At 33.2% G+C, this 69,952-nt stretch overlaps 11 protein-coding genes and 1 long non-coding RNA gene across 19 annotated transcripts in view; 8 read left to right on the top strand and 4 right to left on the bottom strand.

Annotated features, from left to right (window-relative positions):
- Positions 1–1,192, bottom strand: part of LOC111210704 — a 3,953-nt gene extending 2,761 nt beyond the window's left edge. Inside the window, exons 1-2 of the long non-coding RNA XR_002661955.2 lie at positions 1,070–1,192; positions 1–988 (exon numbers count right to left, since the gene is read on the bottom strand). The exon at positions 1–988 is cut by the window's left edge and continues 1,264 nt beyond it. This is a non-coding gene — a long non-coding RNA (uncharacterized LOC111210704). The remainder of the gene's footprint in view (positions 989–1,069) is intronic.
- A 7,716-nt stretch (positions 1,193–8,908) lies between these two features.
- Positions 8,909–9,403, top strand: LOC111210706 (glutathione S-transferase T3-like). Its single transcript, XM_022711208.1, has one exon. It carries the CDS (start codon positions 8,909–8,911, stop codon positions 9,401–9,403), a length of 495 nt encoding a protein of 164 aa, XP_022566929.1.
- Positions 9,404–9,470: 67 nt separating this feature from the next.
- Positions 9,471–9,812, top strand: LOC106378601. Its single transcript, XM_048755823.1, has one exon. The coding sequence runs from the start codon at positions 9,471–9,473 to the stop codon at positions 9,810–9,812; it is 342 nt and encodes a 113-aa protein (XP_048611780.1).
- A 709-nt stretch (positions 9,813–10,521) lies between these two features.
- On the bottom strand, positions 10,522–13,113 carry LOC106382020 (ABC transporter G family member 19-like). The gene is made up of 2 exons (XM_013821977.3): positions 12,261–13,113; positions 10,522–12,131 (listed from the first exon to the last, which is right to left on the bottom strand). The coding sequence occupies exons 1-2, from the start codon at positions 12,967–12,969 to the stop codon at positions 10,684–10,686; spliced, it is 2,157 nt and encodes a 718-aa protein (XP_013677431.2). The 5' UTR covers positions 12,970–13,113; the 3' UTR covers positions 10,522–10,683.
- Positions 13,114–32,577: 19,464 nt separating this feature from the next.
- LOC106382022 (probable pectate lyase 4) lies at positions 32,578–34,188 on the top strand. Its single transcript, XM_013821978.3, has 5 exons — positions 32,578–32,814; positions 32,904–33,255; positions 33,344–33,554; positions 33,643–33,711; positions 33,794–34,188. The coding sequence occupies exons 1-5, from the start codon at positions 32,688–32,690 to the stop codon at positions 34,028–34,030; spliced, it is 996 nt and encodes a 331-aa protein (XP_013677432.1). The 5' UTR covers positions 32,578–32,687; the 3' UTR covers positions 34,031–34,188.
- LOC106382021 (exocyst complex component EXO70H1-like) lies at positions 33,991–37,828 on the bottom strand. Its single transcript, XM_048754049.1, has one exon. It carries the CDS (start codon positions 36,143–36,145, stop codon positions 34,244–34,246), a length of 1,902 nt encoding a protein of 633 aa, XP_048610006.1. The 5' UTR covers positions 36,146–37,828; the 3' UTR covers positions 33,991–34,243.
- A 7,560-nt stretch (positions 37,829–45,388) lies between these two features.
- Positions 45,389–49,553, top strand: LOC106378602 (caffeoylshikimate esterase-like). 2 transcript variants are annotated; one of them, XM_022711205.2, is made up of 8 exons: positions 45,389–46,103; positions 46,175–46,207; positions 46,306–46,432; positions 46,511–46,657; positions 47,272–47,402; positions 47,496–47,636; positions 47,776–47,874; positions 48,310–49,553. In XM_022711205.2, exons 1-8 carry the CDS (start codon positions 46,101–46,103, stop codon positions 48,568–48,570), a joined length of 942 nt encoding a protein of 313 aa, XP_022566926.1. In that variant the 5' UTR covers positions 45,389–46,100; the 3' UTR covers positions 48,571–49,553. The 2 variants fall into 2 exon arrangements, with proteins under 2 accessions (XP_022566926.1, XP_048610907.1); XM_048754950.1 differs by having other exon boundaries at positions 47,272–47,636.
- A 1,397-nt stretch (positions 49,554–50,950) lies between these two features.
- On the top strand, positions 50,951–55,428 carry LOC106382023 (dirigent protein 24-like). Of its 6 annotated transcripts, none has more exons than XM_048754668.1 (3): positions 50,951–53,245; positions 53,671–53,743; positions 55,140–55,428. In XM_048754668.1, the coding sequence occupies exon 1, from the start codon at positions 51,032–51,034 to the stop codon at positions 51,968–51,970; it is 939 nt and encodes a 312-aa protein (XP_048610625.1). In that variant the 5' UTR covers positions 50,951–51,031; the 3' UTR covers positions 51,971–53,245; positions 53,671–53,743; positions 55,140–55,428. The 6 variants fall into 6 exon arrangements, with proteins under 6 accessions (XP_048610625.1, XP_048610627.1, XP_048610623.1 ...); XM_048754670.1 differs by having other exon boundaries at positions 55,099–55,428; XM_048754666.1 differs by lacking the exon at positions 55,140–55,428 and adding an exon at positions 54,149–55,088.
- Positions 53,672–54,978, top strand: LOC125575396 (glutathione S-transferase T3-like). The gene is made up of 3 exons (XM_048755822.1): positions 53,672–53,743; positions 53,869–53,873; positions 54,357–54,978. Exons 1-3 carry the CDS (start codon positions 53,672–53,674, stop codon positions 54,976–54,978), a joined length of 699 nt encoding a protein of 232 aa, XP_048611779.1.
- LOC125586038 (ethylene-responsive transcription factor 6-like) lies at positions 55,160–57,212 on the top strand. The gene is made up of 2 exons (XM_048755820.1): positions 55,160–55,286; positions 56,809–57,212. Exons 1-2 carry the CDS (start codon positions 55,160–55,162, stop codon positions 57,210–57,212), a joined length of 531 nt encoding a protein of 176 aa, XP_048611777.1.
- Positions 55,606–59,220, top strand: LOC106378603 (aspartate--tRNA ligase, chloroplastic/mitochondrial-like). Its single transcript, XM_048754671.1, has 4 exons — positions 55,606–57,565; positions 57,651–57,731; positions 57,799–57,856; positions 57,958–59,220. Exons 1-4 carry the CDS (start codon positions 57,506–57,508, stop codon positions 58,125–58,127), a joined length of 369 nt encoding a protein of 122 aa, XP_048610628.1. The 5' UTR covers positions 55,606–57,505; the 3' UTR covers positions 58,128–59,220.
- A 7,326-nt stretch (positions 59,221–66,546) lies between these two features.
- LOC106382025 (dof zinc finger protein DOF3.6) lies at positions 66,547–68,743 on the bottom strand. 2 transcript variants are annotated; one of them, XM_013821982.3, is made up of 3 exons: positions 68,423–68,743; positions 66,953–67,871; positions 66,547–66,833 (listed from the first exon to the last, which is right to left on the bottom strand). In XM_013821982.3, the coding sequence occupies exons 1-3, from the start codon at positions 68,474–68,476 to the stop codon at positions 66,766–66,768; spliced, it is 1,041 nt and encodes a 346-aa protein (XP_013677436.1). In that variant the 5' UTR covers positions 68,477–68,743; the 3' UTR covers positions 66,547–66,765. The 2 variants fall into 2 exon arrangements, with proteins under 2 accessions (XP_013677436.1, XP_022566925.1); XM_022711204.2 differs by having other exon boundaries at positions 66,547–67,871; positions 68,423–68,739.
- Between the last annotated feature and the right edge of the window lie 1,209 nt (positions 68,744–69,952).

Below are 69,952 nucleotides of genomic sequence, written 5' to 3'. Positions count from 1 at the left end.
TAATAAAGGTTTGCGAAAAAATGCTTGTGTTCCATATGATATTATTCCTAGTCCACGATGAACCAACTAAGGGTTTCAAATTCGGATTGAAAAGTCTTAATTTGGAATCGTTAGGAAACATGTTCTCTGTCCGGGTCAAATGTTTGGGCATGGTGGTATCACCTTCGATCTGGTTAAAGTTCTCTAATTCCTCGTGTATGTCCTTGTTTGATTGTTACACGACAAGCTAATTAACTTTGATTTAATTCTGATGGGCGGTGTTACAAACAAAGGTGGTATCAAAGCATGCATGGCTCTCCATGTTCCTATGAGATCTTATGGAATCCTATTTTCCAGCTTATCGAGTAAAAGAAGTGTAGCAAAAGGCAGATTAGGAAGCCAGCATGCTCCTTTATTAGGACAGTTGATATTATAACTTATCCTTGTTGCTGGCACAGTTTGTTATGAGATGTTTGGTTATCAAGAGTCAGAAGAGGTTCAACCAGGTAAAGGACAACCTGAATTTGAGAATCGAGTTTAGTACTTGGACAAAGCTCAACGAATTTTTATTTTTCTCTCCCACATTTCGTTACTTGATCTCAACGATCTTCTTGATTTTTTTCCCATCTATATCCAAATGAACAACACCATATCACTGAATCTTTAGTTGTTATCAGTTACAAGATCACAAAATAGCATCTCTACGTAGCTCGTCCGTATGGCTTCCGGAATAAGTTCAAGCATTCAAGGAAGCTACGGTTTACTGACAGTCACACTGGTTTTACTTTTGTCTATATACCAATTAGAACGCGAAGAAAAAAGCAAGCTGAAAATACTAAACATGTTTAGTTACGTCAGACTCTTTTGACCTGTTGATATTGTAATAGTTACAACATAATTGCATTGACAAACTTTCAGCACGACTACAAGGCATATTACCTGCAGTCAATTGAAAAAAATCTTTAACCTCTCATATATCAAACTGAAATTTGCTTTCCTGTTCCAATACCTACAAGTGACAAGAGATACATATACATGAAATGTCAGCAAAATATTCTATTATATTCCAGCATGTGTTAAAAAGTATTACCTTGAGACGTGAAGTTACTTCAAAAAGAAGAGCAAAAATGACTGAAATTTATTGATAAACTCAATTGAGAATGTCTTCTAAACGACTAATTTAGGAGATCAGAGGACAGAGAACTGCAACATTTTCAAGGATATAAATTCAAATTGGTTCTACGATTTGCATTTGAAAACAAATTCACATTGGCAACTGAGACAAGTTAGCGCAATGGAGTACATGTACATGGACCGAGGATAATGGATCATACAATAACTGAACCAAAGGAGCCATAACATGATAGTTGGTGAAACGCCCTGCACACAAATTCTAATGAGAAGCTGTTGCTCTACTCTTGTTCCACATGCATGAGTGATAATGCTCGCATCAAGGCCAATATTTTTATTCGCGCTATTCAACAAGGAGATTTTTCTCTTGGAGGAAATCATACTTTGGCCAAGAGACGTATCACTAAGTAAACTATCATCTTCCTTTCTTCAAGAGAAGAACATGGAGTTTCTTTTCTCTAGATTACACTGAAATAACATTTAATTACCTAAACAGCATTTACAAAAGAAAGTTTAAGAGATAACAAAATTGCCTAAATCAAATTCTTTAAATCAAAGGTGAAACCTTTTCATCCACAATTCATAAAAGCTACAAAGATCACAGAGCCTAATCTAAAGATCGTCATAGGTTTTTTTATCAAGACCCCACAATACTTTCTTATTCAATTCGAATCTGGATTTAAAAAATTCAAAGTTCTTACCTTTTCGTTAGGATTACTAAGCGGCTGTTTGTTTCACCATTTGCCATCTCCATCCAAATGATTCATTTGTATGATTTATTCAAATGATCCATTCAGATTTTTGTGATTGTTTGTTTGTCCATCCACATAGCTCATCTAGATGAATCATCTAAATGAATCTTATGTTGGTTTCTTTATTTTTATTTCCATTCAAATGAGTTTAGTAAAGAAATTACCAAAATATCCTTGTGTTGATTTAATCATATGTTTAATATTAATTTTAACTATATTACATTTAATTATTTAGTTTAATATATTTACATTAGAATTATTTTAAAATTAACGAGTTTTCTTTTTGCGGTTTGGGCGGGAAAGCAAGTTTTTTCGGTTTTAGCGAGAAAACACATTTTTTATGTTTTGGCGGAAAACAAGATTTTTCGGTTCTGGTGGGAAAACGATATTTTTCGGTTTTGGCGGGAAAATAAAAATTTTTGGTTTTGGCGAGAAAACAAATTTTTGCGGTTTTGGCGGGAAAACACGTTTTTGGCGAGAAAACACGTTTTTGCGGTTTTGGAGGGAACCACGTTTTTGCGATTTTGGCGGGAAAACACGTTTTTGCGATTTTAGTGGGAAAACGCGTTTTTGCGGTTTTGGCGGGAAAACGCGTTTTTGCGGTTTTGGCGGGAAAATGCGTTTTTGCGGTTTTGGCGGGAAAACACGTTTTTGCGATTTTGGCGGGAAAACACGTTTTTGGCGGGAAAACGCATTTTTGTGTTTTTGGAGGAAAACACATTTTTGCGATTTTGGCGGGAAAACATGCTTTTGCGGTTTTGGCGGGAAAACGCGTTTTTGCGGTTTTGGGGAGAAAACGCGTTTTTGCGGTTTTGGCGGGAAAACGCGTTTTGCGGTTTTGGCGGGAAAACGCGTTTTTGCGGTTTTAGCGGGAAAACGCGTTTTTTGCGATTTTGGCGAGAAAACGCGTTTTGCGGTTTTGGCGGGAAAACACGTTTTTGGCGGGAACACATTTTTATGGTTTTCGCGGGAAAACGAGATTTTCCGGTTTTGGCGGGAAAATACAAATTTTCGGTTTTGGCGAGAAAACACGTTTTTTGGTTTTGGCGGGAAAACACATTTTTTTTGTTTTGGCGGAAAAACACGTTTTTGCAATTTTGGCGGGAAAACACGGTTTGCGACTTTGGCGGGAAAACACGGTTTGCGACTTTGGCGGAAAAACATGTTTTTTTGTGTTTTGACGGAAAAATGTATTTTGGGGTGTTGGCGTGAAATTTTTTTTTTTGTGATTTTGGCATGAAAACATGTTTTCGGTTTTTGCGGAAAAACACGTTTTTGCAATTTTGACGGGAAAACATTTTTTTGCAATTTTAGCGGGAAAATGCGTTTTGGGGTTTTGGCGTGAAAAAGTAGTTTTTAGCACGGGAAAAAATGGTTTTGTAGTTTTGCTAGTTTTCGTTTGTGACAAAAATGATATTATGTTTAGGTTTGTAATTTGTGAATTACATTATACTATTTTGAATGAACCATCTCCATTCAAATGATCCAAATTGGTTCAGCTGAATGGACTTTAAAATTAAGCCTAAATTTCCAAAAGTCATCTGGATGATCCATCTGAATGAGTAGCACTTTTAGTGTCTAAGCAAACAAAACTCTCATCTTCATCTAGATGGCCCATCCAGATGGAGAAACAAACAGGCCCTAAAGAGACGAAACAGATGAGAGAAAATTCTGGCGTCGAAAACGGCTTGAACTACCGCTTCAAATCCACAAGCGAAAATCCCTAGTGCTGCCGCAGATTGCACGAGGATACAAGAGCTTTTGGTATGGTTTCTGACTATCTGGTTTTTGACCTCGAGAAGGGATTTGAATACCAGAGAATCGACTCACCTTTCAGAATTTGGCTCAGATTAAAACCTAATCCATAGAAATTTTCTATGTGTTTAGATCCATTTGCGGTCCTAGAAAGAACCTTAAAGAGAGAAAACATATTTGAAGAAATTCAAAATCAAGAAGTGTAGGATTTTGTTTAGGTTGCGACCGGTAATTACGAGAGAAAAATGGAGTAATTATAAAAGTGAAAATGAGAGGAAAGTGAAAAAGGTGAAAAAACAAAAATAATAGTAGTATTATACGTTTGACCAAAAACAAATAGTAACAAGCGTTCATATATTTCATATAAAAGTACCTAAAATAAAAGTAAAAGAATTTTAGTCGAGAGTACAATTTAAAGTATTTTTTAATTTTATTAACAGTGCCTAAAATAAAAGTAAGAGAAATTTACATGATTGGTAAACGTTTAGCTGCGCCTTGACGCGTGTTTCATTGATTGCCGAGCAATCGTCCACGTGGTGGGTGACAAGTCAAGCTTTCTTCCTCAACGGTTTCTCTCTTCTGGGCTTACGGTCCAAGGAATTATGTAAAGTTGGTATGTTTGTTTCGACCTTTAGTCTTCTTTTCTGTTCTGGGTTTTGTTCCATTTTGGGCTCTGACTCTCTGATAAAACTTAGATGACAAAAACAAAAAAAAAAAAACGTTTAGTTGAATTCCAAAGTAAATTTTTTTTACGCTAAAACATTTACTCTAACATGTACATACAGTCATACTTTTAGTATTATTTTCATATAAAAGTATTTCAAACTCCATAGAAACTAGATTTTAACAAAATCTTGTAGACATTGAATAACAGTTAATTTGAACTCTTTATAACAAATACTCAATCCACAAACAGTAGATTTCATTTAAGATTTGAATTCCATTAATTTTCATTGAATTCACTAATTCAATAACATCCCCTTATTATAAGATAAATTTATTTTAGTCAATAGTTGAATGGAACAGTCGTAATACTTCTAATAACATAAAAAAAATTGTTTAAGAATTGCGAGGAGAACCGTGAGAACGACGCATATGCATTGAAGTAAAGGTTGTTATTTAAAAAAGAGAAATTAGGAACTGTACCAAAAGACTTTTACGTATTTAGCGATATACCCATTGCATCAAAATTGTCACTGTTCGAAGTGCCTTTTTACATTGCTACCCCTACAGCACAAACATCTCATTATCCGCTAAAATTGTAGACCAAATCTTCTATTAGGATAGGCAAAGATCTATCACTCTATCACGTTATTCTCTTATGTATCTTTTGTCAGGTTGCATTTCATTTCACTGCATTACAATAGAATTTAAAAAACGAAAGATTAAGATTTGAGATTTCTCTCCCATTTAGTTCTACTATTCATCGAAACCAGTCACCGTGACGGTCAGTATGGGGGAGAAAGACGGAACGCAGACGGCTGCTGCGTCTTTGGTGAAGCTCTCCTCCGCTGCGTCTCCAGTGAATTTCTCCATTCTGCGTCTCCAGTGAAGTTCTCCGTTGCTGCGTCTCCAGTGAAACTCTCCGCCGCTGCGTCTCCGGCGAAGTTCTCGGTCTCTGTGTCCCTGGTCAAGCTCTTGCACCCTGTGTCTCCAGTGAAGCCTTCCGCCGCTGCGTCTCCGACAAAGTTCTTCACCGTTGTTTCTCCACTTCGTATATATGTTATATATGTTGTACGGTTGACATGTCATATAAGATCTTCTTGTTCGTTAACCGTGTAAATGCTATATTGACTCTATAACAATTTGACATTAAAAAAAAATCGGATTTTAATCTCAAGTAACTCATTTTTTAAAGAAGTATATATAATATTAATTGTCTAACAATTTGTCGTGATCAATGAAAACATTGCCTAAACATTACTCGTATATTCATTTCATATGTCATAGTTATGATCTTGATTCTTATAAAGTTATGTGCCTGTAATATGGAGTCAAATTCTTTGACCGGTCAATATTTACAACCGACGAGTAATTCTAACAATACCCGGCTAAGATGAACTATAATACATTATCGCTTAGGGTGAACGGACAAGTTATCCGGTTAACAAGATATATAAGTGTATAAGAAATCAGTTTGTAGATAATTTGTTTACACTTACGTGGAGGTATAGGGGTAGGGTTGGGAATAAGTGTGTTGGTATAAGGATTTAGATAACCACACCAAACAATACTACACCCGAAACCCTTAATAATAAATGCTTAACCCAAACAATAAATCCAATGCCCTGAACCCTAAACCCAAAATACTGGACCCTAAACCCAATAGGAACCCTGAAACCCAACCCTAGTGACTAAACCGTAAATAATAAACCTAAAATACTAAACCCTAAATCCAAAATACTAAGCCCTAAACCCAATAGGATCCCGGGAACCAAAAACCAAATGTCTAATCCCTATTGTATTTAGGGTTTAGTATTTTGGGTTTAGGATTTAGGGATAAGGCATTAGGGTTTGGGTTCAGGGGTTCCTATTGGTTTTAGGGTTTAGTGTTTTGGGTTTAGAGTTTGGGGTTTAGTGACTAGGGTTTAGGTTACTATTGGGTTTAGGATTTAGGGTTTAGTGACTATGGTTTGGGTTTCGCGCGTCCTATTGGGTTTAGGGTTTGGTATTTTGGGTTTAGGGTTTAGTATTCAGGACATTGGATTTTTTGCTAACCTATGTATCTGTAATATAGAAACAATCGAATTGTCCAGTCAATAGTTACAACACTCGGTTCACTCAGAAACTATCTGGCTAAGCATATATTTTAAACGTTAACGCTTTAGGTGAACGGAGATGTTAGCCGGTTAAATCGATAGTAAACTGTATACAAATTTATTTTTCTACATACCTTGTTTACACTTACATTAGAACAGAGGTGGTAAAGTTGATAATAAGGGTATAAGATTTAGGATATAGTAATAAGGGTACAGAGTTTAGTGTTTGGGTTTACAGTATAGTAATGTATAGAGTTTAGTCTTATCCTAGTTAGAAGTATTATTAATGATAAATAGTATACGGTTAATATATATTGTACCTGGTGAAAATAAAATATTGGCCTGCTAATATTTTATGGTCTTGTCATAACAATCACATACACGGCTAATATATATTGTAGCTGGGGCAACAAAACTTTTGGCCGACGAATATTATATTTCCATATCTAAATAACAAAAATAATTAATTTTGTGGCTACAAATGATCATTGTGATGGCTCAGCACTCTTCGAACTTAGGGAGAATCATGAGAGTGCTGATGAAGCGAACAACCCCATGAATGTTCAAACTTCTGAATGTTTTAAATCTGCAGAATTCTGGTAAAAACAGACAATTACACATTAAATTGATTTACCATGTGTAGACCGCTCACATTTGGTCAGTTTTTTGGAATTCATTAGAAGAATAAAAAAAGAAGCAGAGGAGAAAGTAAGATGAGGAAGTAAGAGTATGAAGAAAGAGAATAAAAAAAAAATCTCTGGCAAATCTTTTGTTGGATTTGGGTTACAGCTGCGCCGTATGTTGTATTTTGGTTACCGATGCAAATTCATATAATCTAAATGAAATCTTTATATTATCTTGCTAAATCCACCTAAATATCTTATGTCGGAAAAAAATACCCTGTGAGTCTAAGAGCAACATTAACCAGGGTGCTTAATGGAGTGCTTAAAGATTTTAGCATTTAAAAAAAACGAAAATTACGTAATTATTGAAAACATGGCGCTTAATTTAGCTTCAGAGGAAGCGGAGCTTATGAGACACGTGTTGCACCTTGGTTTCTCCTCGTCTCTTTCTCTTTCTCTTTCTCTCTCACTCAGGAAACCAAAGCGTCTCTTGTGTTCTCTCTCGACGACTCCGCCTTCGTGTTCTCTCTCTCGACGAAATCGAGAATCGACGGTGCTCTCCCGTCGTGATCTCTCTCGACGCCTCCGTGATCTCTCTTCGACGCCTCCGTGATCTCGCGTTGCGATCTCTCCGCGACGCCTCTGTGATCTCTCCTCGTCATCTCTCCATGACGCCTCTGTGATCTCTCAAACTCCGCCTCCGTGATCTCTCCTCCTGATCCCTCCTCGAAGATTATCTCTCCTCGACGAATCAGTCGAAGATGATCTCTTGTCGTCTCTTTCGCTCCTCGACGACTCTGCGGTGAATCTCTCGGCGACTCTCTGTGTCGATCTCCTCCATCTCTCTCTCTCGACGGCCCACCTCGATGAAGAACCACCTCACATCTCTCTCTGGCCCGGAGCTCTCCTCGACATATCTTTCCTCTCTCTCAGGCCCGGAGCTCTTCTCGACGAAAGGTAAACTTAAGAAGTTTTCCTTTTATGTCTGACTCCTTGTTTGTTATTTTGATTAGTTTGTTCTGTTGGTTCCTGACTCATGATTTGTCTCTGTCTTTGTTTCTTCAGATTGACGGATCAATCTACGAAGGTTCGTCACAGAAGACGACTACTTAAGGTTCGTTGATATGTTGTAGCTTCTGCTCTTTGGTTATATTCGTTGCTCGTTTTTACATAGGTTCAAGTAGTATGCAATGAATTGATATGCTGTAGCTTCTGTTCTGGTCTGAAATGGTATAATTTAGCTTCTGCTTTGGAATTTGATCTGAATTGTTTAAGAGTTCAATTATATGATATAGCTTATGGTCTGAATTGAATCGAGTGTCATGCTGTTACTCATATTTGTTTTGTTTCTGTTTGTTTGTCTGTTGAGCTGCAAGGATCAAGCTAGATGAGGCAGAATCGTCAAAGCAGAGGAGTGCATTTGCTACAAAAATACAGGTATATCTCTTCATCCTGTATAGTTATTGATGTTGGTAGGTAGTTAATGTTTTGGACTGTTCGCATTGATGTTGGTAATAAATAGAAGTGATGTGCTTTGATCTGTTGAAATGAAAAAAGGCTTGCGTGTGATTGAGTTAGGTGGTTGGCGCTTGGTGTTTGAAATTGAATTGAATTGGCTATAATAAATTACTTGCATTGTGTTTGTTAATGGTTGTGAAAGTTAGATATATGTCAACTCGAATTGGATTGTAGTTAGTTGTTTTGAGTGTTTAATGTGAGTCACAATTTGTTATTTCTATCTTCCTTCTTTGAAACTCTCTCTTTATCTTCCAACTCCAACAGATTCCTATCTGTTATTTCTCTTTTCCATATTTGAAACTCTCTCTTTCTTTTCCAACTTCATCTGTTACTTCTCTCTTCCATCTTTGAAACTCTCTCCTTCTCTTCCCACTCCTATTTGACTTTGGATATGGATTTTAATCCATTTTGCGAGTCTGCAAATTTTGTTGACCTACTAAACAGTCAACAAAATGTGGTCTTTGGAAACGTGACAGACAGTGTTTCACTCTCTTCCTCCCAATCTCCCTTCTTTGCCAGTCAAGGCCCCGAAGCTTCAAACTTTGCTGCTCAAGGCAGTCGTAAAGAAAGAAGAGCCTGGACGCCTACTGACGATGTTGTTCTCATCAGCTCGTGGTTAAACACGAGCAAAGATACCGTAGTAGGGACTGAGCAAAGGTCGCTTGGATTCTGGAAAAGAATTGCGGCGTACTATAATGCCAGTCCTAAGCTTGATGGGTCTGAAAAGAGAGAGGCAGCTGACTGCAAAAATCGTTGGCAGAAGAACAATGACATCGTTTGCAAGTTTTGTGGAGCTTATGAGGCTGCGAGCAGGGAGAAAACCAGTGGACAAAATGAGAATGATGTTCTCAAATTAGCCCACGAAATCTTCTTTCACCAACCATAAAAAAAAGTTTACCCTCGAGCACGCTTGGAAAAAGTTGCGTAATGACCAAAAGTGGTGTGAGTTGTTTATGGCTAAAGCTGAGGGAAGCTCTAAAAAGAGGAAGAGTGTGGATGTTTCTCACTCTGCAAGCTCTAAAGCAACTGAAGTAGATTATGGTGGCGATGATGAAGCAACAACTCGTCCCCCGGGAGTTAAGGCAGCAAAAGCGCATTCTAGGAAGCCGCTGGTTGATGGGAAGGAGCTGGCGAAGTTTCAGACAATGTGGAGCATGAAGAAGGAGGATTTGGCTTTGAAAGAAAGGTTGTCTAAGATCAAGCTACTAGACACTCTCATTGCTAGACAAGGAACACTCGTGGACTATGAAGAAGATTTGAAGAAGAGACTCATTAATGAGTTGATGCCTAATTAGTTAAGTTGATTGAAAGGTGATTTGGTTGAACATGTATGGCGTAAATTTAGAGGTGATGAAGACAACCAATGCGCTCACATGTTTTTTTCAAATTAATCTCGTTTATTGTACTAATCTTTATTTTTATGTTTTTCTTTTTAAATCTATGTTTAAAATGTTATCTTTTAATATTTTTTATTTAATAAATAAATTTTATCTAAATTAAATAAAACAATGTTTAATATTTTATTTTTTAAGCACCCCATAATAAGCACCTTGCATTGGAGGATCAAAATTTAGAAGTTTCTTAATGAAATGCTTAACACATATTTAATAATAAAAAAGTGATTAAACACCTCATTAGGAGTGCTAGGGATAATGTTGCTATAAGACCTGGAAGCTGAGTCTTCGAGCGTCCATGGTATTGCCGTCTTTTTGATTCGTTACTGCTTGCCACGTATGCTCATCTTTTCCTTCGTTGGCACTTTCTTAATTTCGTGATTTTCCACCTAAATTGCTCTTTAAAAAATTCTATATGATTAATATATAGAAGATCTATTAGATAAAATGATGTAGCGTACTTTTCATCGTCCAACCAAACTTTTCATCGTCCATCCAAATGCAGAGAAGACTCTCTTCTTCTTTGATTTCTTATTGTAAGACACTTCCATAAATGACTTGGAAAAGTATATAAAGTATAGAAAAAATACACAGAGATGGTGAAAATAAAAAGAATACATAGAGATAAAATGATCATGTTAAATGTTACTACTATTAGTATACAAAAAAAAAACAAGAAATAAAACACCGTTCGAGAAGCTAATATTTGAAAGTTTAAAGCTTCACATAAATATGTAGCTAACGCACATGCTTATTCGTGGGGACTACTACCTCACGTCCTCTTATTTTTGCTCCCAAACAGTAAAGCAAAGTAAAACAAGATCCTGAAAAAGAGGCCACAAGCAAACGTAATCCACAAGCAATCCCACTTACTCAATTGAGTAATACTTTGCTGTGCAAGTAAGTCAGACCCAGTCCTTAAGCATGTTGACTCCGTTATCCTCTTCCTTAGAGACATTCCCAGAGTTTGAAGGAGCTTAACCTTCCCCGAATCAGACATTCCTCCGATAAGAGTACCATCGAACACTTGAACTCCCTTAACAAAGCAACGAGACGGGTCATCAAACTCGTTGATTAAGACAGCCTCGTAGGGAAACTTGAGCAGTGAAATGTAATGGAACCACATCCAGTAGATTGGTATACGATCTCGGTTCACGTAGAACCCACTCAAGAGTAAACAGTAAGCGAGATAGGATATTGCGACCATGTAACTTAACATGATGTTGGGAAGAACACCAGATATGAAAGTAACAACAGATGATCCTGACCAAAACGAAGCGTAGATTATGAGGATATAGAAGAAGAAACCTTGTAACCCACCGTTCAAACCAACGGTCCAGAATGTGATGGAGGCAAATACTATGGACGGGGCTATTAACTGAGGCATGGTCACTAGAGAATGAGATATGACGTATGAAGATGTTCTGTAAGCGTTGTGTGTTGTCTCTCTTAAGAAGATGTAACGTTCTTGGATAAAAACAGGGACATTGTCTAGACAGCAATAGAACATTGTGGGCATAACGAATGCAAAGAAGGTCAATCTCTCGTTTGCACCTCTTGGAGTATTGTCTAGCTTCCAATAGACCGTGGCTAATAGAAAACCGGTGACCATGACGGTAGCTATCCTTGTTCCGACAAGCTCAGGCATTCGAATCCAGTTTTTCATGTAACGTTTGGCTAAGATGAATGTTTCAAACAGTGACGGGTTTGCGTATGAAGATATTGTTTCCATAGAACCGGACGAGCCTGAGACTAGTTTGCCTCTAGAGACACTTGCATCGATGGCTTCTTTTAAGGACAAGGCTTGTTGAGATGCAGTTTGTGTCGTGTCTCGAGCGAATTTCTTTTTCTGCCATCCTTCGTTGAAATCTATTAGCTCTCTAGTTCCTTCGGTGGACTCTCTTTCAAGCTCTCGAACTAGGTCAAGAGCGAACTCGGTGATGTTCTCTCTCTCCGGGATGGGATGACCAAAGTCGGAGAAGAAAGACGGAAGACTAGCCGGAGGTCCATTGAACATACTCTTGCCACGAGATAAGATGATAAGACGGTCAAGCAAATCTAGTATTCTTGCACTAGGTTGATGTATCGACATAATTACGATACTGCCACTACGAGCTATACGTTTAAGAACTTGCACCACCATAAATGCGTTGGTGGAATCCAACCCTGATGTAGGTTCGTCGAGGAACAAGACGATAGGGTCATGGATAATGTCGATACCTAGTGTATAGAAAATTTGAGATGGATAAATTTTATATTCATTAAGAAAATAATAAGTCATACCTATTATAAAAAGGTTTTGAGATGAATTAATTTTACATTCATTCAAAAAAATATATATGTTCATACCTATTGATACGCGTCGCCGCTCTCCACCGGAGACACCACGGTGTCCTTCATCTCCTATTCTTGTATCAACCGCGCTTCTTAGCCCTAGTTGGTCTATTAGGGCATCAACACGTTCCATTTTCTTGGACTTGGACAAGCTTCTCGGGAGACGAAACTCAGAAGCGAACATAAGTGTTTCTTTAACGGTCAGCATGGGAAACAAGAGATCGTCTTGCATGACGTAAGCAGATATCACTTTCAACAAACTAGATTGCAAAACGTTATCTCCGTTTAGTGTCACGGACCCTCTAAGACTCTCCTTTGCAACACGTCCAGCTAATGCATCGATCAACGTGGACTTCCCAGCTCCACTTGCACCGAGAACGGCGAGGATATTGCCGTCGCATGCCTCCCCGGAAACATCATCGAGTAGAGTCTTCACCGAAGTGGACGAGAAACCAAACCGTTGGCGAAGAGTGACACTGTATTCGAGGTTGTTGAAGGCTAAGACGAACGGTACAGCTGGTGGTACGTGTAAAGCATCGATATCTATTATGTGATGGGAAGTATCATCGCTTTTGGTGATGGAGTTGGAATCTTCCTTCCGGAAACTGTCGCAGTCTTTCAATAACTCGACGAGCGTAGGTGATCCGTCGGGGAAGATGTACGGTGTTTCCTCCATAACACATGGCATGGTAATTTTTCTAGCACTCATTGGCAAGCTCATCATACGGTTTCTCAATAATGAAGGGATGAGTAACTAGTAGTTAGGTTCAGTATTTATAAGTGGATGCTCATTGCCTAAAAACCCATGTGGATTTCTTAAAAATCAAAATAACAAAAAAAAATTAATAAAATGTATTTAAATGATTAAAATCCCTTATATATTAAAGGAGAAACATTGTAATAAATGCATTCACACTATAATAGACACGTGACAACCTCACTGTGATTTGATAATAAGTACGCTAACGCGTTCACACTGTATTTATAAATGTGTTCACACTATATACTTTGTATTTTTTAATATAAAACTCACATGCTTGGTTTCAATAAAACTTTGGATTTTTCTGTTCGAATCAAAACAAATAACGAATCAAAAGCTAAACTATATATATATATATATATATATATATTATTTTTATTGTTTACGGATAAAGTTGGGAAAATATTTATAAATTTTGATTTGATTTGTTATCCGTTTTGATTTGAACAAAAAAATATGGATATCCGTAACTCTACGAAGCAAATCAATTACTAAAATACAATATATAAAAAAAAAGCAAATCACAAATACCAATATTTTTAGGAACGGATATCTACTTCGATCTGTTATATGCACGTACAGAATTATATATATATATATATATATGTGTGTGTTATATATATTATAGTTTATATAAGTTTTACAATATTTTTATGAATTAAATTTATTATATTAGGTATTAAAATTTAAAAAGTTAAATAATATTTTATTTTTGTAATAAAATGTTATTATTAAAATTTTCAATTATTTTTAAATTTTTATTTTATCTACGGATCAAATCAGATATTCTTTAAAATTCTAAATCATTTCGGATATCAGAGTCACCGACTATCCAGGTGGCTAAAGATTGAATCGACATGAATGCCTCCAAATACCGGGATATTCGAGATCTGCCCACCTATATTTACGGATACAGTTTATTTTTCTGTATATGAAAAAAATTCACTAATGTCAACGCCTTTTTAATTTTTAATTTTTAATTTTTAATTTTTCATTAATTTTAATTTTATCTTTCATGGATTATTTTTAATAAAAATGTCATTTAATATTAATTATCAATATCTTTATATATTTGTCAAGTATTTTTATATACTTTTACATACACATACATGTGCACCTTGATGTGAGCACCTTATAACTAAGTATTTACCACAACTGAAGTATCTATTTTTTTTTGAAGTTGAAATATTTTTTTCTTAATGGTTCTTTCACTACCGACCAAATTGTAGTGAAATGATTTGTCTTAATAATTTTATTTTCTTTTTCTTAAACTATTATCCGTTTACAAACTATGATATGAAACCATTGGTTCGACGTGACGACTATCTAAAATTCATAACATGAAAATAAACAAATAGTACTATTTTTTTATTTTTACCAAAAAAAACTAAAAAATCAAATATTCTAACCGAATAAACTAAAATAAATATTAATTTAAAATAATAGTTATATTTTAGGAGATTAAAAACAAAAAAATAACTTAAAACCGAACTGATATCCAAATTAAACAGATTTAATTTGTTTTTATTAAAAATAACGAAACTAATAATCATATCCCGCGCAAGGCACGAGTTATTACCTAGTCTTATATATTAAAACAGAAGTCACAACCTTGATTCATGTGTGATTATTTTAAAAATGGACCTAAATGGACATATTCCTAGAAAGTCATGTTACATTTAATCCATAATCTTATCATTTAAATATTAGGCTTACAATAAATTTTTATTTGGCTATCAATAATTGGATTTAAACAATAGATGATCCATTGGATTTATAGATAGTATAAATTAAATATATATAATTTAATGTTGTAATATTATACCTTCATATGTTAAATATTTAAATATTTGTCGATGTTAACTTTTAAAATTATAAAAAAAAATTTAGAGATAACAAAATCATATTATCTAACAATGTATATTTACTACCTTAAACCAATGAAAACAAATTTTATACTATACAGTTTATTTTAAAAATTAAACAAAAACTAAATGTTTAATTATTTACTCGATAATATAAATCTATGAAGCGAAAAGTTTAATTTTTTAAAAACTTTCTAAATTTGTGAAATGTTACAATATCTTTGAATATGACAATAAAATAATATTTTACTAATCTTTATATATATAGTTAATTTTAATAATGAAACAATAATCCAAAAAAAAAAAAAAAATATATATATATATATAGAAGAAGATACAAATACATGTGAAAGTATGAAACAATCTATTCAATGAAAAAAATACCGTAAACTTATTATGTTTTTAAAATTGATAGACACATATATATTATAATATATATCAATTTAGAATTGAAAACAAAATATTTATATAAAAACAAATGAAAACAAAAATCTGTGCGGTTGCGCGGATCGAAATCTAGTATATTTTTAAAATTAAACTAATATGAAAGTGGTTTTATTTTTTCTTTTAATCTTAAGAAATTATGTGACAGTTTTTCGTTGGGAAGAGAATGAATATCGGTTCTCTCACAATTAAAAAAATATTGGAAAAAAGAATGAAAATCGGATTTCATTAGAAAATTTAACCGTCGAGAACATTTTCATCTTCGTATCTTCATCTAAATGTCTTTTTCAAGATATCACGTCTACATAATAGTTACTTAATTTAAATTAAATAATTTTTTATTTAAATAGTAATATTTTTTCTGAAAACACTTTTTGAGGTTCTGAGCGATAAGTTGTAAACTATTTGGTGTTTTGACAGCTAAAATATATATATATGAATATAATTTGTGTGATGCATGGGGAGCCACGACGTAAGCAAGTTAATGTGTGGGGATCGCAAGATGCCAAGATTCAATATTGATATAAATGTATCGGGTAACCCATAATCATGAGCTTTATATATATGTAGATTCGCTGGAAGGATTGGAAGTCAATGCTCAGTTTGGCGTCTCCAACTTTAATTCGAAATCAAAGTTTACCTACCATGCATATCAGATGGGGACATCAACCAGATTGTATTCAAAGCGATGTTTTCTACATAGATCCACGATTTTTTTTTGTGCGATGTTTCTACATAGATCCACGATGCCTTACCGTCCATAATTAGTAATAGTTTTTGTCGGCATGAGAACTTCAACGGTTGGAATTTTTGTTTGAGTTACTATTATCATCCAAGACCGTTAGTTACGTCCTACCTTAATTAACCTTTTGTTTCAACCGAATTTATTTATATATTTTTTTCTTCTAGAAACTCAAAGTTAGAACTGATGTCGTTTCTCCGGTCCCAAATGTGATAGTAGAGTGATAAGTAGGGTCCCGTGAGGTCCATTCTGAAGGCTCCACCAGATCTTTTGCCAATAATGGCTACTGACTTAGCCATTAAATCTCCGATTTTGCATTGATTTAATTAGAACTACAAAAGTGTTCAACAAAAAGAAAGAGAGGATAAAATCAAAGGGGGATATCCTCTTTAGAACAAGATGCAGATGCGGTTGATGTTGTGGGTGCAGCTGATGTTGCTAAAACGAACTAAATCATATATACATATTTCTTTTATTAAAAAATTCATACATATGTATTATTCGAAGATATAAGATGTTTGCCCTGAATTAGTCGCTGAAGTAGTTGCTGACGCACGCAGACGACGACGTGTTGAATGGTGAAGACCACATAGATGCAAGGTGCTGAGCTGGAGTCGTGGAGAATTGAAGAGCAAAGGAGTATCTTGGAGAAAAGGCAAGAAGAATAAACTTGGAAAGTAAGTTTATGATTTGAAGGAAGTAGAATAAGTGCAATTTCAAGAATTTGTTTTTGCATTTATTGTTATGAAAAATGTCCATATTCGTGATGCCTTGGAGAAAGGGCATTGGAAACGTGGAGTTAATGATAAAATAGCTCTTGGGGTTGTCTGTATTCGACAAAGACATAGAGGCTGATTTTATAGAGAGAGAAAATCTTTTTAGTGTGTTCTTGGTCATGCCGAATCAGTTGCTGAAGGACGGAAGAGAGACATAAACGTGGTAGCTTAGGAATCTTCAGTAACGTGTGTTACGGTGTTAACACTATACGTGTAAAAGCTGAATTAAGCAGATCTTGTAATAGATTGTTTAAAGGAGATTCTAATAAAGCATAGGTGTTTGCTTGTAATGTTTTGTCTCTCAGTTTACTTTCTGCAGTACTATTGTATTTACATCTTGCACTTAGAAGTGATATCAGAGCGGGACACCTAATTTATCAATGTAATCCTGAAGGTGAAGATGGACACGATTGTTTCGATGCAGAAGGCAATCATGTTGAACACCGACCAGTATGGTCATTGGAAGGCTCACATGAAGCAGATGATTCGAGGAATCAATGAAGATGTGTGGACAGCTGTGGAGATTGGTTGGGAGGAGCCTACCATAGTCATATGTGATGAGAAGAAGCCCAAGCCAAAATAGGATTGGTCAGAGGCAGAACACAATGCATCAAAGTTTAATGCCAAGGCGTATTCGGTAATATTTGGAGCCGTTGGAGTAGAATAGTTCCAGCTGATTCAGGAGAGTACTTCAGCTAAAGAGACGTGGGAGATCCTGATGAATTTGTTTGAAGGAGCTGAGAGTGTCAAGAGGACACGTATGGATCATCTTGGGTCTCAGTTTGAGAATCTCATGTGGTCTGATAGTGATTATGTGGCAAGCTTCAGTGCCAAACTCAGTGCTATGGCGCATGAAGCAGGTGTGCTTGGAAAGAAGTACAAGGAGAAGAAGTTGATAAAGAAGTTACTATGTTGTCTTCCAACTAAGTTTGCATCTCACAAGGCGGTCTTGCAAATGACTACAAACACGGATGAGCTCAAGTTTGAAAAAATTGTGGGTATGCTAAAGGCAGAAGAGATGGAGACAGACAATAGTTCGGTTTTTACGACGAGAAGTGCATCAAAGAGTATAGCGCTTGTAGCTGGCAAAGATGGTGATAGGTCTCTGAATCTTGAAGATGCCATGGGTAATTTTGGCTAGGAATATTGGTAAGATGACGAATCCCTCTGGTGGGAGGAATCAGTATGGTCGCCAGGATGTGATCGTGGCAATGGCAGAAGAAGAGAAGGTCTCAAGTGCTATGAGTGTGAAAGAGTTGGTCATATGTGGGTTGGCTGTATTGTAGCACAACGAAGAGAAATTAAGTGTTCTGAGTGTAGAACTGGTGGACACAGACTGCGTGAATGTCCAAACTCAAAGAAGAGAAAAAGAGTTCCATTGCAGTCATCTGATGATTCAGAATCATATGATGAAGGAAAGGTGATGAAAAATCTTGTTGCATTTAGGGCACACAAGGAGGAATCCATTGAGTCCTCGGACTCAGATGTTGATGATGGGGAGTATCACGTGCTGCTTAACAAGTATTTGAATCTCAAGAATGAGAATCTGGGATTGCAACACGGTTTGGTGCAGAGCCATGAGAAGGATGAGAAGCAAAGTGAGCTGGTTGAAGAACTGGTTGAAGAACTTGTGGGTTTAAAAGAGAAGAATGAGTCTTTTAAACACGAGGATAACAAGCTGAGAAAAATTGCTACTGGTGAACAAGCAAGAGCAAAAATGCTGGAATGTGATTTAGCTGACAATTGCAAGCAGATCAAAATGCTCAGTGGATCCAAAGACTTGGATAAGATACTCTCGATGGGACAACCAGCTAAGGTGAATTGGGGACTGGGATATCGAGGAGCTGAGAGTACTAAGAAAGTAGAACAGAAGAGGCTATCACACTTCGTGCAAGGGAGCACATCAAAAGGTGGAGCCAAAGAAGTTCGTCGAGAAGTACGTCGGGACGTATGACAAGGAGTACGGCAGGAAGTTCTACAGCGCGAAACTGTGAGTAACAAGCTGAAGGTTGTACATCATTGCACCAACACGAAGTTTAGACGGGAGCTTCTGACGCATGGTTGTGCATCTGGTACAAGGAAGGAGGATAATCGGTGCATCAACAACCGTGTCAGGCCAAACAAGAAGCAACATCAAATATGTTGTTGGTTCTGTGGAAAGGTTGGATATAAGAAGGTGGACTGTTTTGCTCGTGAAAAGAGCAGAAACATAGCCAAGATAGTAAACAAAATGTTCATTAAACCCAATAAGGTTGAAGAGGTGTTTTTAGCCATGAGTGACTTACTTGATGAGATCAAGTAAGAGACATCAGAAGAAGGATGCAGCTCTGTCAGGAGTGATCTTGAGAAAGTTCAAGAAGCATCAAGCCTGGAGCCAGAACACATAGTTGTTTGTGGTACAAAGGGGAAAGAGATCAAAGTGCATCATGAAGGGATGCGAGATGATCTTCAGGAGGGTGATAGTGAAATCACTCCAAGACAATAGCAACGAGTGCAGAGTGCACTCGGTCTGGATGAGGAATGGCCCATGCTCAAGAAGACGACACATGAAAGAAGCCATGTCCTCAACAGAAGCTGGTCGAAGGGTAGTTCGACAGGTGCGTCAGATCTTAATGCAGTTGTAATCTATTACGCTGTATTATGATTACACATGAAGAAGCAGACGGGTGTGTATGTAAGGCTTGACATCTAAGCATCTGTTTTATCTTAGTATGCAATCAAGCAGGGGGAGAATGGTGACATTCTGTTCTAGAGAATGCATATCTCATGGGGGAGAAAAGGATGGTGCGGTGCACATCTCGTGGGGGAGAAAAGCACATTTAGTGTGGAAGTTTCCAAGTGAGGAAAGTGGTTTTTAAAAAAAGAAGAATGTTGTGCTTGATCAGCATACAAAGCTAAAACGGGGAGATTGGAGATGTAAGATGTATGTCCTAAATTAGTTGATGACGTAGTTGCTGACGCAGACGACGTGTTGAGTGGTGAAGACCACATGGATGCAAGGTGCTGAGCTGGAGCCATGAAGACTTGGAGAGCAAGGAAGTATCTTGGAGAAAAAACAAGAGGAATAAACTTGGGGAGCAAGTTTATGACTTAAAGGAAGTGGAATAAATGCAATTCCAAAACAAGAAATTTCACTTATTGTTATGGAAGATGTTCATATTCGTGATGCCTTGGAGAAAGGGCATTGGAAACGTGAAGTTAATATAAAATAGCTCTTGGGGTCGTTTGTATTCGACAGAAACACAAAGGCTGATTTTATAGAGAGAGAAGCTCTTGAGTGTGTTCTTGGTCGTGTCGAAGCAGTTGCTGAAATACTTGATGGAAGAGAGACATAAACGAGGTAGCTTAGGAATCTCTCAATAATGTGTGTTAGGGTGTTAACACTAGACGTGTAAAAGCTGAATTAAGCAAATCTTGTAATAGATTGTTTAAACGAGATGCTAATAAAGCATAGGTGTTTGCTTGTAATGTTTTGTCTCTCGGTTTACTTTCTGCAGTACTATCGTGTTTACATCTTGCATTTACAAGTGGTATTAGAGCGGGACACCTAATTTATCGGTGAAAACCTGAAGGTGAAGATGGACACGGTTGTTTCAACGCAGAAGGCAATCATGTTGAACACGGACCAGTATGGTCATTGGAAGGCTCACATAAAACAGATGATTCGAGGAATCAATGAAGATGTGTGGACAACTGTGGAGAGGAGCCTACCATAGTCATATGAGATGAGAAGAAGCCCAAGCCAAAAGAGGATTGGTCAGAGGCAGAACACAATGCATCAAAGTTTAATACCAAGGCGTATTCGGTAATATTTGGAGCCGTTGGAGTAGAATAGTTCCAGCTGATTCAGGAGAGTACTTCAGCTAAAGAGACGTGGAAGATCCTGATGAATTCGTTTGAAGGAGCTGAGAGTGTCAAGAGGACACGTCTGGATCATCTTGCGTCACAGTTTGAGAATCTCATATGGTCTGGTAGTGATTATGTGGCAAGCTTCAGTGCCAAACTCAGTGCTATGGCGCATGAAGCATGTGTGCTCGGAAAGAAGTAAAAAGAGAAGAAGCTGGTAAAGAAGTTACTACGTTATCTTCCAACTAAGTTTGCAGCTCACAAGGTGATCTTGCAGACTACAAACACGGTTGAGCTCAAGTTTGACAAACTTATGGGTATGCTCAAGACAGAAGAGATGGAGACAAACAATAGTTTGGTTTTTACGACGAGAAGTGCATCAAGGAGTATAACGCTTGTAGCTGACAAAGATGGTGATAGCTCTCTGAATCTTGAAGATGCCATATGGGTAATGTTGGCTAGGAATATTGGTAAGATGATGAATCCCTTTGGTGGGAGGAATCAGTATGGTCGCCATGGTTGTGATCGTGGCGATGGCAGAAGAAGAGAAGGTCTCAAGTTCTATGAGTGTGAAAGCGTTGGTCATATGAGGGTTGACTGTCTTGTAGCGCAACGAAGAGAAATTAAGTCTTCTGAGTGTAGAGGTGTGTTGGACACATACAGCGTGTCCAAACTCAAAGAAGGGAAAAAGAGTTTCATTGCAGTCATCTAATGATTCAGAATCATATGATGAAGGAAATGTGACGAAGAATCTTGTTGCATTTGGTGCACCCAAAGAGGAATCCAGCGAGTCCTCGGACTCAGATGTTGATGATGGAGAGTATCACGTGCTGTTTAACAAGTGGTTGAATCTCAAGAATGAGAACCTGAGACTGCAACACGATCTGGTGCAGAGCCGTGAGCAGGAGGAGAAGCAAAATGAGCTGGTTGAAGAACTGGTTGAAGAACTTGTGGATTTAAAAGAGAAGAATGAGTCTTTTAAACAGGAGGTTAGCAAGCTGAGAGTAGTTGATACTAGTGAACAAGAGAGAGCAAGAATGTTGGAATGTGATTTGGCTGACAATTGCAAGCATATCAGAATCCTCAACAGTGGATCCAAAGACTTAGATAAGATACTCTCGATGGGACAACTAGCCAAGGTGAATTGGGAACTGGGATATCGAGGAACTGAGAGTACTGAGAAAGTACAGCAGAAGGGGCTATCACACTTCATGCAAGGGAGCACATCAAAAGGTGGAGCCAAGAAGTTCGTCGGGAAGTACGTCAGGACGTACGACAAGGAGTACAACAGGAAGTTCTACAGCGCGTAGCTGTGAGTAACAAGTCGAAGGTTGTACTTCAGTGCGCCAACATGAAGATCAGACAAGAGCTTCTGAAGCATGGTTGTGCATTTGATAAGAGGAAGGAGGCTGGTCGGTGCATCAACTGTGTCAGGCCAAACAAGAAGCAACATCGGATGTGCTATTGGTTTTGTGGGAAGGTTGGACACAAGAAGGTGAACTATTTTGCTCTTGAGAAGAGCAGAAACATAGCTAAGAAGGTGAACAAAACGTTCATTAAACCCAAGAAGGTTGAAGAGGTGTTCTTAGCCAAGAGTGAATTACTTGATGAGATCAAGTAAGAGACATCAGAAGAAGGATGCAGCTCTGTCAGGAGTGATCTTGAGAAAGTTCAAGAAGCATCAAGCCTGGAGCCAAAACATATAGTTGTTTGTGGTACAAAGGGAAAGATATCAAAGTGCATCATGAAAGGATGCGAGATGATCTTCAGGAGGGTGATAGTGAAATCACTCAAAGACAATAGCAACGAGTGCATAGTGCACTCAGTGTGGATGAAGAAGGTCCCATGGTCAAGAAGACGACATATGAAGGAAGCCCTTAAAATGTTGGGAAAATTGTTTTTAGAGCAAAAAAATGAAAACTATGTCTCTTTAGACTAACCTCATATATTTTATGTCTCATTAGGCTAATTATTTTCAAAATGGCAATAATTCCCTTTAATTTGTAATTTTTAAATATAATAAATAATGGGTTCGATCAAGCGGGATCGATCGATCCAAAATTACAAGGTCGAACGGATCGATCGATCCTGATCATTACGCAGAACAAAAAAAACGCGGAGCATATACTGATCGACCTAGTCCATTTCACTCGATCGGCAAAGGTCGATTTCATACAGATCGACCGATCTCGAATTATAGACCGATCGATCCCGTGCCCAGGTAAGTATTCCAAATCGATTTCCTGGTTTTTTCGGTTATATACGGTTTGATTCCCACTTGATTTGAACCAACCAAACACGATTTCAACTCTTTAAACTCGATTTCTCTGGGATGAAAACCATAATTTATCATCTCCTTCTCGAACAAAGGGGGCGAAAATCAAAGTCTCAAGTTCATAAACCCTAACTCGCTCAATTTCACACTGATTTGGTACAGATAGTGTGAAATTTTTGTGAACAATCAATGAAATATTGAAGACGGCGTGAGAAGAAGGTTACCACGTTTTTTTTGTTTTTTTTTCAAATCGATTTTTTCAAAATATGAAAGTGAATATTCCCAAATATTTTGTTTCCATATTTTTAGAAACTGATTTCTTATCCGTGGAATACATCTAATCTGTAGAAATCGGTTTCTACAGGTTTTTAGAATTATAGTAATGTGTAGATTTTGATTTCTACATGTTTTAGATTTACAGTAAATCTGTAGAAGTCGGTTTCTATGTGTTTTAGTTTTATATTAATGTGTAGATTTTGATTTCTAAAGATTTTAGATCGGTAGGTTAAGCGCGGAATGTGGATTCTAAATATTTCTAGAAAACTCTTATTTACGTAGATCACGTATTCTAAACATTATAGATTCAATGAAAAAAATTGATTTCGTTTTCTACTTCGTAGAATATCATTTCTACTTTATTTAGAACATAATCTGAAAATTATGATTTAAACATTTTTAGAAATGAAAAAAATACCACTAAGTTCATATAGTTATTTTATCAATAGTTACTATTTTTTAATTTTTTTGTTTGTAAAACTATTTATTAAATTTATTTTCAAAAATATTAAAGGGTATTATAGGCAAAATGACATGAAATAGATATTAGTATAAAATGACATAGTTATCATTTTTTTTTTGTTCTAAAACACACAATTTTCCCAAAAATGTTTAGAATGTGAAATGATGAGAGGCGGAGATTAAAGTTTTTGCTTAATATTGGTTGATCAAAGGCTGTCAACGTTGTTTGAACCTGTGTCATGTCCGGTAAATAAGGGGACAAACCACTACATACTCATTGTTTATTCTACATTAATCTACATTATAAAGTAGATTTTTTCTTTTTCTTATGACATATTGAAGCAGGGTTTCTTTACATGTATCTTTATGTAATTTTTTTTTTTACATTTTAAGTAATTCTTTTGTAGATTAGTGCAATTTGGCTCAACATTTTTTAATTATGCATTTTCATAGATTTAGATCACCAATTTTTTTTTCAACAGAAGAAAAAAGTCTATTAATTATCTAAATAGCTGTGTCTTTATTTCTCTATCTGATTAATGTCTTCGAACTGAATTTTTCATCGTCAAATCCACTAATAAATGCAAAATCTCACAACTTTATAGGTAGAAAAAAAATTGGGAAAACTGTTTTTTTAGAGCAAAAAAATAGTAACTATGTCCCTTTAGACTAATCTATATTTTGTGTCATATTTTCCTATAATACCTGTTAATATTTATGAAAATAATTTTAATAAATAGTTTTAGAAACAAAAAAAATTTGGAAAAATAGTAACATTTGTTAAAATACCTATATGAACTTAATGGTATATTTTCCAGTTATAAAAAAGTTAAAATTATAAATTTCAGATTATGTTCTAAAAAAGGTAGAAATGACATTCTACGAAGTAGAAAACGAAATCTATTTTTTTCATTGAATCTACAATGTTTAAAATGAGTGATCTACGTAAATAGGAGTATTCTACAAATAAGTAGAATACACATTCTGCGCTTAACCTACCATTCTAAAATTCTTAGAAATCAAAATCTACACATTAATCTAATTCTAAAACATGTAGAAACCGACTTCTACAGATTTACTATAAATCTAAAACATGTAGAAATCAAATTCTAAACATTACTATAATTCTAAAAAACTGTAGAAACTGATTTCTACATATTAGTTGTATTCTACGGATAATAAATCAGTTCCTAAAAATATGGAAACAAAATATTTGAGAATATTCACTTTTATATTTTTTAAAAAAATCGATTTTTGTCTCCCTTTATTCGTGAATGGGAAATTATGGGTTTCATCCCAGAGAAATCGAGTTTAAAGAGTTGAAATCATGCTTGGTCGGTTCAAATCAAGTGAGAATCAATCCGGATATAATCATACAAAACCAAAAAAATCGATTTGGGATTCTTTCCTCGGCACGGGATCGATCGATCTATTCTTACAGATCGGTCGATCTGTGTAAATCGACCTTCGCCGATCGAGTGAAATGGACCAGGTCGATCAGTATATATTTCGCGTTTTTTTTGTTCTGAATAATGATCGGGATCGATCGATCCACTATAACTTGTAAAGTGGGATCGATCGATCCCCCTTGTCGAACTCAATATATATCTTTTTAAAAAAATTAAAATTTTAAGGGCATTACTGCCATTTTGGAAAAAAATAGTCTAATAGGACATAAAGTAGTATAAATTAGTCTACAGGGACATAGTTACCATTTTTTTGCTCTAAAAAAACAAATTTCCCAAAACAATTTGAGAAAAAGACTAATTTTCGGGTGAAGCAAAATATTCTTTTTCCATTACAAATATTAGACAAAAACCGAAGTGTCAGGAATTGGTCAAGTTATAAAGTTTAAATAGCAACAAGCACCGCAGTTCTAATACTAAAAAAAATATAGATATATAGGTATGTATAGATTTTTGTTACTATAACTTCGGTGCAGTTTGTAAATATTCGGAGCTATAATTTGTTTTTGGTTTAGGTATTTGAGATTTGAAAATCAATAAAATAGGATATCAAAGAGAGAACTAATTAAAAGAGCATTTATTTTTGTAAATTTATATTTTCTCTTTTAATTTCAACCACCGAATTAAACATGATCAAATTTGATATGTCAGATTGGTCTGAGAATTTTAGATATTTAATCATTCTCGCACCAACCAGCATCATATATCATATGAAGTTTGATAATATTTTTATTGGTATATGATGCTTGATAATATTTTTATTGGTCACTAAAATTTAAGATGAATAAAAAATAAGTAAAATAATATAAATATATTTTAAATATTTAATACATTCACAGCTAAAAATAACATAAATTTTACCATTTTATTTTTAATTATTTTATTTACAAATGCTTTTTTTACTATTAAAAATCATAAAATAATCAAACTAAGAAGAAGAAAGTAGAGCACAACACATAACCTAAACTTAAAACCTCCACAGTCACAGAAAAAAAAAATGCCAAAGTAACATTAACTTAATAAATGTTTGGATCTAAAAGAAGATCAAGAACGAAGACTAACTTACATCACCTTACTAAAATGTCTTGGCCAGAAGAAGCACATGTCAAAAAGGGTAAAAAAATAAAATCTTAGACAAAGCAGTCCTATGAATACAAATGAGCATGATCAAGCACCAACACAAAGAACCAAGAAAGCGGTCCATAGAAAGAATAATCATTGGAAGACCAAATTCACCACGAAGCAAAAAACACATGCCTAAAACACCGGAACACAACCATTAGCTAAGAAGAAAGAAACACCACACAAACTAACAAGCACGCCCATGTCAGCGAAGAACCATAAAGCTCTGGATAGAAGGGATCAAAGCTCCAAGAAACCTAACTTCACACACCTATACCAAGGGAAGCAGAGAAAGAAGAGAAATAACTAGAGGAAGGGAGAATGGAAGCCAACCACCGAGAAACCAGAGCTGAAGCTTGAGACCAGAAACAACTTTCCAAGCCCACAAAGCATAAGTGAAGAAAAACACTATCCAAACATGGAGTGGAAAACATGGCATAAGGGAGAGCCACCAGAGATGCGAACAACGATGAAAGCTGCAGCGAGATGAGAGAGCATAGAAGGAAAGGGAGATTAAACGAAATAAGAAAACCGTGTAGCCGTCCTCGAGCTATAAAAGAGAGCATATAAGCCATATCACCAAAAACCTAAACGAGTAGGGACTATCGACAGCAAGCCATCAGCGAGGAAGACAACATCAAAGACGACTGACCCTAACACATGGTGATGCAGTCCCTAACATCAGCTGAAATCTAAGGAAGAAGAAGAGCAACCAATATTGATCATAACAAGCTACAACTCGGTGAAGAAACAACAACACAACTGGAAACTCGTAAAGCCGATCTACAACAAATACTAGATAATCTCACATGAGAAGAAGGTGAGGAAGAACAAGAGCAAGAAGGTGAGTTTTTTTCCTGGTAATGGTGAAAAGCACCGCACACCAGAAAAGTTAACGAAATACATAGATGGTGAGCTAAAGATTAAAATATGGGGAAAGGACAAAAAATATCTTAAAATAATAATGTTCAAAATTTTTAAAAAATAAAATAACAGTTTTGACGCTGAAACCATTAATCATAGAGCCAACAAGTGCATGAATGCAAAGTTATTGAAATTTAATCTGTTTTACATCAAAAGTTCATTTCACCACTAACAAGTACTAGTATATACACAATAACACATTATTGAAAAATAAAAACATCAACTTAACAAATACACATGACCACATAATTTTATCATCTAGAAAAATAATACTTTAACAACAATAAAATAATAGTGCGAAGCGTAGACACGCCCCCTAGTTATACATATACAAAAAAAAGAAAAGGAAAATTAAAACTTATTTCTGATTAAAAACTGTTTAATTTTTGATTTTATCATTATACGCTAAGTCCAATCTGAACCTACGAAAGAAGAACGCCTACCGAATTTATGAACTATGGTTTTTTTCTAACAATAGGGGTCCATAAAAGGTGAGGACCAAATTAATACGTACTAGATCTCGATCCGCGTAACCGCGCGGGTGTTTGTTTTCATTTATTTTTATATAAACATTTTGTTTTCAATTCTAAATTGGTATATATTATAATATATATGAGGTGTGTCTATCACTTTTTAAAATATAATAATTTTACCGTATATGTTTTTTATTGAATGGTTGTTTCAAACTTTCACAAGTTATTAAAAAATTAAACTTTTAGCTTCATAGATTTATATTATCGAGTATATTAAGGTTGTATAAACATAATAATATTAGAGTATACTTGTTCTCCATCAAATAGATTGTTTCAAACTTTCACATGTGTTTATTTCTTCTTATATATTTTTTTTGTTTGTTAGATTAGTATTTCATCATTGAATAAATAAGTATAAATAGAATTTGGAAAATATTAAAATATTATCATCTCCAAAGATAATCAAACATTTCACAAAATAAGAAATTTAACAAAAACTAAACTTAAAGGTTCGTGTATAAATTTTATAAAGAATTTAATTAAATATTTAATTATATTTTGTAAATGAACTATATACAAAACACAAATCAATGTGAAATTAGTTTAGTTTTTAAAATGTACCTGATTAGGTGTAGAAGTCTCGAGAAATATTTATGCTCCTTGGAGTCTCTTTCAAACCGGATGGTACAGGATATGGAAGTAAAAGTTGATAAGAGAGTTTCCAGATGACGTTTTTTTTTGTTTGGAAAAGATTGTTAGTTATTTAGTTCCTATAATATAGCAATATTGTGTTATAGACATATTATTTAGTTCCTATAATCTCGAAAGTGAGTTATTTAGACTTATAATAATGATAAGATTAGAGAGTAAATGTAACATGATTTTCTAGTAATATGACCATTAGGTCCATTTTTTAAAAAATCACACATGAATTAAGGTTGTGACTTCTGTTTTAATATATAAGATGTGTCTATCAATTTTTAAAACATAATAAGTTTACTGTATATTTTTTTATTGAATAGATTGTTTCAAATTTTCACATGTATTTGTATCTTCTTCTCAGAGCCGGCTCTAACCCATGGCAACATGGACAATTACCATGGGTCCATAGGTCCAAATTTTTTTTATGTTATTTTACTAATTAAAAAGGTCTATTTTTGGTTGTTAAATATCAATTAGTTGGTGAAATTATAATTAAAAAAGTGTATGATTAACTAAATATGATTTATATACAATAAGAACAAAAAAATTAACTTACACCATTCTCAATTTTTCCATTAACAAAATCTAATTTATACACAAAACTCATTTTTAATTTTTTTTTCTTTGAATACCACAATTCTTTATTTAGTTCATGGAAATGGAATAAATAAAAGTTGACAAAAAACTTATAAAAAGGTCTTTATTTTATATTTCACCTTAGGTCATTAAATTTTGTAAGACGGCACTCCTTCTTCTATATATATATATTTTCGGATTATTGTTTTATTATTAAAATCGTAACTATATATATAAAGATTAGTAAAGTATTGTTTTATTGTCATATTCAAAGATATTGTAACATTTCACCAATTTAGAAAATTTTTTAAAAATTAAACTTTTCGCTTCATAGATTTATATTATCGAGTAAATAGTTAAGCATTTAGTTTTTGTTTAAATTTTAAAATAATTTATATAGTTATAAAATTTGTATGCATTGGTTTAAGGTAGTAAAGATTAATCATTTTTAGATAATATGATTTTTGTTATTTAAAAAAAATCTTTATAATTTTAAAAGTTAACATCGACAAATATTTAAATATTTAGCATATAGAAGTATAGTATTACAACATTAAATTATATATATTTAATTTATATTATCTATAAATCCAATGGATCATCTATTGTTTAAATCCAATTATTGATAGCCCAATACAAATTTCTGGTAGACCCAAAATTTAAATGATAAGATTAGATATTAAATGTAACATGACTTTTTAGGAATAGGTTCATTATGTCGATTTTAAAAAAAAATTACACATGAATCAAGGTTGTGACTTCTGTTTTAATATATAAGACTAGATCTCGATTTAGTTTTATATAAATTGTTTTCAATTCTAAATTGGTATATATTATAATATATATGTGTCTATCAATTTTTAAAACACTAGAAAATTTTTCCGTGCTCATGCACGGTATAAATATTTATAAAGTAAATATATTATAATAACTGATTGTTATTTATTTTTAATTTTAAATTAATTTATAATTTGTGTGCATAATTTATATTAGTAATATTATATTAATTTAGTTAGACATATTATTTTAGATATGTTATATCTAGTCTTTTTTTTATAGTCGATTTAGTTATTATTTGGGTATATTCGATTGCATCTATTTTTCTGAATTCAACTATTAAATGTTTTATTCTAAATATATTAAAATTTTCATTAATTTTCTAATTTGCATTTAGGTTGGTTGTTATCTTAAATATGTAAATATATTTTAGGAAAATTATGTATACCTTTAAGATATATTGTGCTTAGAATAAAATAAAAAAATAAACTAAAGTGTTTGATTCCAAATTACATAAATTAATATAACGATAATACTCTAAAGTCTCATGCATGTATATAAGTACATACATAAGTAACTCACACATTTTTGGAAGTTCATGAACACATATCAATATTTACAATAATTAAAATATTTTATAAATTCTAAATAATTTTATGCCTTAGATTTATTGAATGGTAAATTGAAATTTATATTAAATAATCTTAAAACGAGAATTCAGATTTGCTTTGATATATTAATTATATATTAAGTTATACAAACATAAAAAATTTAAAACCAAATTATATATTAAGAAAAAATATAATTTTAATAATGATAAAATATAATATATCTCCCTCGTTAAAGTATATAGTGTTATACTATTTTAAAATATTATGTAATTATTTGATTTGCTTTGGTATTCACATTATATACATATATATATTTTTCATATAAGAAAATATAGATATAAAGAAACTATTTTATTACTTCAAAAGTATATTTTATGTTATTTATAAATATTTTTTTAAATGGAATATTACTATTTTCTCAACTTTCCTTTTTAATGAAATCATATTATATATACATATATTTTCGTTTTTAAATTTGCTTTTAAATTTTTATAAATATTTTATTTTTATTATATATGTTATTTGGAAAATTTTAAAAAGAAAACTAAATAAAAAATCAACAATAGTATTTAAATGTAATATTTTTAATTCATTAAGGGTATCAGTGTAATCAACCATCGTGAGCGTGACACATAGAAAACTGACTTTTCAAATAATATTATATATAATATATATCTGTCTATCAATTTTTAAAATATAATAAGTTTACTATATATTTTTTTCATTAAATAGATTGTTTCAAACTTTCACATGTATTTGTATCTTTTTTTATATATATATTCTCGAATTATTATTTCATTTTTAAATCATAACTATATATATAAAGATTAGTAAAATATTATTTTATTGTCATATTCAAAGATATTGTAACATTTCCCGTATTTAGATAGTTTAAAATAAATTAAACATTTCGCTTCATAGATTTTTATTATCGAGTAGATAATTAAACATTTAATTTTTGTTTAATTTTTAAAATAAACTTTATAGTTTAAAATTTGTTTTCATTGGTTTAAGGTAGTAAATATTAATCATTGTTAGATAATATGATTTTTGTTATTTAAAAAAAAAATCTTTATAATTTTAAAAGTTGACATCGACAAATATTTAAATATTTAGCATATAGAGGTATAGTATTACAACATTAAATTATATCTATTTAATTTATACTGTCTGTAAATCTAATGAATCATCTATTGTTTAAATCCAATTATTGATAGTCCAATAAAAATTTCTGGTAGGTCCAAAATGTAAATGATAAAATTAGATATTAAATGTAACATGACTTTATATGAATATGTTCATTAGGTCTATTTTTACAAAAAAATCATACATAAATCAATGTATCAGTAACTTCAGTTTTAATAATATATAGATGCATGTACCATCTACTTCTAGCTTCTTTCGATAGGAGAAGGTCTCCCTTGCCTCTTAAAACAGATTATGACGAACCAAATTTTTTTAAGGCTATATTTTTGGTACAAAACACGTGTTCATCAGCAACCAGAAAACATCTCCATAGAATTCTCAAAAGAAATATTTAACCAATGTAATACAGAAAATTATTTGAAATACATTCAAAAATACTATCTTAACATTTGGGTTTGGAGTTTATTGATTATTGTTTAGAATTTAATATTTAGAGGGTGTGTTTGGATTTATAAAATTCTATAAATAATTCTTACACGTTTATAAAATATTTAGATTACTTTTGTTTATATCATAATAAACTTAAAGTAGGTACGAAAATGGTATCATTTAGACGTACATTTAAAAAATGGTATTAATTTAAGGTAAAAATTAAAATTCTCCTATATTATAATATAATATTTTAGGATATTTGGATTATTTACCTAATTTTATTAGTAAAATAAAAATAAAATATTTAAAAACACACACATATTTTAGTTGTTTCTTATTGTGTTCTTATAAATTCTCAAATCAAAATCTCTGCTTATTCTCGCTTTTATTTTCTTAGTTGTTATAAAATACTTTTGCAAGCTACATCATGTAATAACTCCCTAACATAGAAACTATAAATATATCCTCATCTTTAGTAGGGGAAAGAAGTTCTAGTAATTACAAATTAAACAGAATTATCAAAATTTGAGAACTCCAGTCATTTATTTTCAAACCTTATCCTTAAATGTTTAGGTTTAACAATTTAAACTGGAGTATATTTGTGTTTCAAAAAAAAAAAAAAAAAAACTGGAGTATATTTTATCAGACGGTTGAATCGTCGAACTTTACTTTCACCAAACTATTTTGGTTCTCAGCGTCTTTCTTTCGAAACATTTATTTAATTTAAAAAGAAAACTGAGAGACACACGTCGCATAAGGACAAAACGATGACCACGCTACCATACGCCGACGTCGATTGCAACCTCAGAGCTTTAGCCGGCCGTGCCGAGGGTTTCGGCCGCTTCGCCGTCGGTGGTCTCCACGGCAATCTCTACGTCGTCACTTCTCTCGCAGGTTTGATCTATGCTTAATTTCGCTTTCGAATCGATCCCCCTGTGCCGATTTCACCCCTTGTTGCCATTGATTGTGTGATTGATTGTTAGATGATGGACCTGGATCTCTCCGCGAAGGAGGAAGGAGGAGAGAGCCGTTATGGATCGTGTTCGCGGTCTCCGGAACTATACACCTCAATTCATACTTGAGCGTATCGTCTCACAAGACGATCGATGGAAGAGGACAACGGATCAAGATCACTGGGAAAGGGATAAGGCTGAAGGAATGTGAACATGTCATCATTTGCAATTTGGAGTTTGAAGGTGGTAGAGGCCATGATGTTGATGGGATTCAGATTAAGCCAAAGTCTAGACACATTTGGATTGATAGGTGTAGCTTGAGAGACTACGATGATGGGCTTATTGATATCACTAGGCAGAGCACTGATATCACTGTTTCTAGGTGAGGTTAGGTTAGGGTTATGTTTATGTTTATGGTTTCTTTGTGAGTGTCGTGACTGGTGGTTAGTTTTGTGTTGTTGGTTTTACAGATGTTATTTTGGGCAGCATGATAAGACGATGTTGATTGGAGCGGATCCTTCTCATGTTGATGATAGGTGTATCAGAGTGACGATTCACCATTGTTTCTTTGATGGAACTAGGCAGAGGCATCCTCGTCTCAGGTTTGGGAAAGTTCATTTGTATAACAATTATACAAGAAACTGGGGGATATATGCTGTCTGTGCTAGCGTAGAAGCGCAGGTAAAAACTCTTCTTTTTGTAGCTGTCTGAGAACTCAAGAGGTGAGGCTAATAGCTTTAGCTGAGGATAGTTATGTTTCTGTAATCAGGTGTTCTCTCAATGCAATATATACGAAGCAGGAGTGAAGAAGAAAACTTTTGAATACTACCCTGAGAAGGTTGGTTCTCTCTTTTCACTTGCTTCGTCTTCTTCTGGCATTCTTCACCACCATTATCTTCATTTTGTGTGAATATTTGTAGGCTGCTGACAGGGAAGAAGTAAGAGCTGGGTTGGTTCGATCTGAGAATGACTTGTTCTTGAACGGAGCTCAAGCTTCCTTGTTGACAGGGGCCGGGGGAGAATGTGTGTTCCATCCAAGCGAGCATTACCCGACATGGACCGTGGAGCCTCCATCGGATACTCTCAAGCAAATCATCAAAATCTGTACTGGTTGGCAATCATTATCTTCTCCTTCAGATCATGGCGTTCCTAAGTAGTTGTTGCAGTCCGATTGTTTGTTATCTTGCATATTCTATTTTCTTTATTTTCTAGTTATTTGAGGAGTGAACAATGCTTATGTTCTACAACACATTATGCTCTGTGTGATGAGAAACTCAGTTAAATATTTATAATAATGTAAACAGTTTTGTTTTTATCTTCATTTTGTATTGCACACAATGAAAACAATATTCAGACAGAACTGTAGTGTCTCAGCCTGAAACACACCCAAGTGACATCCATGATGAAGAAGACGAAGAAGATAAAGAGACAGAAGATGAGGCAAGTATTGGTGTTCCATGGAACAGATCAGAGATGTAATTCTCCAAGTTATCTGGCTTGAACCTCACTAGCATTTCGATGTTTCTCTCTTGGCCTAGCATTGGTAAGTACTTCCTGTAAAACTCTCTGTATTCCGGTACAAGCTTCTTTGCTATTGAAACCTTCAATCCGTCCCTAAGCTTCGCATCTGATACAACTCTTGATGATTGTTTCATATATGCTTCCTCAAACGCTGTGTGGAACCTTCTGAAATATGTTTTGGCCTCCTCTGGTGATAGGTCTGTGGGCTCCTCTGGTAAAGACATGTATACATTGGACCATGCTGCTATCTCGTAGTTCGCAGCGTAAGCGTTTAGTTTGTCGCTGTGCTTAGTGAGCCAATCTTCTCCGAGGAGATCCCTCGGGTGAGTTGAACGAACCGTTTCGATGATGAAGTGAAGGTTGTTTGCAAGGAAGAGGTAGGATAGTGAAACGTCCTTGTAATGCTCTGCTTTGGTGTCTAGCTTGCATAGCAGGACAAGGATGAGCCAAGCGAAATGGACCGAGAGTGCGTGATTGCGCTCTTCATCTTCTGTGACTGGAGTTCTGATGTAAGATTCAAGCGACCCTGTGTTTCTCGGGAGCGGATGGTCTGCAATGATTTCAGACAAGACACGGCTGTGTTTAGAAAGGGAGGAGATGAAACTCATTGTTGATCTGGTCAGCTTATGAACCCCTCCTCCAGGAGTAAGAGCTTTCGTCGAATCCTTGTGAATGGTTGATTCAAAATCAACGAGAGCACTGTGGATTGAAACCTTTAGCTTTTGCAAAGATGAGAGCGCCTGAGACTTCACACCGGCCACTGAACCGAAGTGGAATGTCATCTCTATCTCCTGCCATAGATCAGAGATGGCAGCCTGGAGATCCATCAGCGAGAAGATCCTCTCATGAGACTTCTTCTCCTTGGCTACAAACTCAGGGAACTTGAAAAGGTTAGTGGCTGCTTCGTATGCAATCTCGTAAAAGCACGACTCTCTCGTTGAGTTCGAAGCAGAGAAGACATGATCACAGAGAAGTTTCTCTCCACGGAAGAGCGTGGCAACGCCAATCTTTGCAGCTCTGATCCAGTTCTTGATCATATGCTCGAGCGTGACCCAGTCCGTTCTGTGAAATCTTGAGCCTTTGTAGGGTTCAATCCCAAGCAAGCTCATCCCTTCATCTACAATTGATTTTCTGATCCTTTTGTAAATCTTTATACACTCTTTACCATATCCGCAACTGATCATACTCTCTGCAATAGCCTTTAAGTCCGACATCACCACCGCTGAAGCTTTCTCAACCTGTGTGATGGACTCACCAGCTTTCTTGATCTCATCTTCATCATCAGATTGCATGATATCTTCAAACTCGGAGTTGCTAGAGATTGAGGATTGACCTGAAACTGATTCAGGGTCAAGCTTGTCTCTGTTTGAAGATAATATCTGGAAGAACTCTTTCTCCAGCCTCGTCATGGCGATCTGCATCAGGGTCTGCGCAAGAGCGAGCTTAGGGGATTGAGAGTCTTGGGAGACAAGAAAGTGCATCGCTTTTCGCAAGTCACGGACGCATATGATGAACTCTTTGGCTTCTTTTCTGCTGTGGTTGAACAGAGAGACTATCTTGGTGAAGGAAGGCGTGTTTGGATCCCATTTTCTGATGACTGCTTCTGCTCTCTCCACTGCTTCCTCCATAGAAGACTGAGTAAAGTTCTGGCTCAGAGGAGAGGCTGGGAAAGATGTGAATGAAGAAGGAGAAGAAGGGAGGGACTTGGGAGATGAGGAAGAGAAGAAAGCAAACTTGGCCTTTTTCGCCATTGAAAGATGTAAGCTCTCTCTTCTCTTCCTCTTGAACCTTTTGATGGTGTTAACTTTGGCTTCTACTCTTTTGATGCTATGAAGAGAAGATGTGTTTTTAACAAGTTATATAGAGAGATTGGTCTTTGCGTTGATGATGAATGCTTACCTGTGAATATATATAGAACCAAACCAAAAAAATCATTGACTTGGATGTATAAGCCTTAGTTTTTTATATACTTAGACAATTACATCCAAGTATATTATAATAATGACGACAAGGTTTTGCTTACCACGTTTGCAAGTGTTTGACTATTTCATCTTGTCAGTTAATGAAAAATGTCAATTGTTATTAGGGTTGGGTTATACACTTTTAATCAATAGTATTATTATAAAATGTTAACCGTTGCCTTATGCCTTACAAAATATAATTAACATAACATTAATCGTTATTTTCGGTTATAGTGGGTTGTAAACAGTAATTCTCTTAACCGTGTATAGCATAGCTTTCATATACTTTTGTCTTGTCTAATTAAAAAATAATTTCCCAATCTCAGTACTTTAAGAATCGGTTTCTTGATTTTTTAGTTAAAAATTAAGAAACAATTTCTTATATTCTCCTAAAAACCATGTTCTAAGAAACCCTAGATAATGATGCTCTAAATCTATAATACATCAAATGGTGACAAAGTCAATTATAACATTTAATTATTAAAAGTTCAAAGATTCACACATATGCCTAATGCCTTATTAGCTTAACTTTCATATTCAAGTTGGCATATGATATGTACTAGCACACAATAATGTTGTAATCTTTAGTAATCAAACGAACTTTGAACGTTGAAAACTATATTTTTCTTAAACATTGCTTCCCAATTGAATTTGCACATTCCTTTTTCAACGATATGATAACATTTTGGATATTCGGACAAATGTACGTAAATTTACGCGTTAAATAAGCTAATCACTATTATATAAAAAGAGACTATTTTAAGAGTTTCTAAAAGGTGTTACATGAGCAGAAATATTCTTCACCAATCATTTTGCCATGTAACTACGGGCTTGATCTCAAACCAATTTGAAGTTCCGGCCCAACCTTACCCCATTCCGGCCCAACCTTAATTCTCCTACTACCTCCTTCCCGTAACCCTAATCCTCCATTCTACCAAAAGGCCATCGCTTTCCCAAGAAGAATGTATCGATCGTAAGACATGGAAGCGGCTCCGACTCCCTCAGTTTTTCACCCTAATAAACTCCTACTCATATTCTCTACTCAACGCAAAATCACATAAAACTCATAAAAGCACATCCGGCGCTGGCTATCAAAGCAACCAATCTCTTCATCTTCTTCTTTACTTTCTCTTCAAAGATATTTTCTGGTATGAGATAGTTGATATCATGTTTAATCCACGGACTGGAGGGATCGGATCGGAGTGAGTAGAATCAGAAATATGCCTACGTCTACGGCGTCAGTGTCACAAGCTGGAGTTGGCTCTTCTTCTGTCATCTTGAGCGAGTCGATGTCTCGGTCGCTTCGACTGTAGCGACGGCGATCATTTCGATGGCGATTAGAATCTGAAAAAACTGATGACATGTTCGAGGATGACAAAAAGGAAGTAGATGGTAAAGCGGCCATTGTTTCAGAGGACACTTAGATCGTGAGGGTTCTTGCTCAAATATTGTCTCTGATACAATATCTAACTTTTTCAGGTTTGTGCAGAAATATTACATACATACCGATGGATCTTCAGTCAAATAATGTCTTAAAAGCAGCTACTCAAATAAGTCTCTGAGGTAAGCATTGTTTTATTTGCTAGAAGAAGAGTTGTCAGAATGTTGTGTCCTACACACTGAAACTTTAGAGTGTGTCTACTATGTTCTTTTACATCCCTTGGACTTAATAGTCTCATGTGTACAACCAATTCAATCGGTGGTGAAGGGTGTATGTATTAACCAAAAAAATTGTACTTGAACAGAACTGGAAGTAAGTTAAGACTTAAGAATGTAATAAACTAATTGTCATGCACCCTCTTTATTTTTTGCAGTCTCTGAGACGAGAAGAAACTTAAAGCGGAGCCAGGCTATTGAAGCACATCATGCTTCATTTTCTCAGTCTAAGGTAAAGTATGTTGTTCCTTTGTGAATTTATTTCAAGTCTAATATTTAACTGCATTATGAAAAAAAACAATATTAATGATATGTACCTAGGAATGTGAATCCTTCTATTCTTATATTCTTTGAAATCAAGAGCTTCAATGCTGGACAGATAACAGCAGAGTCATTTAGCTTGGTGCACAAACATGTTAGGTTTCTCCACTGCTTGATATTTTCATGGTTATTTTGCATCTTTCGCTACATTTGTAGGAAATAGTTTTTTTTTTGTAGGAAAACCATCAGTTTCAAAGAGGCAGGCAGATCCATTTTTTCCAAATGCATGTTTGTAGTTACATTACAAGTTAATTTAACTTTCGTAGTTTCTGGTGAAAAATCATAGCACCTTTTTTCCCCACAGGTCTCTCACAATTTCACTTGGTACATGTCATCACTAAGCTTGGCATGTTATTTGTATACAATTTCGAGACTGCTTCTGCTAATCTACAGAAATCTAATAAGTCCACATCAAATTTTCTTAGACTTTTGAAGCTTTCTGAGTTGGAGGGTTTTATGCCAGTTGGACAAGTTCTTTTGGCTAAAAATCTATAGTAATACCTTTTATTAGTGGTCCAGTGTGCATAACCTTATTTTTCAGTTTTTCACAGTAAAACTATCTATTTCAACTTACCATGTGAAGAACACTATGCTATTGTATAACAGTTGAACAATTTCGAAAATCTGATTTGTTTCCTTGGTTCAGATGAGTGGACATGTTCTCTTGCTAAAATATTTATAGTTAACAAACAGAACCCGGTCTTAAATTTTCTGTTCTAGAAACTTTTTGCAAAACAATTTGTAGTTTTCGTTTCTATAATTGACGTGGTTTTTAATCTCTCCAATTTTTTTAAAATGGAGCAAGATTTTTCGTAGGTGTTTCTTTTTTGCTGCATTGTATGTAACAAAATAGAAAGAGTTCTTTCCCCAAAGAAAATTAGAATTCAGCTCAAAAGTTGTAATGTATGTGCATCAGCAGAAGTGCTTCAAAGTTCAAATGTATCTCGCATGGAAACATCAGGTTTGTAAGACATTTTGACCTCAGGTGATGATGATGATAGGTGGTAGGTGGTTTCAGTGGCAATGATAATGAGGATAGGTGGCAGGTGGTGATGGTCCAGTTGGTTTGTTTCTTGGTTGTCTCGATGAGAGACACAAAGAATGGCATGAAGCTTTTGATATACACAACTTTGCTATGTAATCTTTAAAAATTCTTATATCCAAATTATAATAAAAATATATGTTTTATACATGGATAAAAACTTGATCATAAAATAAGAAAACATGATGTACAACAAAAAAATAAGCAAACATAGAAAAAAATATAACAGTAACAATTTTTTATGTTGTGTATCTAATTAAGATGTTTACTCTATTACATTGAGTCATTTATTTCTTCTTTCATAATATCTAAAACAAAAAAAGAAATATAATAAAAAAAATCAAAGTACCAATTTATTCAAAAGTAAATGTATAAGAGTACAAAAATCAATTATGATTTGTTAAATTAAAAGTATATACATGACCGTTTGCAGTTTTGGTGTGTATAATTATTTGATTGATGACATATTATTTGATTGTTTTGGGCTGGAATATAAACCTAACATATTGTTATGTTCCATTTAGTTATGTAACTATATATGATTTACTATGTGGAAACAGAAAATGAGATATTTGATTAGATAGGAATTATATACTTTCATTCAATACTTCCGCCGCTGAAAAGATTAATTGATTTTTTTTTTAATTTACAGATTATTAATGGTTACTCTACATTTAATTTATTTGGTTAAATTACGTTTGGTTCACTCTAACTCATTCGAAGCAAATTATTTGCTATAATAGGGTATGAAACTAAAGCAAAATTCTGCTAGAAATATAATATTTTATTAATTTATAACACTATTTATAAAAGTATTTTCAAATAGCATGAACAACATTTCCAACAAATAATTAATTATAAAAAAATTCAACAAATGCCAAAATAATTTACAAAACATAATTAGTAAAACACTAAACATTAAAGAAAATTTCATTTTAAATCGAATATCTTATATAAACGGAAAACATATATTACAAAACATCATTTGTTGTTACACAATATATACTAATTATTATTGATAATATTATTGAAACTTTACTTTAAAATATAATTATTTATAATTTTATCACATTACATCTGATTTTCAATTGATTTAGCTTGAAGATGAGTGTTTTATTATCGTAAAAAATTAGTTATTGTAATAATATAAAAATTTGATATTCTTAGAAATAAAAAATATTAGTTATTTTTACTTTAGATTTTCTTCAACTATATCAAATAGCAGTAGAAATAAAATAGAAAAAATAAAAGTCATTATGTTTTTCTTAGTTTTTCATTTAATAATTTTATATCTAACAAAAAAAATTGAGCGGTCTTTTCAACTCAAACCAACCAAATTTAATAAAATTTACAGTTTTCGAATAAAAACATATTGTATTTATTATAAACTAAACTTTCAATATTTTATAAAATTAAAATATACTTTAGTAGAAAATAGTTTTAGTGTATTTTAGTATAAAATAGTTATAGTGTAAATTTACCCGCCCGTAGGGCGGGCCAAACCCCTAGTTAAACTAATTATGTTAGTAAAATGTTGTTATATTGTTCGAAAGCACTCAATTCACGTAATTGCATTCAATTCATTAGGCCTCAGACCTGGAATCCGCTCCGACAAATGAATATCTAAGGGGTCCGGATCCGGGTTCACGGATCCGGATCCGCATGAAATATTGGGTCCGGATATTCGGATCCGAGTATTTTATTTATTTTTAAAATACTAAAATATAATTATATTTATATATGTATATTATATAATTTTTATAGAAAATAAATAAAATTTTAATTTATCTAATTTCAATAATTTTTCAATTTTATTTACAAAAATATTTTAAATAGTAAATAAATTATAATTTTTTTTAAAAAAAATGGAACTCGGATAATCGTAAGGCCCAGATCCGGATCTGGATAGCAATTTTACGGATCTGGATAACAATTTTACGGATCCAGATTCGAATGTCCTAAAATACTCCGGATATCCGATCCGTGCTACCCTACAATTCATCATAACAATAACAAGGACTATTTGAATAAAAAAATCAATTTAAGTTAAGTAATGTTTTAAACATTTGTTATTTACTACCATCATTTGTTAAACATATATAATCTTCTTCTGTTTTTTTGGTAAAATATTAAATATTATTCCAAATTTTAATTTGTGATTTTGGTTACAAATACGATAAGTAGCATAATACAGTAGAACATCTATAAATTAATACTCGATAAATTAATAATCTCTATAAATTAATAAATTTCGTCGGTCCCAACTTGGACCGGTGTAAAATATGACACAAATCGATAAAATAATAAGATAATGCTATTTTTAAAACTCCCATGTAAAGATATAGTCTCATTAAAATCATAAATTAATAATATATCTCTATATATATTTTATATAAGTACAAACTAAACATATATTGTTGGTTTTATATTCACAATGAAAATACTTTTATTTTTCTTAATATTTTAATATATTTTGATAATATTTAGTAAAATTATATCCAAAATCACCTAACGATTCTATGAAACATAAAAATATACACCAAATAAGATAATAAAATAATATAAAATTCAAATGTATAAAATTTAAATAATTTATATACGGTAGAATCAAATATTTTCTTATTTTATTAATAAAATAGAAAAAATCTAAAAAAAATTATTTTTGTAAATTAATATTTCTATAAATTAATAAAATTTTAAAGTTCCAACATTATTAATTTATAGAGGTTCTACTGTACAAAACCGAACTAAAACACACAAACTAACAACAAAGTAACGACCTTGAAATGAAACCGGTGCAGAAAAGAAGTCCTAGAAACTAGCTAAACAGCGAGATGAGCCAAGACCAAGCGAGCGGGAAAGGCCGGAGAGAAGAAGTCGGTTGCCACAAGCTATCGAGAGATCGACGCCCTCAAACCTAGAAGCTACGGTTCATGTAGCTTCCGACAACCCTACCCAACACAAACTGAGCCGAAGAATCTAAGTACGGACCAAACCACCAAACCAGACAGAAGCAACCCGACGGCACGAGAGAGAACTTTCACAGGAAGCCGTCGTTCCAAAGATAACTTCTTCTGTTCACAGTAGTTGTTGATTTTGTTTGATATATCTATGTATTTATCTTTATATTCTTATATTGTAAGTTAATTAGTAACCGTTGTCAGAATTAAGGCATGTGTGATTTCATCTCTAGTACTTCATATCTACGTTAAAGTATTCACAAAAAATTAATTTGTTGTCATCGTCTATATGAAACGATGAACTTCTCGTTTGACCAAAAGACGATCACATAGAGATGCATACTAATTTATATACCAACTTGACCAATTCATGTATTTTACATATCTATTATATGTGACAGGACATTCGCATGTTACGTATATTATTAAAGTTTGCGAGAAAAAGTCAAATATACGCACTCGACAAAATGTGATACAAAGATATACATACCAGAGTCACTGGCATTTTCCTTGAAGAACAAACTCGAGATTCTATACCAAAGTCAACTATGTTTGTACATGTCAATCATTTTGGTTTCAACGATGTGTATATGAGTTGGCGAAATCATTACAAGGGCATTATAACATATTCTACATTTTCTCACGACTTAGTATCGTTGGCTAGTGCTATACTTCACGTATGCGGTCATATTGGTTCGTCTACGAACCAGAAGCAATTTGTTTAGTGGAGTTTTCTTTTTCTTTTTGTGGAACAATCAACCAAGAAAGCGACTAGTATTAACTATAGCATCGCTTGAATTAAAAAAATCACGAATTTGGCAAATCTAATAATTATTTTGGTAATGTTCTATACTTCTATGCTTTCGCTACACATTTTAAAAAGGGAAGATTGTGTTGTGTAGGCTTGGGGAGTACTAATGAATCATAGACCTGTTTGTTATGGGTTCGATTATTGCTAACAACAATGTTGTTACTAATTGGCTAGACAAACATGGACTATGTCTTAGGTTTTATTTAGCAAACATGGATCTGGAACCACTGGTTGATACCGAGAATTAACTGGACTTAGGTCAAGACACCCGTAGGTAACCCAAGAAAATAGTATCGAAGTGTGAAAACAATTTGGAGAGGGGATTCTTGTAGAGCGGTCAACTCAATCGTAGGTCAGACATTGAGACCATGATAATGAAGTCAATTTTGTAGAAGGAAATATATTAATTTTCTCAAAGAAAAAGAATAAAAAATGGCTATTTTGACTTACTATACAGATACATTCAACTTCAGTGTAGCCATAAATCTCAAGAGAACAAAATAAAACAAAAGAGATATATTTATGATACTTTGAGATTTACAAATTCCTTTTTTACGTCCAATTATTATTAGTTAAAGTGAGAAATTTAAAGAACATAGCAACAAGTTACACAAAAATAAGAGTTAGAAATATACATGCTTAGAAGAAATAAGAACGAAACCAACATGTTTTCACAATATACTAAAGGAAAAGTAACTGTACAACAACTCAAATTTATAATTGAAAATTGGGAAATTTTCCAAAACATAACAAAAAATAAGCATGTTTGTTCCTTTGGTTTAATTTTTTTGTCCATTTTTCTGTCTTTTTCCTTTTCCATTTTAAAACTTAATGAAATAAATAGTTTTATGACTCAAAAAAATATAAAAAGATTGAAGAAATTGATGAAACACCCATATACACAAACTGATATTTTTTTAGTTGAAAAACTTGATAAATTAAAATTTTAAATTATATTCTACAAAAAGTAGATTCATCTTCTACGAAAAATTGGTTATTCTAAATTAAACAAGTTCATCTACTTTGTTTAGAACATACAATATACTTTTAATTAAATTTCTAATTATTAAGAATGCAAATTCTACCAGTTGTAAAGATAGCTACATTTTTTGTGAATGCAGTTTCTACTTTTATGAGATAATCTAAAATTTCACGAATGCGAAATCTAGACACAATTCAGACGGCTACATGTGGTAGAATCTGCTTATAGAATTTTTGTCTTGTTTCTACGTAGTGTAGAAGGTACATTCTACGAATAAGAATAAAAATATTTTCAAAAATATGGCAAGTTCAGTTACAACTTACAATATATTATAAGAATATTTGGAAATATTTTTACTTTCCTAAAACGTGTTTCAGCTATTTTTCTTGCCAAAAAAATAAAAGTTTATTTTTATTTATTTATTTTCTAAAAATTGATTATTTTAAAAATTGATTTATTTTAAATTATATTTAAGAATATATGTAGATATTTCAAAATATAATCCTAGATATATTTTCATTTATTTCATTGGATTAAGATATTTAAATCAAATTGCAAAAAATTAAAAAAAAATTGATATAAATTCTTATAACTATCAAAAAATAAAACTAAACTGAATTCATATATTAAATTGTTTTGGGGATTTGTTTTTTCTTTTTTTTCTATTTAGATTTTGTTTTAATTAGATTTTGATTCAATTTTTTTTGTTTTCTTTTTTTTTGTGTCAAAATTCTTTTTTTTTGTTTTTAATTGATATATAAAAGTGAGTTTTTAAGTTGTTAATTGATAAAGTAAAGGTTAGATTGGAGAATTTAAAAAATATTATGCTAAAAGGATTAGTTTAGGTTGGTTTTATACTAAGAGTGCAAAGAGTTTGTTTTTTTTTATTCTATTTTGGTAAATTTCCCTTGAAAATTTAACGTCAATATAATTCATGAAAATTTCTCAATTAGCTTGGAAGAAACTTGCTGAGAAGCCATCCGAGCCAGGAACTTTGTCCGGATGAATTGCAAGTAGAGCCAAGTGTATTTCTTCAGGACTGGGAGTCGCCGTGAGTGAGAGATTCGTTTATTCAGATATCTTAGATGTGAGGGCTTCTGTAAATATTTGGAGCCTGTCAGCCGGGTACTGACTTAAATAGCTTTGAGAAGTACTCCACAATTGTTCCAGTAAACTCTTCATCTGTGTACACAGGTTCTCCATTTTCATTCTCCAACACTGAGTGAAACTCCTCTAAGTAAACGTTACAGTCGCAGATGCTGTGACTCGGCATGTGACAAAAGATGATAGTGTACAAACAGCTCTAAGAGGGAATATCCGTCCATTGATAGATTCTTCTGCGTTAGCGCTCATTCCCAATTTCAGTTGCCTTCATAACCTAAAAGTTGTACATTTTTCAAAATTTTATATTTCTGTGATATTTTTAGAAAACAAAACTTAAAATGTGAAAGTTTTAAGACTTTCCTTATTGTTTTTGTTTAGTATTTTTATCTCCATTCACCAACTTCAGCTCACCACCGGGCACCGGCTTACAACTTTATTCAACTAGGATGAAAAGGAAAGATCAGAAGAGACTTTATGACTTCACAGAACATTTATCAAAGATTAAATTAACTTAAGTGAGAAATTAAAATCTAGGACAAAAAAAAAGTAACCAACATTTCTTGTTAGTAGACTTAATTGTGCATTATTATGATGAAGTTGTGTTATACAACTTCACTAAAATGACGTTTACGCAAAAAAAAAAAAAACTTATTCCGTAATTAGTGCTTACTTTTGGTGTTGTGAAATTGCTAAATTCAGGCCACCACCAAAATATTAGTAATGGTTCTTGTGAGCGAAGAAAAAGAACATGACTATTGTCTGATTCAACCCTTTTCTAAACATTTCTTCTTCCACAAGAAACAACAACCTAACTATATATTCTGTTATGTTTTATTGTTACTCTCTCATTACATTTTCTGGGATCAAATATGGTTAGTTTTTTGTTCTTTTCTATGGCTTCTAAATTAAATATATATGTGATTTGAGTTTTATCATTTTACAGGCTTATATTGATGGACAGGTCGGATATAGCGAGGTAAATTTCATTACTCGATTTGAAGATTAATTACTTGTTTTCTTATTATATATCTAATGAACAAGTAAATGCTCATGATAGTTCTTAAATTGATTTAGGAATTTATCAAGAATTCAAGGGGAATGCAACTCCTAACTTGCAAATGGTTTCCAGTAAATCAAGAACCAAGAGCTCTCATTTTCTTTTGTCATGGCTACGCAATTGATTGCAGCACCACCTTTAAAGGTATATATATCATGATAGATATGCATCCATTGAATAACATAATGGAACAAATAGGTGAATGTGAACTTTACGTTGCAGATGTTGCATCTAAGTTTGCAAAAGAAGGATTTGGTATGTATGGAATTGAATATGAAGGGCATGGAAGATCAGGTGGCCTCAATGTCTACATTGATGACTTCGATCTTCTCATCAATGATGTCTATTCACATTTCTCCAAAATATCTGGTCCATCTCCATTTTTTTTCTTTCTTATTTGTTAACTTCATCTTTTCTTTCTTGACCTCATGATTACACCTTGACACACTCTTAAAATTTCACAACATCAAATATGAGCATGGATTGTTTCAACACCATTATCTTCGTTTACGTTGCATTTTACATGAAATATCATATTTTAAAATCTTAAATATTTTCAAATTTTTTCCCTATAACATATGTCTGGAGTGTAAATTAACGATCTATGTTAATTGACGTTTGCAGTTGCAACTAACAAAGGAACTTCACATCAAACATTTAAAGTTGTGAATACTATTCTGAAAGGATATACATAACATTTGTGGCAATATGTGGGGGTGCATACACTTGAACGGCTTGAATGTTTAGTTAATATGATTTGCGGATTTTTTTTGGAGTTTCAATACAAAACTATAGTAATATATATATATATATATATATGTCTTTGATAAAAAAAAATACATATATGTCAATTTCTTTTCTTTTTCTTAAAAAGAAGATTATAGATCTTGATTATACATATTTGAAAGTTTCTTTAGAACAAATTATTTTAATATTAGGGTTGTAACTCGCGTAATCTGGATTTTGTTTGTTGTGCATGGCAGAAATGGGAGAGAACCCAAAGAAGAAGAAATTTTTGATGGGAGAATCAATGGGTGGAGCAGTAGTTCTTCTCTTGCACCGCAAGAAACCAGAGTTTTTGGATGGAGCTATCCTTATTGCTCCTATGTGTAAGGTGAACAGATTCACACATATCATTACTTCATCAATCATCTCTTATAAATCAAGAATCATAAACATATCCAATTACGATTGTGATGAAAGACAGATTGCTGAAGAGATGAAACCACCAAAAACAGTTATATCTATGATGAACTTGGTCATACATCTGATCCCATCATGGAAGTCGATACTTCCAGGGCCTGATATCATTAACCTCGCTATTAAACAGCCTCATAAGAGACAAGAGGTACGTACTCTACATTCTTTTACACTATATTGACTATAGGATTGGTAACCGATACATTATGGACCTGGCAAATCCATAGTTTCTACGGACTAATACTCTATTCCCCTGAATTTACAAAACATACATTCACACAAAACAGATTAAAGATAATCCAAATTGCTATATTGGGAGGCCTCGTATGAAGACGATGAGCGAGCTTTTTAGAGTAAGCCTTGACCTAGAGAATCGGTTGCACGAGGTAATAATCAAAGTTATATTATGATTGTTTCAAACTAATTTTAGGATATTCCTCTTTTTATAAAATATATATTTTTCACAAAATATTTTGGCAAGTGTAAACACAGGCCACGACAGTACCCTTCATGTTGTGTTTATAATTACCAATGTTCTAAAATTTGGTTTAGGTAGTGCTTAAACGTCCACATATGAGGCAAAGCCAGTAATAAATGAAATGATTTGTTTATAACATTTTTAAAAAGAAAATCGTTATAGACGGTGTCTGTCTGAGCCTTAATTATCGCTTAGCGTTTTTTGGAACATTGATATTTACAATTAATTGTAGTTTCATTTGGACAAAACTAAAACATACTATAAACGTAGAACAAATGAATAAACAATTGATATCTTATTTATATAACTCATTTGATTTTGGAGATATATGTATGTGAGATAGGTGACAATGCCATTCATAGTATTGCATGGAGAAGATGATAAAGTTACGGATAAAGAAGCTAGCAAACTGCTTTATGAGGTGGCTTCCTCCAATGATAAGACTCTGAAGCTGTATCCTGAAATGTGGCATAGCCTTCTTTTCGGGGAGCCTTTGGAGAAGTCAGAGCTTGTATTCAATGACATTGTCCAATGGATGGAGACCAGAATCAATACTCTTCAAGTGAATGCTAATAACAACCATGAAGCAAAATCTCAAATCTGATTTTACTCATATTCGGTTTAGACTATATCTGATAACTAAATTTTATTTGCTTTTAAAAACTTTTTCTTTTCAAGGTTTCTGTAAAAGAGAAAAAATGGGATGACATGAGAGATTGATGGTATACTTTTCAACTTTAAATTATTATTTTTATCACAAATTATGACAATATTATATAAATAATTTTATAACGATAGTTCTATTATAAAATATGAAGTCTGACGATCCTAATTGTATTCTCATTTGCATTACGTCGAAAATTTCTTGTAAACTTTATTTTCAATTTGATATAACTGTTTGTAAATTGTTTTCAGATTTGAAATTCAAAATATTTAATGTAAAAAATATTAATGAACTTTCAGTCAAACTAACCAATTCTGACAAATTAAGAATTGATTAATCCATTTTAAATATATTGTTGACATATTTTATTTACCTTTACACCATGCAGTATGTAGCTTTTGCCAATGTCTAGAAATGCAGAAAATGATTACAAAAATTATAAGTAGGGTAAGAAGAGAAAAGGTTAATGAAGAAGTTATTTGAGCATAAAAAGTTTTAGCGTTGTTTTTTTTCACTTACCTGGACTTCAAGCTTTATCTTCCAAGTTCAGTATCAATTCATAGCATATTGATGTTCTTCTTTTTTTCATTTCATTAAAAGAAGGAAATTCTTTTGAAGACTGATAGGCTACTGTTTGACCTGAAACAATTTGAATTTGGATATAGAACTGTAAATGATTTTGTCATTAGAAGTTGAAATTTTAGAGAGAATCAATGGAGTCATTGCAAAGAATTTAAGAATTTACTATTTCTGAATGCAAGTAGATATGGAACTAATATATGGCATTATCTAGAAAAGATTAGCGCTTTCTAAATAATGGGATTATGGGAGCCGTGTGAAATTATCGGAAACTTTTATTTTATATATAAAATAATTAAAAAAATTAGTTAATAGACTAAACAGATTTTTTTGCGTTTAAAATTTTCTTTATTTACATTTGTTTTTAAAGTTGTAAAGCACATGCCATGTGTCATAATCTAATTGATTAAGTGACTTGTGCTTTAATATATAAAAAAAATTTGTATGCATACAATGTTAATTATATTTAATTTTCTTACAACAAAAGGCTATTCTAATCATATGCAGATTCCAGATCCGATAGCCAATTCGAGGGAACTGAATCAACATAAACCATAGCAAAAGGCATATTCCGAGCACCGTGTTCCATGCTAAATATCTATAAATGTTCTGGTAGAAATATATACCTAAATCCGATTAACTCAAAATTATTTGATATTTATCCAAATTATTTGATATTTTATCTGAATATCTAATAGTTTACCTAAATTATCCTGAAAAACTCAAACTAAACCGTAATTGAACTAATCCCTAGTTTTTTTGGATATTAGTTGTTTTTAATATCTGAACCTTTCTGAACTGATTTTTTCTAGGTTTTATATGGATTCAAACATATAAACTATCTAATATCCAAAATAACCGGTGGAAATGGGAAAGCCAGAACCTGAAAATTAGGTGTGGACGTTTTGATATTCATTCGGGTTCGATTCAGATTGATTTGAATTTTCATTTTTGGGTTAGAGATTTAAGTTTATTCGGGCATTTAGAAGTTTTGGTTTGGTTTTGGTTTGGATTCTTACAGGTTTGGTTCTGGTCCGGGTAACCATTTAAATTATGTCAAAATTTTCAAAAATCCAACTATAGCTTAAATTCCTCAAAATAAAAAATAAAATAATATAAAATATATAAATTTGAGTAACATATGAACAAATATCTATAATTGACATAAATTGGTTCTATTTCGATATTTTGTGGAGAACTAATAGGTATTTCGAGTGTTTAGATATTTTGACTCTTTTTGGATATTTATTTTTGGATATTTTCAGGTATTTTACATAATTCAAATTTTTGGATATTTTGGATATATTTTTGGATATTAAAATAATTAATATACGTTAAAGCTATTGTGATCATGGTATTTTTTGGATACTCAGAACTATTTCAGTTCATGTTAGATTTGATTCTGATTCTCGAGATATTAAAATTTTGGATCTGTTTAGGTATAATATTAGTTTTATTTTGGATCTAGTATAAATTTTTCGAGTTGTGTTCGATTCAATTTTCTGAATTCAGATATTTTTGTATAGCCCTACTGATAATTACCCAAGAAATGAAATAACTTGGGAGGAAAACAAAGTTAAGTGAATAAAGGGCCAAGAGGATAAAGTCGCAAATTATTATTTTATAATAGCTCAATGAAGCTAGAGGTTTAGTTGAAATCCATTCCTCAACTAAACAATGATAAGCAAAGGCGAGGACAACAACTCCACTACATCATCGATCTCGTGATCTTCCAAGCTTCCTATATAAACAAACCCAATAGAGCATAGAGAATAAACACAAACACACAATACATAACCCAAAACCAAATAAATACACAACAATGGCTAAAGCTTTTAGCCTAACGATCTTGACCTTCCTCTTGATAGCCTCAAATGTGTACTCCGCTAGACTTCTCGATGAGGTCGAACCTCAGCCGCAATTAGTCCCTGCCACACCGGAAGAGGAGGATGAAAATCCACCAGTCGCAACAACAACTCCAACAACAACACAACCTCCACTACCAATTCCCCTTCCAGGACAAGCCACGGGGGGACATGTGCCTGTCCTAGAGTTCTTTATGCACGACGTTCTAGGCGGGTCACACCCATCAGCACGTGTAGTTACTGGGATAGTAGCACAAACCGAAGTGAATGGAATACCATTCTCTAAATCCAACAACAACATTTTTCCTGTAGATAACGCTGTACCACTTGTAAACGCAAACAACATCAACAATATAATCAACCCAAACACGGCTCCACTCCTCACAGGACTAAGTGGCTCTCAAGCCAACACCGTCATACAAAACACTAACGGTAACTCTCAAGGCTCCCTCAGCTCCAACAACCTTCCATTTGTAACCGCAGGTCAACTCCCTCCCGCAGCTGCACTTCAGCAGCTCATGTTCGGCACCATCACTGTGGTCGATGATGAGCTCACTGAGGGCCATGAGCTAGGATCTACGATTATCGGCAGAGCACAAGGGTTTTATATAGCTAGTTCTTTGGATGGAACTAGCCAGACCCTTTCCTTGACCGTGTTGTTCCATGGAGAGCATGATCATCACGACACGCTTGATGATGCCATCAGCTTCTTTGGAGTCCATAGGACTGCTGCTCATGCCTCGCATATAGCTGTTGTGGGTGGGACTGGGAAGTTTGAGCATGCTAAAGGGTATGCTGTGGTGGAGACACTGCACAACCAGGAAGACCAACATGTTACTGATGGTCGTGATACTATTCTCCATTTCAGCATTTATCTTACATACTACAAAGCTTGAAGATTAATGTCTCATTGTCTGAAAACTCTCCTTTACTTTATCTGTATGTTCTTACTAGTTTCATGTGTGACTTTCGCTGTGTTGTGAACGTTTAATGTAAAAAAAGTGTGTTAAATGAGAATCTCTATTTTCATTATCCAAGTTTCTATCTAAATACACAAAAGGCTAGTTAATACACTTTGGTGAGTATCGTCCGATTTAAATCTCAAAAACTTTAGGGTTCAAGATAAGAAAGAAAAAAATAATAACAGAGATTCTCCAATGTCGATTACAGATCCACATAGTCATGAGAACTCATGGACTTACCTTGTTAATGAAATTTGGGTGATTAAAAATTATTCGGAGAATTGTTTTCGTATTATTATTTTATTCATTTAATATTGAATTAGAGCTTGATCCACACATGCGGTGTTGATTTTACCTTTTTTATAAAAAAATTTATGAGATTTCTAAACATATAGGTTATTTTGATATTTTTAGGTTTCTACGTTCCTACTCGAACCCGGAATAATCTGATTGGAACCCTGTTCGAAAATTTATAACATCCAAACAAAATTTAATATTAAAACCCTAAAATTCGATACCCAAAAAACCGTTCTGTACCTGAACAGATACATCTGTACCTGAACAGATACATAGATGCCTATGTCTAACTGATTCTGTAAATAAATAAAAAATTCTTCGTTTGAATTCTTGTCATGGATGAAGCAATTTCATCTAGAGCTGTGAAATAATAATGGTTTACACGTAAAATAAATGATCTCAAATTATTATGGTAATTATAATTAATGAAGTAATTAGTAATTGGTAAGAGAAGCTCCAACAATATATCCAAGACACTTCTAAGACAGTATCCATCTAATTTTAAGGGTTTTAATAAAATCAAAAACATGAAAAATAGTTAGAGGTGTCTCTAATTGTAGATGTTTTTGGAGCTATATCCAAAGGAAACGTGTCCATCTCTCAGTTGTTGAGTGTTTTAAACAAGGGGAAAAAATTAATATGGTCCGAGTTCTCTCTCTCTTTCGCGGAATTTTTTTTGGCTCTCTCTCTCTCTTGGGTTTGCGATTCAGACGGCGAATCAATTCATGTAGCCGCCGGTTGTATATGCAATCCACCGCCGGTTGAGCAGAGAATCCAACGCCGGAAGCATCCTTTCACCACCGCCGGCTTCATCAACGGAGAAATTGGTGGAATCTGAGGCTTGATTGTTTCAGATTTCTGAGTTGAAATCGAAGAGATTTCGAAGCAGGAAGCTTCTTCATTCTTCTCTAGGTACGATTCGAGGTTTATAATGTGTAGATTCGTCTATTTAATCTGTTGAATCTAGAATAGGGTATTTTGATTTTAGGGTTCCTAAGATTGTAAATCAGGATTCTTGGTTTAAATGCGAAATTAGGGTTATTAACATCAATAATTAGGATATTTATTTGTTATTAGCTATTATCAACATAATTAGGATGTTGATTCTTGAATCCGATTTGCATTCTATGATCTCTTGTTGTGTTTTATAGTTTTCAATGACATTAGCTGTGATCAATGGTTGTAGGCTGTTAAATCGGATCACTTCTCCTTAGCTGTGATCAATGCTTGGTTATTTCACTCTGAAAATGTTTGGTTGATGTTAAAGTAGGACTGTCTACATTAAAATCGTGTTCTTATTCATGTCTATATTTTTTTATGTATTTATGGCTGTTGAGGATGGGGCTAATGGAGAAGCTAGAAGTCTGTGTGGAGAGAGCTACTACGGAAGCTAAATTTCAGCCTTCCAAGGTAATTTACTGAGACTGCTTCTTTAAATTCTTCTAGGACTTGTTGGTTGTTAGATGTTAACTAGTTGGTTGTTAGTTGGTAGTTTGCTTTAAGTATGGTTGTGATCAATGCTTGGTTGTTTTTAGATTTGGTAAGTCTTTATTGCTAACACCACACACTTTAAACAATTTAACATACTCACACTTGTTATAAATGAATGCAACAAACTCACACTAAAACACAACTCGTCCTTCTTCATCTATTTCTCCTTTTCCGAAAACTACTTCACTCTCTCATTCTCCTTTCTCCACCAGAAAGTAGGAATGGATTCTTCAAATCCATCTACTCAATCTTCAGGTTATTTGGATCTGTTAAATAGCAACCATTATGAACCTATCTCACCAAGTGTAGCTCTTGGATCTTCAGAACTTCCTCTCTTTAGTTCTCAGTGGACAAATTCTCGAAGCCAAGATGCATAGACAACTGAAGACAAAAGAGGGAGAAGGAATTGGTCACAGAAGGAAGATTTGGTGCTCATAAGTGCTTGGCTTAACACAAGCAAGGATCCAATTATAGGGAATGAACAGAAGGCGGACTCCTTTTAGAAAAGAATTGGAGCTTACTTCAATGAAAGTCCTCAGCTTGTTGGTATGCCACAAAGAGAGGTTGGCAACTGTAAGCAAAGGTGGTTCAAGATCAGTGACCAAGTCTCCAAGTTTGTTGGCTCTTTACGTGCTGCAACAGGTCAGCAGTCAAGTGGGCAGAATGACAATGATGTCATGAAGCTTGCTTATGAAATCTATCACAATGATTACGCTGCCAAGTTCACACTTGAGCATTGTTGGAGGGTGCTAAGATATGAACAGAAATGGCTATCAAATTTTGGGACAGAGAATAGCACGTCAAAAAAAAGGAAGGGTGAAGATGGTTCTCAAGCTTCTGTCCAGTCATCAAACCATGGAGATCGAGAAGAGGCTCGTCCTAAAGGTGTGAAGAAGGCAAAGGCAAGGTTGAAGGCAAAAGAGATGGAAGCAACCAGCACCAAGCCTATGGAGAAGTTGCAAGACATGTTTGAGATAAGGAAGCAGGATCATGAACTGAGGAAGCAGGATCTTGAACTGAAGAAGCAGGACTTTGAAATGAAGGAGAAGCTTAATAAGCAACATATGTTGGAGACTCTCCTTGCAAAAAAAGAGCCTCTTAGTGAGAGTGAAATATCTTTGAAGAACAAACTAATAAGTGATATATTGTCATAAGTTCCCGTGAGTCTTATCTTGTTGTTGTTTGTTGAGTCTTATGTTTTAAAAGTCACTCTGAATGATGTATTTTCACTATCTATGCACTTGAGTCAGTATGTTAGTATGCACTTTTTACAGGTTCTTGTGGTTGGATTGAGATGAGTATGCACTTGTTACAGGTTCTTGTGGTTAGATTGAGATGACTATGCACTTGTTACAAGTGCACTCGTCAGCTTGGATACGAGGCAAGGGACACATCTCTGCTTATGGTGAAGGCAAGGAGATGAGTCTCACTGGCAAACACGAGACTGCTTTTGGAGAGTCTTGTAATCTCAAAAATGTTCTTGTCAAGTTATGTTTTTTTTTTTTTGCTAAGTAGTCAAGTTATGTTCTCTTGTACACAAAGCTAATAAAATGTTGTGGTTCAAAAATTATAAGTTTTTTAATTATATAGTGTAATGCAAGTAATCTATTATTACAAATTTTTAAATTTTTGAAATTTAGAACCTTTCATTGGTTCTACCATTGGAGATGTTAAAATTAAGGAAGTATCTAAAATGTTTAATTTTATTAATTTTACTTAAAAAATTGATTTAGAACTCTAATGAAGGATCTATCGTTGGAGATGGTCTAAGAGTGAAAAAAGAACGTAAAAGATGTAATAAAACATTTTAAAATAGGTAAGTTTTATTTTGTACTTTCGTAATAAACGAAGCCGAATTATTAGAAAATACAATAAATGAAGTAGTTAAGATTAGTTAAAAAGAGAATGCAAAAAATATGTAAAGATCACTTAAAATTAGGAAAGTAATACTCCATCCGTTCCACAATGATAAACTTTCTAGTATTTTCAAACATATTAAGAAAATACATTAAACTACCATAATAAATATATCGTTTCTTGTAATTTTCAATTTTCAATAACTTTTAAACATTAGTAATTCAATAAAGTCAATTAATTTTTTTGAAGTTTACAATTTTTTCATAGAAAACACAAAAAATACATTTTTCTGAAACAATTTTTTTTTAAAAAAAATCTATCATTAAAGAACGGAGTGAATATTTTATATTTCAGTTTTAATAGAATAGATATACTATTAGTACATTTTTCCACTGATCAGCGGGAACAAAATATATAAATTATATTTAAACCGACGTCTAGACCCAGAAATGTTAATTTTCTCTGGCTGGTTCATTTTTAATCGATTCAGCTAAAATCAAAATGTTTCAAATGGGTTTGGTATTCTAGGCGACTAGGTGGTCGACTTCTATAGAACCATGATGGTAAGCATATATAAACCACGATAGTTAATTAAATTTCAAGAATGATGTTGATCTGAAGCTAACCCAAGAACCAAGATGATAGCTTTGACTGTTAATCAAAGGTTTAGAACTGAGAATTAAAACACACGTAATTTGTTTGGCAATTAATTGAGATTGCCTATTTTTTGTTTTTTCATTGACTTAAATAGATAAAAGTACAAGAAGCAAATGATGGAGCCTCAACTTAACTCCTACTAACAAGGAAACATGGGAAATGGAAGAGATGGTTTCCGTAATAGAGGGAAAGACCATTTCTCTTCTTATTTGCAACTGAAACATATCTATATTATACTATATTAAAAGGGATATATGAGCTCCATTGAGCCTATCCACCTCAGCATGGAAAATCATCCAATAGGATGAGTTCTTTTTGCCATGTCATTCGTTCGCCGTGTCATTCGTTCATTCACACAACACACGGACCTCTCCGTTTCGTCTTCCTCCCATTACACCACTTCTGATTCTCCTTCGCTTCCATATCTAAGTCTCATAAAGTTCATTTACTTATCATAAAGTCTCATCTAGCATCGAGCGAATCATCTTTCACGTTTCAATCGAATCCACGCGGTGTTTCTGGTTCAGCCTCGAGATCGAACCGAAAACCGCCGTTGAAGATCGAGCCGCCGAACAGAACTGAGTGGATCCAATTCGCAACCGCAAATCCCCAGCCAGAGCAGCTTCCCGTACATGTGTCCGCGGAAGAGAAGATGCATTACAGAGGAGTGAGGATGAGGCCATGGGTGAAATTCGCGGCGGAGATCCGAGATCCGAACCGTCGGGGAACTAGGGTTTCGCTCGGGACGTTTGACACGGAGATCGAAGCCGCTAGGGCTTACGACCAAGCAGCGTTTAAACTTCGAGGGTCTAAGGCCATTGTGAATTTCCCGCTTGAGGTAGGGACGTGGAATCAACACGCTGACGTTGGATAGAACAAACGGAAGCGAGACGGAGAGGAAGAACATACTTTTACGACAACCCGTTGCACCGGAGAAACCGTTCTCTCCAACCACCACCTTTCCCCGCCGATCTCGCCGACGTCCATCGCTCATCTCGCGAGAAAGCAAACAATCGAATCTTTACTTTCTTACTCAACCTATATTAAGAGGCTTGAGGTCCGTCAATTCATATAATGAGATTAATAGCCATTTTATGTTGTTTGCTAATATGAAAAATGTCTCTTTAGGCATTACATCATCCATTCACAGCTCCTAGGCCTGAATATATGGATGACTTACCTTCTGCACGAGCTCTTGCCTATGACATGGTCTATAATGGCGTCGAGGTACATAAACAGCTTGGCCATTTTACTTTTTCATGGAACAATGTTTTTGGAGATTGTTTTGATACACTGTCTTGATGTGTACTAGATTGGTGGAGGAAGTTTAAGGATATATAAGCGGGATGTCCAAGAAAAGGTTCTAGAGATCATTGGCATCTCAGCTGAAGAGGTTAAAATCACTTTGTTTGATTGATTATTACAGAAAAGCTTTTTCTCATGCTGTTTTCTACAAACAGGCTGAAGCAAAGTTTGACTATCTTCTGGAGGCTCTTGACATGGGTGCTCCTCCTCATGGTATGTCAATAACTTGATGCCACTCTTGTGATGATGATGATGATGATGATGAACAAGATTGTTCAAGCATGGTTGATGAGCATCTGGTATATTGTTTGCAGGTGGAATTGCTAATGGATTAGATAGGACGGTAATGATGCTGGCAGGTGCGAGTTCCATAAGGGATGTAATAGCTTTCCCAAAGACAACCACTGCGCAATGTGCACTAACCAGAACTCCCTCGGAAGTCGATCCAAAGCAGCTCCAAGATCTCTCCATCCACACCAACTAATAGCGATCTCATCACAAGCATCATTTATGTCTTTAATGCTATGAGAAGAGGAGTAAGTAGAGATGTGGTAGTGGTATATCTCACCTTTACTAACCTGGTTCATGTGATTGATTACACATGAAACTCATCACTTGCATCAAATTCTCTTTACTTTTTTTGGTTTTGTTTTATTATTCTGACAAAGTCTTCTTGCAGACTAAGGTATTGGTTTAGAGCAAAGGGAAAGCTTTCTGATGACCAAGCCTTGCATCGGTAAGTACCTCCACCATCTACTTCATATGTGTAAATCACCTGAACCATAGCTATTATTCGTTTGGTAACATCCCTCTCAGCGTCTAAAAAAAGCAACAGTCACTGGAGACGAGTGAACTGATGGTGTTTATAGGATCATTGATTGATAAATTTAGATCATAGTTGAGACTCTTAAAATATCATCAGACTTTTTAAATAACATTGACAAATCTATAGAATGTTGTTCTTTCTGAAAGTTGGATTTATTTGTGCATAGCAAATTGATAATCTGACAAGCCACGTTGTTATACAGATGTGTTGTGGCATTTGCTTCGGATTTGATATTTGCAAGTATCAGTTTGAACCCTCGCCGTATAGCTGGTGAATTCTTCTTATAACAAATTGCTGACAGAATTCGTAAGTAAATAATAATAATTGCATCTTCCAATTTCGAATGATAAGTCGTATTGTTCTAAAAAAATTCAAAAGCCTTGCAAAACTTAAGATCAAAAGTCTTGAAGGAACGTAAATTGGAAATTCCTGAAAACACAAGAACCATATAAACGATGAAAATATTTTTTAAATACATAACTCATATATCGTTTTGATAACCTAATAAAATAGAAATTAAAATATATTGTAGTATAATTACATATAAACTACAAAATTAAGAATTTCACTATAGATGGGATGAAGCTGCTCTCGACAAATCTGATAAAACTAAAGAAGGTTAGTAATCAATTTTTGAAAAATCATAGATTATTTTTTTCATTGAATTATTTGTATGCTATACCAAGAATCATATTTTAGTATTTGTTTTAACTACATATAATAGAATTAACTAAATATAAATTAACTAAACTTAAAATAAAAATAGATTTGTTTTCTGAAATTATTTTAAGAATATATATGTATATATCTAAAATCTTAGACTTAGATAGATTTTTCTATCTATCTATTTTGGTTACTTACAATTAATAAATTTGTATAAATAATTGTATAGTTATCAAAAATTAAAACTAATTTTTTAAAAATTGTTGATATATAAAATACTAAAGATTTAACGATTAAGTATTTATTTAAGTATAGAATTTTGTTTTTTTAAGTTTAGTTATGAAGTTGTATAATTATATTAAAACAAAACAATATTTCGAAATTGATTATCATATTCGAATATATTTATTTTAGTGATGATGTATGAATTATTATCACAATTTAAAAATTTACTAAAAAAACAATATCAACATGAATTGTAATATATGAGTTATTACCTTAACCAAAATTATAAATTAACATTAAATATAATTATATATGTCATATTTAGCTATACAATGTGTCATCAATATTAATAGCCATGTCAATATTACATAATGCCAATATTCTGCTACATAAACCCCAAATCCCCTAACTCCCGTTAAGTAGCCAAATTCATAAATATACTTATTCGACAAAACGAAAAACTTTAAAATATTTACTAATCCGACCATGCACAAGCATCCATTCCCTATTCCATCGCGATAGGATAACAATGCAACCAACTCCTCAAAAAAAAATCAAGCTCTTTTGCAAAAAAAATAAAATAATTTTAACACCTAAAATTTTTTGTTTCCAAACTTCTACAGGGAACACACATAAAAAGAAAAAGATGACGGATCACGCAACAAACCAAAAGGTGTGTCATGACTCCTAAGATATAGTATTTCTTTATTCAAAATCATACTATTTTAAATTATGAATGTATTTCGTAGTCCACCAGATATGCAATCCACCAGCGTTCAAACCAAAGTTTTATGATTGTAAGTTTAAGTGAATTATAATAATATATTCTTTTTTTTTGTAACTGATAAAATAATATATTATTCACAGTATCTTTTCATAACTAATTGAGTTATCAAACTTGATCGCATAGGTGGCTTTGATAAGTGTGACCTTTATGGTGTACAATTCTTTTCAACCTAAAAATATTATTGTTCCTCAATATCTTTCATTCTGCTTGACTGCAACAAAATATTGTCTTATCTGTTTTTCTTCCTTTAAACTAATTTATTATCATCTATTTACTGACATTTTAATCCATCCACCTATGTCAAAAACTTATAGAAAATGTTAACTTCCAAACAAAACATAATTGAACTTATCAAATAAATTCTTAATAATATTAAAAATTGTTACTTAATAATTTCTTCAACCCCCATTTTCCGCGCGTAGCGCGGACAAAGACTCTAGTAACATTAAAACAAATAAAAGAAAGACATACATATTGATTACATGTTTTTCCGGTATGGCATCTTGGTTCGGTTTGATTTTCTGCAGTTTGGTTATGTGGTCTCATCACAAGACCATAAATAAACATTTTATGTGGATATACATACATGATACATTCATATAACTAAAACGCCACACGACCGGTCGATGTATGAGCGTCAGTTTTCTATCATCATTATTTATACAAAAGCAATGGGGACCACGTACGTATAGTATAACGTACCAAAAGGAGCGTCAACACTCCTTTTTTTGGCTTTCTCAGAGCATGATTATCCTAAATCTCCTTTTAGGGTCTCTTGTGATTTCTTTAATAGTATTAGGTAATAAATGTGAGGTTAAGAAATTTAATCAAGAGATCCCAAAATTTAGCGTCTCCAATGCAAGTCTCTTATTTTTGAGTTCTTCCGGTGTCTTCTCCTTCTTGGAACTCTGAAACATCCGGTGTCTTCTCCTTCTTGGAACTCTGAAACATCAAATTGAGTGTAGCCATCTCGTTCGTCTTGTACTATCATATTGTGGAGTATGATACATGTTCTCATAATCTTCCCAATTTTGACTTTATCCAAAAAAAGTGCCGGATTTTTAACTATGGCAAAGCGAGCTTGCAAGACTCCAAAAGCACGCTCGACATCTTTGCGGACAGCTTCTTGCCGTTGAGCAAATAAAACTGCTTTCGGTCCTTGTGGTATTGGAATAGATTGGATAAAAGTTGTCCATTTCGGATAAATACCATCGGTGAGATAGTAAGCCATATGATACTCTCTTCCATTGACAAAATAAGTGACTTGCGGAGCTTGACCGTTTATTATGTCATCAAAAACATGTGAGCGATCAAGAACATTGATATCATTTAAGGTACCTGGAGGTCCAAAAAACGCATGTCATATCCAGAGATCGTACGATGCAACCGCCTCTAAAACGATTGTTGGTTTACCCGAACCACGAGAATATTGCCCTTTCCAAGCGGTGGGACAATTCTTCCACTCACAATACATACAATCGATGCTTCCTATCATCCCGGGAAATCCATGATACTCTCCAATATCAAGTAGACGTTGAAGGTCAGCCGGTGTTGGTCTTCTTAGGTACTCATCGCCGAATAAATTTATTATTCCTTCCACAAAATTTTTGACACATAACCGAGTTGTAGTTTCACCGAGCCGGAGGTATTCGTCGACCGTATCAGCCGCAGTACCATACGCCAAAACACGAATGGCTGCAGTACACTTTTGGAGGGGAGAGAGACTCATCCTTCCGAGACCATCTTTCTTTTGCCGAAAGTATTGAACTTCGTTCGAGACTCGATCAACAATGTGCATGAACAATGGCTTGTTCATTCTAAAACGTCGTCGGAAGAAATTTTCAGGATACGTTGGAGTTTCACTGAAATAATCATTCCATAAACGAATATGCCCTTCTTCACGATTTCTTTCGATATAAGCTCGTTTTTTTCTTTGTTTCCTTGCTTCTTCTTGATTACCAACGATTAAATTCTCTAAAGTTTGATCAATATATTGATCAAAATATTGATCAAGTGTATCGTATCATCAAGTGATTCTTCAAAAGGGTTTTGAGAAAAAGATGCCATATTTGTGATCCAAAAGAGAAATTAAGCTTGAATAATGATTATGAGAAATAAAAAGAAGAGAAGATGATATTGTTTTTGTAGTTGATTAATAATCTTGTTTTTATAAGAAGACTCGACTCTTACATGCAACTCTTTATATTATGACCTCCACATTTTTGGTAGTCCTTCGGTCGGTGGAATCTAATTTCGTTAGATGACAGATATTTTATTTCTGGAAGGTTTAACAAATTTAGCAATTCTGATCCTAAAATAACCATGAATTTTTAATTACATGATTTTCTTTTTATTACGTCACATGCATATTCTAAACTCTTTGGCATTAAGCACGTTTAACTGTAGTTCTTTTAACCGTGGGTACCTAGGTTGCATGGAAGCGGAAACAGATACACGGAAACGAAACGTTTCGAAACGTGGAAACGTGGAAACGTGATTTTTGAATTTTGTTTGCTTTGGAAACGTTTTAGAAACGTCTTTAAGTATAAATAAATATATATATATATATATATATATATAATATGTGAATTCATTTTACTATGTTTAGTATATCTAAGAACACAAAAACCCAATGCTAAATGCAGAGGCGTATAATAAATAGATATGAACATCATGAGCTGTCCCGCAATAAAACCATAAACAATAATAGACATTCTATTTAATCATACCAATATGAAATAAGTCATCATTAAACATCAAAGTCATACAAAATCAAAATAACAAAATCTGAATAATTGAATATTAAATAATTTAACTAAAGATAAAAATCATAACATCAAGTCAAAGATCACGAACATCATCTTTAATCTCATCTTCATTAGCTCCATCAAACATGATTGCTTCCAACTCAGGTTTATTAAGAGAAAGATCCTCAAACAACTCAAAGTCTCCCAAGATTAATCTCATACATTGAATCAAATTGATCACTTCTAACATCCCACATATGATTGGGACTATCCTTGTCTGAAAGAACATAGAAGATGAAGATTATTATGCACAAATACCAAAACAGAATCACGAGTTTCCAAAATAGAAACGTAAGTTTCCATCACGTTTTCAATATGAGATTTTCAAGAAACGAGTTTTTAATAAGTTTCCGCGAGATTCTGATTCCGAAACGTTTCCGAAAAAACGGATCTTCGGGCAAGTTTCCATGCAACGTAGGTGAGTACTGCAGTACATGCAGCCACTTTCGTCATCAGTTTTTTTTTAATTGTAATTGACACTTTCGTCATCAGTTTAGCTTTTGATTCACCAAGATTCTATTTTATTTCATACGTGATGCTCAAAAAAGATAATATATATATATATATATATATATATATATATATATATATTTTGTTCTGAAAACAAAATTTGGTCTGATCATATGATCGGATATGATTGTTACCATATTATTTATCTATGTATTAAAGTTGTTATGCTATAATAGCATATTAGATTTTGACCTGCACGTCTGTGCGGGTATTTATTCTTACAGTTATATATATCAATATTTTTATATAATTTAGTGTATTTGTTTTACATTTATCGGTATTAAATATTTGTTTAATATAACATTTATACAACAAAGTTTTTATTTCTATGAGTAATTTAATTTTATTTATCTATTGAACTGTCAATTAGATTAGTGTTTATAATTTATCTTAGTAGATTCGCATTGGCATATAGTTGTATAACATATGCATGAAATAACATATTTAAACAGCCATTTTTATTAATATCTTTTAAAAATTGATTATTTACATGGATTTGTAAAGTTTTATTTATTAGTAATAAATATTAAGGAATATTCTATGATACTATAAAGAATATTGTGTTGAACAATTATCTCATCTGCTTAAGGTGAAACATATAGGTAATGAAAGATTATAAGTGAACTTAAGAAACTTTCATTTACATTAATATTTAGGGACTATTCGTTATTAGCTAAAAATCAATAGAAATATGAACTACATATAAAATATGTTATAAGTTATGTTATATCAGAAAACTTAAGTTAATTGATTTATTATTTCAGTTATATATAAATCTATGTAGGATTTATATTAGTCTATTTGACACATCGTACATTTATCATAGTTTCAAATTGGGCCAATGGGTATGTCTCGTAAATGTAATTAATAGGCCCAATATGATAAGAAATATTAGATTATGTCAAATTGGTTATGTAACACTATGAGATCATATATAGTTTTTGGAAAGTTTACGTATAAGATTTATAAAAGGTATCTAAGTTATTTTCATTTTTACTATCGGTTCTATTATTAATTAATGTATACCATAGTGTGTTTGGAAAGAATACATAACTGCATTAAAATTTGATATATTTTGGTATTACTATAAGACTATTCTGATTTCTGATTTTTTTATTAGTTTTTCTTATAAGAATTAAAAGATTAATTTGTAGCTTTTTACGTTTTTGGTAGAGCTAAATTTTAGGAAACAGGGTGTTATACATTAACCATGTCATAAATAATAGGAATATTTTTAGGAAGTAAAGAATATTGTGACAATTACAATCATAAAATTGTGATTTCTAGTTTTATTTATTAGATTTTCTTCTGTGAACTAAAATATTTGGAGCCTTTTACAGTTGTGGTAGAGCTAAATTTTAGAAAATGGAGAGCTATACATTAATCATATTATAACTATTAAGAATACTTTAGGAAGTAAAGAATATTCTGAAAATTTAATCGTTAAATTTTGTTTTTATAATATCTCCTATATATTATGTGGAATTTATGAAGTTTCTGAGTAATTTTTTCAAAATGTACGTTTATTTTAAGAACCATTGGTTATACTAAGAAAAATGAGAGACTAAAATCTATTTACTTCCAAGCTTAAAACATATGATATTTAATATCTATGGTTTAAACATGAAATTAGTATACCCATAAACCAATATTCTTGACATGTTAACAGTTGTATCTAAAAAACTGAAACACAAATCAACCACCAATTCAATGAAACATTAACACAATTTACGAAATCACCAATTCAATAAAACACTAATACTAATTTACGAAAAGCCGACAACCATTATAAATGGTGTTAGATTTTTCACACCATTTTTTTTGGTATGAGAACAATAACGAACAACTCTATTATTTTGTTGTACATTATAGATGCAATAAACTTAAAGTCATGGTTATTTATACAGTGTGATCATGTCGAGAATTGTAATATATAGACAGAAGACAAAAACGATTTGCTTGATAAATATGGTTAAGTCATTAGGAAGTTTATATATTACACTCAAGTCTGGGGTTCGAATCCCAGACTATGCAATTTACTGCAGATTACAGGAAATCCAGGTTTCAAGTCCCGGAGAGAGCGATTTATTAAACAATTATGCAGACTACGGAAGAAATGCTTACAAGGGATCTTCAACATGGTGCAAGTAAATCTTGTCAGGCGTGGATCTTCATAGGACGGCTCAGGTGATGCAGTTAGGCGTAGATCTTCATAAGGCAGGTAGTATTGTCGGTTGTCGAATCATCTATGTAATATTTCTCATATCATAATTGTAAGATCATAATAAATCAGCGTTAAAAAATAAAAATATGGTAATGTCATATTAGAAAGTTTAATGAGATACCTACATAGAAGGCATGTTATATTTAACGGAAAATATATAACTGGTTTGATTATTATTAGGCTTTATGATTCATTTTAATGTCAGTGGCAGTCCTTTGTAAATATTTAGGAAAGGTCAGGGTTAAGTTCTAATTGTACTTCTGTTTTAATAGATTAGATTAGCAGTTTTGTTAAAGTTTTTTTCAATTAAATAAATTGGATACATCTTCTTAAAACCAGGCTCTGCTTCGAATTCTAATAGCATGTTTTCTTTCGGTGAACCTACATATTTAATTGTTCTAGTGAAAACTTCGTTCTTAACTTGTAAATCATATAAAAGCAATGCTTAAAACACAACTGATAATAAAAATTCGTAAGCTTTTTTTTTAAATGCAAACCAATTAAATTGCGTTTCACAATTTAGTCCAATATTTTTTTTGGTCAAACAAAGGGAGTTTCTATTTTTCTTCTTTCAAATGTTTTTCTATGAAAAAAAAAGAAAAAGGAAAAAGACAACATTTTTTAAGAATTAAAAAAGAATCAGAATATAAGTTGGACCAAAGAAGTATATCATCTCCTCAAATATATAAGCACTAATGGAAGAGTCGTCTCTCAATTAGCATATCTATATTCGACATTACTTATTTTGATCATGAAATTCACAACTCACTTCCGTTTGACATATATATTACATGCTCTATATACATCAACTGAGAATTCCATAGATTTTTCTTTTTAATGAGCATTTGATAGATTATTCAATGAACACACACAAACAAAAATCCATTAATACCAATTCCTTAATTCATACATAACCCACACATTTATATATAGCCAATAAAACCAATAATGATAATAAAAACATAATATCACCAGCAGCCAACCAATTAACATACTCTCACACTTTAAAGATCGTCTAAAAGATCAAAACGATAAACTTATAACCATACCTTTCCGTTGATCCCCAAAAATAGCCTTGGATCATGTATATAATAGCTCCATGGTTTGATATCTCCCCAGTAATATATAACTCCCATCACAAGGGATCCCTATACAACCCAACCAACAAAAGAATCATCAAGACTAGAGCTGAGTACTTAGAATGACAGATGACCTGTTGAGTTGTTGGAGGTGAAACCGGTCCAAGAACTATTAATGCTACTATTACCTCCCCATGATGTGTATTCATCATTCCCTGAGGGGTTTATGTTAATATTCCCCAAAAAGTTTCTAGATAAATTATTCACTCCGTTCCCATCCTTATCAAGATCCTGATCATTCTCTTCCGCCTTCACATTTCTAGGTTGTTCCATATCCATAAAGGGTTTAGACCTTAGCTGATTAGAATAATCACTACTCTCTTGTAGAGGATCAGCTTGGTTAACACCTTCATTGCCATCTAGTAATGGATACAACGCATTTGAAGATTGATCCAACTCTGAAGTGTTGCTCAAGAAAGGGAATTGCTGAGATTGTTGTAATGAAGACATTCTCCATGGATCCAACATCCCACCACTAGAACTCATCCCACTCATCTGAATACCGCTGAAATCCAATCCAATGTTGCTAGAGTTGTAACCTCCATGGCTTTGGAACGGAGGCAATATAGGCAAGTTGGAAGTAAACCCTGGGGCTTGACCGTAGCTAAGAAAATTGGTAGGGTTTGAGTAACTTGGGTTACAAGAAAGCGATGAACTAGTATTATTGTTATCAGCTGACACCACGACCGTGGATTTCGATCTCCCACCACCATTGGACTTGCTTCTCTTGTTCCTCCGGAAGCCTCCTCCAACAGGCACATTCCTCAGTGCACCACCACGTGTCCAATAACGGCGACATGTCTTGCAGAAATGGCGAGGCTGAGTAAGGTTGTAGTTGTTGAAGTAACAAAACTTTGTATTGGTGGAGTCACACCTAGGGCACTTTAGAGCTGCTTCAGGCAATGGGATTTTAGCGATCCGAGCGCGTTCCACCATTGAATTCACCCTGGCTTGGCTTGAGCCAGCCTGAGAAGCCGGGGGTGATGGTAAATTGAAATTAGGGTTCTGGTAAGAAGTGACACGGTCTTGCTGTTGTGTGTTACCTTGCTGCATATTAGCATAATACTAAGTTCTTAGGAATGTGATGAAGTAAAAACGCTTTTTAAAGAAACGACTTGAGCTTGAAACGTTGTTCGGAGACAAAAAAATATATACAATGAGAAAATGTGCAGATTTATAATATCTTTTCAACAAAGCTGCAGAAAGAAGATGGATTGTTAACTCAAACTAAAGTTATAGTAACTTTTATATATGATTTTTGTATAATCCAATGGCTGAAAAAGAAAAAGGTAAATGATAATACAAAGAAAAATTCATCCTATAATAGAATTAACTGGAACAAACAAAGACTTGCGTCTTGAAATTAATAAAAGGGCAAATAAATCATCATTATATAGTTCATAGCATATTCGAAAAGATAAGAAAAGGTTTTATCAATTAAGGAATATCTATAAGTATATACGGCGTCCACAAAGAAGAAGAAGCAAACAAGCTAGCAATTTTGTCAAAGAAAAAACTCATATATATATGTGTGTGATCGAACTTGGAGCAAAATATAAACGGATCAAGAAACATATACAGTATCCTAGATTCATTACCTGCTGCCAGTTGTGTGAATCGAACTGATTAACTGGAAGAGAAGAGAAATCCATCTTTGAAATGAGCTTGAAATGCTTTTTTAGGTTGCATATATGGTGGAAAATCACATCACATAAGAAAGAATTGATCCACGGGGAGAGAGGGAGAGGGAGAGAGATAGGAAGAGAGAAGGGAGGAGCTGAATGAGATAAAAAGAAGAGAATAAGTTTCCTTAGTTAATATATATAAATCTCTTTTTCCTATATCTATTCTCTTTTTTCCCCTTTCAGTGTTCATCATTCTCTTTAAGCTCTTGTTTCTTTTTGTTTTTCAACAAAAACCTTCTTATTTATTGCTAACCTTTTTTGGAATTAAGTGTTGATTAGAACAAGTTTTACTTTACTTATTTTTCCAAGTCAGTCATCTGTTGGGTCATTTTTCTTGTTTGTATCTCTATATATATTAATCAAATATGAATTGCTTCATGCATAAAATAGTTATCTTCAATATGTTTAAATATTTTACTGTATGAACGTGATAATTGTGCCTATACTATATGAAATTGTATATACATCATGTAGGTTTAAATTCGAATAGAGACTCAAAAATAATTTCTTTCAACAGCATATATTATTATACAGATTTGAGTTCACACGGTGACACATAAACAACATTAATATTAATAACACTAGTCTTTATAAGTATATAATTCATTCTTTCAATTTCAAAAACATGTTACTGTTGCATAAAATAGATAATGAAAAGTCTTTTGTGTTACAAATAAAAGATATATTCTACTGTTTCATTTATATAAAAGTCCAAAATTTGAACATATTAGGTGATAGGACGATTGCATATGTTATTTATAAAATACTAATATTAAAAAATATACATATGAATTGGTTTCAATAATAATTAAGATTTATTGATGTTATTATTTTCTCTTAATATATATAAACGTCACTAGATTAAGCTTTAAGCATTTACGAGATCAGTAGCACACAATTTTATATATCATTTTATTTTTAGATATTAGTGATATTATCGTGTTGTAGAAACAGAAACTACTACCAAAAATTTATAATTAATATATCAACTACACTTTAACAAAAAAAAAAATACATCAATTACATAATCATTTGTTCATATTGTTTTATATTTTTGTTTTTACAGATTCCTTATAACTTAAAATGATGATGTAGCCAATTACACTTTAAAACCTATATTTTACATATTATACTGTTGAAAGAACATAAGCATCTCACATATGTTTATGTTGGGACTTCTGAATAATATGAATTTACAGCAATTAGTTAAGATTATGCCTTTGAGCGATATGGGTCCCTATCTGCAATTGATCACATCACTTCACTACAACATTTGGTTCAAAAAAACATCATATATTGTATTGTGTATATTCCTTTTCAATCAATGAGCAAAAATCAAGTGAAATCTAATTAAGTTGATAGTCTGGTAGATAATTCACTTATCTTGTCCGATGCGATCCCAATTACTATAAGATAGTACATATTATATAATAGTATTTCATC

The sequence above is a fragment of the Brassica napus genome, chromosome C4 (genome assembly GCF_020379485.1).
Source record: "Brassica napus cultivar Da-Ae chromosome C4, Da-Ae, whole genome shotgun sequence".
NCBI lineage: Eukaryota > Viridiplantae > Streptophyta > Magnoliopsida > Brassicales > Brassicaceae > Brassica > Brassica napus.
Note: the sequence above shows the minus strand (reverse complement) of the source record. Positions and strands in the feature narration are given on the sequence as shown.

What these genes read in the sequence shown, in the direction of transcription:
- LOC111210706 (XM_022711208.1), top strand. Translation starts at nt 8,909, where the DNA reads ATGGATTTTAATCCATTTTGCGAGTCTGCAAATTTTGTTGACCTACTA.
- LOC106378601 (XM_048755823.1), top strand. Translation starts at nt 9,471, where the DNA reads ATGGCTAAAGCTGAGGGAAGCTCTAAAAAGAGGAAGAGTGTGGATGTT.
- LOC106382020 (XM_013821977.3), bottom strand. Translation starts at nt 12,969, where the DNA reads ATGATGAGCTTGCCAATGAGTGCTAGAAAAATTACCATGCCATGTGTT. An exon ending in GCGGCGACGCGTATCAATAG is followed by an intron (nt 12,132 to 12,260) that starts GTATGAACATAT and finishes TCTATACACTAG; the next exon opens with GTATCGACATTATCCATGAC.
- LOC106382022 (XM_013821978.3), top strand. Translation starts at nt 32,688, where the DNA reads ATGACCACGCTACCATACGCCGACGTCGATTGCAACCTCAGAGCTTTA. An exon ending in ACTGATATCACTGTTTCTAG is followed by an intron (nt 33,256 to 33,343) that starts GTGAGGTTAGGT and finishes TTGGTTTTACAG; the next exon opens with ATGTTATTTTGGGCAGCATG. An exon ending in GTGCTAGCGTAGAAGCGCAG is followed by an intron (nt 33,555 to 33,642) that starts GTAAAAACTCTT and finishes TTCTGTAATCAG; the next exon opens with GTGTTCTCTCAATGCAATAT.
- LOC106382021 (XM_048754049.1), bottom strand. Translation starts at nt 36,145, where the DNA reads ATGGCGAAAAAGGCCAAGTTTGCTTTCTTCTCTTCCTCATCTCCCAAG.
- LOC106378602 (XM_048754950.1), top strand. An exon ending in GACAGGTCGGATATAGCGAG is followed by an intron (nt 46,208 to 46,305) that starts GTAAATTTCATT and finishes AAATTGATTTAG; the next exon opens with GAATTTATCAAGAATTCAAG. An exon ending in TAGAGAATCGGTTGCACGAG is followed by an intron (nt 47,875 to 48,309) that starts GTAATAATCAAA and finishes TATGTGAGATAG; the next exon opens with GTGACAATGCCATTCATAGT.
- LOC106382023 (XM_048754668.1), top strand. Translation starts at nt 51,032, where the DNA reads ATGGCTAAAGCTTTTAGCCTAACGATCTTGACCTTCCTCTTGATAGCC.
- LOC125575396 (XM_048755822.1), top strand. Translation starts at nt 53,672, where the DNA reads ATGGGGCTAATGGAGAAGCTAGAAGTCTGTGTGGAGAGAGCTACTACG.
- LOC125586038 (XM_048755820.1), top strand. Translation starts at nt 55,160, where the DNA reads ATGACTATGCACTTGTTACAAGTGCACTCGTCAGCTTGGATACGAGGC. An exon ending in GACTGCTTTTGGAGAGTCTT is followed by an intron (nt 55,287 to 56,808) that starts GTAATCTCAAAA and finishes AGTCTCATCTAG; the next exon opens with CATCGAGCGAATCATCTTTC.
- LOC106378603 (XM_048754671.1), top strand. Translation starts at nt 57,506, where the DNA reads ATGGATGACTTACCTTCTGCACGAGCTCTTGCCTATGACATGGTCTAT. An exon ending in TGGTCTATAATGGCGTCGAG is followed by an intron (nt 57,566 to 57,650) that starts GTACATAAACAG and finishes GATGTGTACTAG; the next exon opens with ATTGGTGGAGGAAGTTTAAG. An exon ending in CATGGGTGCTCCTCCTCATG is followed by an intron (nt 57,857 to 57,957) that starts GTATGTCAATAA and finishes TATTGTTTGCAG; the next exon opens with GTGGAATTGCTAATGGATTA.
- LOC106382025 (XM_022711204.2), bottom strand. Translation starts at nt 68,476, where the DNA reads ATGGATTTCTCTTCTCTTCCAGTTAATCAGTTCGATTCACACAACTGG. An exon ending in ATTCACACAACTGGCAGCAG is followed by an intron (nt 67,872 to 68,422) that starts GTAATGAATCTA and finishes GCTAATATGCAG; the next exon opens with CAAGGTAACACACAACAGCA.